The 60,948-nt window shown below is 52.4% G+C and overlaps 2 protein-coding genes across 7 annotated transcripts; both read right to left on the bottom strand.

The window, feature by feature from the left end:
- Positions 1-3,967: 3,967 nt before the first annotated feature.
- On the bottom strand, positions 3,968-20,186 carry Acvrl1 (activin A receptor like type 1). 6 transcript variants are annotated; one of them, XM_052749014.1, is made up of 11 exons: positions 19,571-19,693; positions 15,516-15,708; positions 14,266-14,333; positions 13,411-13,662; positions 13,027-13,238; positions 12,744-12,843; positions 11,892-12,038; positions 11,431-11,706; positions 10,663-10,860; positions 7,884-8,014; positions 3,968-5,992 (listed from the first exon to the last, which is right to left on the bottom strand). In XM_052749014.1, the coding sequence occupies exons 3-11, from the start codon at positions 14,327-14,329 to the stop codon at positions 5,858-5,860; spliced, it is 1,515 nt and encodes a 504-aa protein (XP_052604974.1). In that variant the 5' UTR covers positions 14,330-14,333; positions 15,516-15,708; positions 19,571-19,693; the 3' UTR covers positions 3,968-5,857. The 6 variants fall into 6 exon arrangements, with proteins under 6 accessions (XP_052604974.1, XP_052604975.1, XP_052604976.1 ...); XM_052749015.1 differs by having other exon boundaries at positions 15,536-15,708; XM_052749016.1 differs by lacking the exons at positions 15,516-15,708; positions 19,571-19,693 and adding an exon at positions 20,076-20,186.
- Positions 20,187-26,869: 6,683 nt separating this feature from the next.
- Positions 26,870-31,425, bottom strand: Ankrd33 (ankyrin repeat domain 33). Its single transcript, XM_052747522.1, is given in 5 exon segments — positions 26,870-28,989; positions 28,992-29,665; positions 30,508-30,648; positions 30,819-30,948; positions 31,184-31,425. Coding segments are annotated over 5 exon segments (1,152 nt in total). The 5' UTR covers positions 31,349-31,425; the 3' UTR covers positions 26,870-28,947.
- Between the last annotated feature and the right edge of the window lie 29,523 nt (positions 31,426-60,948).

The following is a 60,948-nucleotide window of genomic DNA, read 5'->3' as shown; positions in this document are numbered from 1 at the left end:
TGGATCCTCTGGAAATGGAGTCACAGACCATTATGAGCCACCAGGTGGGGGCTGGGCATTGAACCCGAGTCCTCTGGAAGAGCAGCCAGTGCTCTTAAACCCTGAGCCACCTCTCCAGCCCCTTTTATTCTGTTTCATTTGTGGTGCTGAGGATGGAGCCCAGGGCTCTGTGCATGCTAGGCAAATGTTCAACTGCAGTGCTACATGCCCAGGCTAGTTAATTTTTAAACTTGGAGCACACAGAACCACCTAGTCCACTTGTGTGTGTTTGCCAGCTTGCGTCTGTGGGGAGGAGGCGGGGGAAGAATTGCAAAACAGCCAACCGTGGTAACTTCTGTCCCTGAGGGAGGACAACCTGAAGTCCAGAGGCAGGCTGAGCTTCCTCACCCACCTGGTGGTACATTGGCCTAACTACAGGCAGGGTAGCTAGAAATCAGCTGCCACAAAGCCAAACCCTGTGAGCCCAGGAGGGTTCGCCTTGAAAACTTGTTTGCTTGGCTTTGCTCAACGTCTGCCACATGTTTTGTCCTGAAGGATCATAGGTTCCAAATTAAGAGAGTCAAAATTAATGAGACTTTCCATCAATAAGCCTGAGAATAGAAAGATGGAAAAATCTACTAATTATAGACCAGCCAGCCACCGAATCACAACTTGGATCCTGGCAGGCCTCTGGGAAGAGGGAGATGGTGGAAGCAGGGAAGAGCCCAGATGGACTGACCTGTGGGACCATTCTTCCTGTGCCTCTGTCTTGCCCCTGGACTTGGGGACTCAGCACCCAATGCTTCCTGCCTCCAAAGCTCCCCTCCCGGGACAGGCTGTGCCAGGGCCAGCTTCTGAGAACTATGTAAGTCTTCAGGCCAAATTCCTGGAATCTCCAGAATAAGGCCCAGTGTGGAGGTGGGGGCCTATTTTCTGCTTAGTTCTGGGAATCAGTTGGAGGGGGAGGGTGGCAGAGGGGTAAAAAAGGCAGACCAAATACCCGTTATACCCTAGCCTGTCGATTTCCTTTTTCATCTCTTTATCAGTGTTTGTAAGGGAGCTTCTTATCAACAGGAAACGCCTGCCTGAAGGGATGAGGCAGGTCCAGGGGGATTGGACGCCAAAGACTAGGAATTCTGGGTAGTGCCTTGCTGCTGATCGGTCTGGCTGAGTTGCCTTGGGATTTCCAGGATCCAGACTCATTGCCCTGGTATCCAGTGAAGGCTGAAATGTACATTCCAACAGGGACCCCAGGCTAGAGTGTCTACAGGAGGGAGCCCTGAGAGGAGCTCCAGCCCAGAGCCTCAGTGGCCAAGGACAAGTCACTGTAAAGTGAGAATTGTCTTTTCTTAAGCTCTGCCAGTCTCCCTCCTTCCTGGAGGAGGGGGGCAAGCACCAGCCAAGGTCATGAGTAGCTTGGTGACATTCGTCCCAATCAGCCCTTTTGGGTGTTTGCCTCTGAGCTCTTAGGTTGGTGCTAGTGAAGGGTATAGCCACGGGACAGGCTCAGCCAGGGGACAGGCAGGCGCTCGCTCAGCATAGACTTGCTGCTGGAGGGGAGGAGGGACTGACTTCTTTCTAGACATCAGATGCATTAGAGAGATCCGTCACCACCTGGGCATGGTGACATGCTGGTAACCTTAGTACTTGGGGAGCTGAGGCAGGATGGTGGAGAGTTTGAGGCCATCCTGGTCACTATAGGGAGGAAAGGTTAAGTTCTAAACTCTGTCTTGAAAAACAAAAATCATCAAATTAGGACTCTGGCGGCTCAGAGGGGTCTTCCAGGAGAGTGGCTGGCTGAAGGTTAGATTCGTTGCCCTAACATGATTATCTGGAGGCAAGCAAGGCTTTCTGGGTGGCTCAAGCCCAGGTTAATCTATTTATCTATCTTGCTGTCTCCTCCTCCTCCTCCTCCTCCTCCTCCTCCTCCTCCTCCTCCTCCTCCTCCTCCCGCACTGTCAGAAGGCTGAACATTCAGACTGGCAGTTCTGGTAGCAGAGGCAGGAGAGGAGCCAGAGTACCTGAACCCTGTTGCCCTTGAGCAACCAGCCGGGCTGTGGGTGATGGAGGTGATAAGCGCTCTGGCTTCTCCCTGGACGGCCCGCCCCCGCCCCCCGTGTGCTCCTGCAGTGAGATGTAGGTCAGTAAGAGTGGGTGGGTGAGAAAGAACAGAAAAGAAACTCGACTCCACATAACACCCCTCAGGGCAGCGGTGGCAGCACTTGAACCTGGAAACTGCCTGAAAATAGACAGTGTGTCTATGACATTACGTGTCTATGGCATTATGCAAATTGTATGCAAAGTCAAGAAGCCCTCTGTCTCTATTTCTAGCAAACTGAATGCGGCCCTGGTGGAGGCAGCTTGTTTCAAAAGTCGCCCACCCGGAGCTACCGTAGTCCCATCCCTGGGACACTGGACTGGGCACACACACCCCCATCCACCCTACCTCAGGGTGGGCTTTCAAAGCATGCAGATTTTGCCATCTCTTGGGCCGCTAATCATTTCTTTGTTCGTTTGTTGCCCGGGCTGGTCTCTGAAATAATTTTGTGGCTGAGGATAATCTTGAAATCCTGATCTTCCTCCCTCCAAGTGCTGGGATTGCTAAGCCTGGCTTTGGGCTGTTGATTTTAACGTGAGGGGTAAGCCAGAGGAAGCAGGGAACCTTCCTTACAGGCCAGTGTGAGGCAGGACTGTGGGAGGGTGGAGTCTGGGAAGGAAAGAGCTGTCCATGAAGGCCTTAGGTACCAAGGGGCCTTGGCAGAGGAAGAGTTGAGCCTCAATATCAGGGCTACGCTGTAGGGTCCCACCTTCACTCCTTTTGGCATGCTGGAGCACCCCCACTTTTCATACGGAATAAGGAAGTTGTTGGCTGGGGTTCCCCCGAGGAAATCAGGGCAAAGAAGCAAAGAGGACGTATGGGTTCTCGTCTTTCCAAAGCAGTAATGGGGATGTGTATGTGGCCAAGAGCTTGGGCCACAGTGACCTCGCAAGGACTCTTCTAACAGCATGGTGAAGGGTGGGTCCTGCCAGGTCCTCTTCCCACTACCCTTTTCCCAGTCCTCAACCACACTGTGTCCATCTGTGTGCCAGTGGGGCCGCCGAGCCTCGTGGGCTCTGGAGGAAGGAAAAAGTGGAAGTCTAGGAATGCTTTAGCATCCCCGTCATCTAGGGGCTTCCTCCAGAGTCCTCTGGGAAGGTCTTGCCTGGTGTGTGTGCAGAAGGCTGCAGGTTTGGGCCCACATGGAGGCACGGGGAGTACACCAAATTGTCAACCGCAGAAGGAACTAGGGCATCCTCCCTATTTTCATAAAGGAGGTTCGAGGCCCTCTCGTTAGAAAGTTTGTATTTCTGGGCTGGACAGTACCAAGAGGCTCCTTCAGTCTCTCTCCTCCGGCGGCATGCCGCTCACCATTTCCCGTGTGGGGCGGGAAGGGGCATGAGGTCCTATCTGAGCTGGGACAGGTTTCCAGGTAAGGGGAGCTTCTCGTTCTGGGGGTGTAGGCTGGTACCAGGCAAGGGGTAGAGAGCATCTGAGGAGGGCCTTAAGAAGGAACTGAGCAGGGAGGGGCGAAGCTGCCTCTGAGTAAGGACGCAAAAAGCTCCCTCGCTAGGTGTGGTTTCCAGGCGCAGCCCCTGCCGCTGAGAACAGCTGAGCGCATGCACCGCACGCAAGCACGCACGCTGCGGTCGGCCTGCTGGGAGGAGCCAGCCGGCTCCGGGAAGGGAGCGGGGCGGCCTCGGGCAGCGCGGTGGCCAGCAGAGGGCGACGTGACCGGCGTGGCTCAGGCTGCTCCCCACCCGGGCTGGGATCTCAAGTTTGAGCCTCAGCGCGGTTCTAGGTAAGGGAGCCTTCCAGAGCGGCCTTATCCAAAGGCGATTTGGTGATGTGTGCTTTGGGACCCTCCACTTCCCATGCCCTCGGGTTCTCTCTGGACCTCTGCAGCTGGACCACTGCGGAGATACTAGCCTTAGAAGACAGAGCAGGAACTCGGGGGTCAACTACGGTTTATTGAGGACCTACTACATGCGTGTGGCCGGCTAAGTGTGCCCCATAAACTGTATCTCTAAGTACAGAAAGGTGGGTTCCACTCGCACACCTGCACTTAGAAGCATTTGGAGACAGTTGTCTCTGGAGAGCCCCTTCCTTGCCACGTCCTGTCACTTAAACCCCCCCCCCTCAGATGCTTTCCACTTAGGATTTCCGAGCCCTGGAGGAGCTGGCTGTGGAGTCCAAAGATGAATTTGTTCCCAAGTCCAGTAGAAATAAAATCCTTCAGGCAGGAAGGCGATTCCCTGGCTCCAGTGACCAGAGAATCATCCGACGGTGCCCCGCTGGTCTGGGAAATGCTGGTCTACTTTCTGTTTTCATCTGGTTTCAGTTCCTCGTTTCTCCTTGGTCCCTGAACATGCCGAGATAGGTTTGAGAAACGGTAGTGGTGGGGATACACACTATAGAGGCACCCGTGGTGTCACAGTGTGTGCGTGTGTGTGTGTGTGTGTGCGCGTGCGTGTGTGTGTGTGTGTGTGTGTGTGTGTGTGTGTGTATCAGGACAAACCATCATTTCTCCCTGCGATGATGGCCAAGGGTTTCTAGACCAGGTCTTCCTAAGATTGAGGATGATCTTAGGCCTGAGCTCCCCACTCTCCTCCTTAAGCCTTGTCTACAACCCACTTCTCAGTCTGTCTGCTAGGCTTCAGTTTCACTTGTTCAGCACACGGGTATATACCCTTCACATTTCTAAATGCCAGACTTTTGATGTTTTCCTAAACCAAGTTATCCTGAGGTACACTTTCTGAGGCCTGGCCTAGGGTGTGGGCTTCGGCCAGAGTCAAGGCCAGGAGGGAGCAGAACCCTGGTAGCTGGAGACTTCTTGACAGGAGCCAAATTTCTTTTCAGTCTTGGAGAACCCAGAGGAAGCAACCCTGAGCCCTGAGACAAAGAAGGCCAAGCCTCAGAGGGAGTCAGAGGGTCCAGTGCTGCCTGAGTCCCAGGGTGGCCCCGAGTATAGCTTCAGGCCAGAACGGGGGCTTGGGGAGTAGACCAGGAGGCCTTAGGCTGTCCTGGACTCAGTTATTCCAAACCCCAGCTTGAGGCAAAGGACAGGGAAGGGGGCAGTTGACTCTTGTCCTGGGCTGAACTTTCACACAGGCCGAGCGTCCGTGAAAATCGGGGTCAGAGAAGCCTCGAAGGACACCAGGGCCAAGTCTAAGATCCTAAGACAGCCAAGTCCCTCTCCTGTCGAACCGGGTGACGCTGGCTCTTCTCTCCTCCACCTTCCTTCTCCTCAGAGGACCCTTGGGTTTCGACACCCTAACAAGACAGCTGGAATGGTAAAGGGGCAGAGGGTAGCAGGGTCCGACGCCACCTCTCCTGAGAAACTGGCATTCACTAGCCAGGACGACTGAAAGGCATCGTCGAAGTGATAAAAACCCACAGTGGGAAACTGAGGCCTCTGGGCATCTTCCGCTGGGCCCTGGCAGGATGGAGTGTCTGCCGAAGTAAGACGGGCCCGTGCCATCCTGGCAGCTCCGGTGGGGCAGTAAGGTTGACCCAGGGTAGGGGACAGTGCAAGCCCAGGATCTGGGCCCGGGATTCCCTGGCTTGGCTACCCTGCCCTGGGAGTGGTAGGGGTGTACCCTGCTGGCCTTGGGGCTGGGGAGCCCAGCCAGGCGTCAGAGAGCCGGCCACTCTGAGCAGGCCAGACGAAAGCCGATCGAATTTCAGCCCAGCTGTATTTTTGGCTGGATGGGCTGGGGGCCAAGCTGGGCAGGCACGCACACACAGGGCCGCGTGCACACTCACACTACCTCTACCCAGACAGGGTACATCTGCTGCCCCACCACACACTTCAGGCGGAGGAAGTGCAGTGAGCCTAGGCTAGTGAGTCACTTTGGGTTTCTCCGGATGGTGGCTAAGCTTCTGCAACGTCTTCTTGATGCGCAGGGCAGTGAGGCGGGCAGAGGGGTTGGGGTACCAGCACTCCCGCATCATCTGGGCCAGCCCGGAGAGGACCTGGGGGTTGAGAGGCAGGCGGAGGAGAGAGGAGAGGGACATCAGTCAGGAGGATGGAAAGGGGGCACAGGGTGAGGAGGCCATGGTTTAGGATGGGAGTCACAGCAGGAGAAAGGCCAGGATGGGCGAGTGTTGGACAGGACAGAGGGAGAAGAGATGGACAGACGGAAGGGATGGACAGACGGAAGAAGGAAGAAGCAGCGTGCGAAAGATGGTGGCAGAAAGCAAGCAGGAGAGAGCAGGGGAGGAGGTGGAGGTTCGAGCCCACCCTGGTGAACAGCCTCCGTGGAGCACCTGGCTCCACCCCCACCTCTTGCAGGATCCACTGCGAAGGGTATTTCTGGAAGCCTGTGTGGCCTTTAGCAGCCTGAGACCTGGTGCACAGGGTGCTGTGACTGAGAGTGTGGCAATGCCACACTGGGCAGGCACGCACACACACTGCCCCCAAAGTGCCTCTGTCCAGAAGGAGCCTATCCCAAAAAAGCTCAGTGACCCTTGGATATGGCAGCCTGCCTCCTCTGGGTCCTAAGAGTGAGTAGACATGTGTGCACAGGAGTGCATCTATGTGGCCTCTTATGTACACATCTATATATTCATTATTTTTCAGTAAAAATTCATTGAGTTTTAGTGTATGCCAGGTACTAAAGTGGGGATATTAGAGTGAGCAGTAGGAGGCAGACTTCTTGGAAAAGGAGAGGGGGGGAATAAGAGAGGATAATAAGGGGAGTATAGTAGAAATACATTATGTTTGTATGAAATTGAAAGAAGAATTTTATTTTTGATTTTTTTTTTTTTTTGAGACAGAGTTTCTCTTTGTAACCCTGACTGTCCTGGAACTCACTCTGGTAGATCAGGCTGGCCTCAGAGATCCACCTGCCTCTGCCTCCCAAGTGCTAGGATTAAGGCCTGTCCTGCCACACTCAGCTCTTAAAATGATTTTAAAGGGCTACATAGTAAGACTACTGTCTCAAAAAAAAAAAAAAAAAAAAAAAAAGGCCGGGCAGTGGTGGCACACGCCTTTAATCCCAGCACTCGGGAGGCAGAGTCAGGCAGGTCGCTGTGAGTTTGAGGCCAGCCTGGGCTACATAGCAAGATCCAGGACAGGCACCAAAGCTACACAGAGAAACCCTGTCTCAAAAAAACAAAACAAAACAAAACAAAAAAAGTAAGCTAAAAAACAACTTTTGTCTTCAAGATACCAAGCATCTCACTACATGTGTTTGTGTGTACATGTCTGAGAGTGAATATTTAGAAGCATTTATATTATATTATATTATATTATATTATATTATATTATATTATATTATATTATATTATATATGTATATGTATATATAACATATATTTTTATATATACATGTATTGCTTTGTGTAAGTATGGAGTGTTGTTGATAAAATATCAACAACAACAACAAAAAACCTCACAGGAGAAATTTAGCAGAGGCCCTCTGATTCTCACAGGTAAGGTAAAAAGTTCTAGAAATCTTAGATTGACCAGAAGGTCCAAGAAAGGTGAGAGGGATGCACAAGCCAGGTGTGTATGGCGGGAACACCCAGAACACCCAAGATCTATCCAAGAAACAGGCTGTGAAGCCAAGATCCTGAACCCAGAAATCCCAGCTAAGAATCAACCCCAATCCATGCCATGCCATACCATGCTATGCCATGCCATGCCATCCCAGCCCCAGCCCAGCCCAGCCCAGCCCACCCAGCCCACCCCAGCCCCAGCTCATCTGCAGGCCAGCCCAGCCCCAGTCAGCCCAGCTCCAGCCCCAGCACACCCCAGAACACCCCAGCCCAGCCAAGCCCCAGCCAAGCCCCAGCCCAGCCCAGCCCAGCCTCAGCTCAGCCCAGCCCAACCCAGCCCAGCCCAGCCCCAGCAAAGGCCTTACCGGATCTGCAGCCAGCCGGTTAGGAATGGTGGGAGTCTGCTGGTCAGTGCACACCACCTTTTTCATATCATCAAAGCTGGGGTCATTAGGTACCATGTCATAGAAGGGTGGCTTGTAATCTTCCACAATGCCTGGGGATTCAAGGGGGATAGGGCGATTACTTGGGACTTAAGGAGACCAGAGAGCACCCAGGGGACAACTTTGCCTGGGTTCTGTCCCAAGGGACCTGGGGCTAGCTGCCTGACCATACTGCTCACTAGAGGGGTCCTACCCTATGACATAATAACTGCATGCAGCACACGGAATTGCGGTGAATTTTGTGTTTCCCAGGTAGTCTTTGCCTTAATAAGCACATTACATGCTTTCCCGTTAGACCTCACAGTAGCTCCTTGCTGTGTGCAGTATACCAAGCCTGTCACGGATGAAGAAGCTTAGGCTGAGAAGCACCAGACTCAGGTAGTCTAGCCAGTCCTAGCGGACTCAGGACAGAAAACCCATCTTGTTAGCGCCCTAGGCTGGATCTCATTTCCACCTTCTGCTGTCTTCCATCCTGGGCCTGGGTACCACTCGCTGACTGATCACACTAACAGCTGGTGTTCCAGAGCGCTTCCTGTGGGTCAGGCAGGGTCCTTGGTGCTCTGCATGCCATCCTCATGGCAGCCTGCGGGGACCGTGACACTGTAGGTCCACTTCACTAACTAGAACAGTGGCTCTAAAGACTGTGACTTGTCTCTAAGGATCGGCAGGTGGTAAGTGACAGGGGAGGGACTCAAGGCCGAAACCCAACACCAAATCCCGTGCTTCTGACCTCTCAGCTGCATCTGTGGTACGTCTGGAACAGGGACAAAGGACAGGAAAAACAAAACAAAGTACCTCTCCTAAGAGGAAAAGATTTAATCCCTGGTCTATATACTATCTACTCACCATCAGGGAGGGCTCATGCCTCTGCAGATCACACAGCCAACAGTGTCTCTCCCCCACCCCCACACACACGTTATCCTGAGGGTACCTAAATAGGAGCCTTTTTGAAAGGTGTGTCTGCGGGGTCAGAGGCAGTCCCATGCCTCTTCCTGCTCCCCAACCCCAGGCTGCTTTTGTGACCATGTAGCCACGACTTCAATGAAGCCCTCACCAGCTGTTCCCGGTGGCGGGCTTCCAGGCCGCCCCTGTGCCGCTGGCGCCCTAATCAGTGATTTGCAGAGGCCTGAGCGTGTCTAATGAGCCTTTAATCAGTGCTGGGGCTGACACCAGATTACAGTGTTTATAATGTACTGGGAGTCTGTGGAGCTGACAGTTTCCCCTCCGCCCCAGGAGCCCAAGGCCGATCCATCAGCCCTGCCTTTCCTGCCTGCAGCCAGGCCCGAGAGTTCTTTGGTTTCATCCAGGTGCCCCTTCCCCAACTCCAGCCTCCCAGGGCTGATTCCAGCGGTTCATGCCCAGGGATTGGAACCCCAGGAGACTCGAGGAGAGAGTGGTGACACCTGGATCTCTGCTGTCAACAGGGGACCACTGAGGAAAAGAGGCTGCAAAAGGCTGGTTCCCGCTAGACGCTCAGGAAACGAGAGGGCTCTAGTCTGGCCTGGGGGTTGTCCTAAACTTTCAGGACTCTGGCAACCCTGGTCATAGACAGCCTCCACAAAAGCTATACATTGCAGCAGTCAACCCGTGGTCCTCCATCTACCCTGGGACTGAGAGGCCATCAACCCCAGGGCTGCACAGGGCAGCGCAGGACAGGTGTTTCTACCAGCCCTTCCAAGGCAGGGTCTCCCACAGCAATCAGCGGTAGCGATGAGGCCGCCACAGGCAGGCAGAGCAGACACCAGATAGCGTGCGTGTGAGCAAAGAAATCTAGGAATCAAGAGTCAACATTTAATTGCCACAGTGACAGAGGGCACTGACCCAGAATCAGGTGGCCAGCTTAAGACCTGATGCTGCCTCTAGTGAGCTGGAAACCTAGACTCTTCTCAAAAAACGGAATAATATTATGTAGGTACTTTTACACGGTGATGACTAATATTTAGCTCCAGGCACTGTTTGCTTTTTTTTTTTTTTGCCTCTTTCTTTCTTTCTTTTTTTTTTTTTTTTTTTCAGGGTCTCTCTGTGTAGCCCTGGTTGATCTGAAATGCACTATTTATATAGACCAGGCTGGCCTTGAACTTGGAGCAATCCTTCTCCCTCCTGAGTACTGAGATCACAAGTGTGGGCCAAGTCCAGCTTCTAGATATTGTTCTAAATACTTAATTTGGATCAGTTCTGCAGCTACAGTTATGTTTTTAATTCTGATTTCACAAATGAGGAAGCAGGCACAGAGAGGCTAAAATGCTCACTGTCATAACAAAACCTGAAACTGAATCCAGGCAATCCGACTGACCAATGCCACCTCCTACCAAACAGGAGACTTCAATAAGATGACACCTTCAGAGTAAGCGTTGTGGCACACAGTTAATCTCAATAAACGCTAGCCTAGCTGCTGCCCTGCCCCACCCCACCCCCATGCTCAGTATCGAAACCCATGGCCTTGAACATGCTAGGCAAGCATTCTACCACTGAGCTATATCCCCAGCTCTGACTATTTATGGGTTTTTGTTTGTTTCTAACTCCAGACTTCAAGGTCAGATCCACACCCTCACAGGTTCAGATGAACCTTAAAAGCCCATTTGTGCTGAACTAATTGATACTAATTGATCTAGTCTCAAACCCTTAGGTCACAGGCACCAGGCCACATAAGGAAGCCCAGTCTCTATTACACACACACACCCTGCATATACTGGGCCCTCACCATTGATGATGGTCCGCCGGGCGATCTCCCACAGCACTAGGCCGAAGGCCCAAACATCTGTCCACTTGTACGACTCAAAGCAGTCAGTCCGGATCTGTTCATCTAGCACCTCGGGTGCCATGTACCTCTTGGTCCCCACTCGGGGGTTGTTGCCAATGTCCAGGTAATCACTTCCCTGGGAGTGCATCACAGCCAGTCCTGTGGGTATTGGGCTCGTCAGTCCTCCAGGGCTCCCACAGAAGGTGGCCATTCCCACACTGGGAAGCCCAGGCTAGAGTCAGATGCAGTGGGGATGGAAACGGATAGACGCAGGAGAGCCGGGCAATGGAGGCCTGCCCTGAGGTGGCCGGAGGGAGACCGTCTGTCCCGTGTACCCTTTGCTTTATAGCATTCTCAGGCCAAGCATGCATTATGATACCCATTTCACACAGCAGAACTTTGAGGTGGGTTGGAAGGAGCCGTGTTCTCAGAGAAGTCAGAGTGAGACACAGGTTCCTACCTCCCTGTCCCTTTTCCGGAAGTCAGGTGAATGGTGGAAGGAGTCTGGGCCGGAAACAATTCGTTTTGAGACAGGGTCTTTCTATGTAGCCCTGGCTGTCCTGGAACTCACTCTGTAGACCAGGCTAGCTTCTAACTCAAGAGATTCACGTGCCTCTGCCTAAGTGTCCCGGTTTGGAAAGTACTAATTCTCTCCCCTACAGAAACGGGCAGAGCCGAGCATACAAGCCCCACCCACCTGCGAAGCTCCACCCCTTCCCTCCTGCTCACCCAGGTCCGCAATGCAACATTGCAAGTCGCTCTTGACCAGCACGTTGCGGCTCTTGAGGTCACGGTGGGCGATGGCTGGTTTGCCTTGAGTGCCAAAGATCTCCACATGCAGGTGTGCCAGGCCGCAGGCCGCGGACACAGCTAGCCTCAGGGCCAGCTGCGGCTCCAGCGGCTGCCTCTGCAGAAAGTCGTAGAGGGAGCCGTGCTCGTGGAAGTGGGTGATGAGCCACAGCTGCGTGCTTGAGTTGCGCGAGGTCATGTCGGAGGCGATGAAGCCTGGAAGCAGAAGGTGTGAGTCAGCCAAAGCACCGAGGAGGAAGGGGTGGAGAGGGGAACCAAGGGCTGAGGGGTCTGGGAGTCGCTCAGGGTTGGACCAGCGCGCAGAGTTCCGTGTCTTCCAGCCCTGAGCTGAGGGGCTTGGAGCACGTAGGCGTGGAATGGCGGATGTGTCCCCTCCTTGCCTAGGATGTTGTCGTGCCTAAGCAGAACTGTGTTGTAGATCTCCGTCTCCCGGAACCAGGACTGCTCATCTCGTGAGGAGAAAATCTTGACGGCCACACTCTCACCATGCCACGAACCACGCCACACCTCGCCATATCGGCCCTTTCCTGATCCAATGGCCAAGGGAAGAGCAAGGGTCACACACCAGATACACACAGTCCTAGGAGCCCCGCCCCCAACTCTGGGTGCTATGAAAACCCACTTCTGCAAAACCTGAATTTTTACTTTTTTTTAAAACAGGGTCTCACTGTGTGTCACTAGCCGACTTGGAACTTGCCATCTAGACCAAGCTGGCCTTGAACTCACAGAAATCTTCCTGCCTTTGCCTCCTGAGCGCTGCTGGGATTAAAGGCATGAGCCCCCATGTCCAGGTTTTAAAATTTTTTTAAATTACGTTTATTTATTTGTGTGCGTGCATGTGTGTAACGCACACTGACTAGGGTCACATATGGAGTCAAAGGACAACTTGAGGGAGACAGTTCTCTCCTTTCACCAAGTATGCACCAGGGATTGAACTTGGGCCGTATGGTTTGATAGCACAGGCCTTTCCCTTCTGAGCCGTATTGCTCTCCCTGAACCCGAATTCATACGCAACTTAATCCACATCCTGCCCCAGCTTTGGCTACCCTTAGCTTATCATCTCACACTTGTCCTTGCAGAAGGACCTTACCTTGGCCCGTAACCAACCCACTCCCTGCCCAGCGGAATCCCTTATTCTGACCCCAGGCTAGACCCACTTGTGATCCTGGAAAGCAAATGCTCCCCGACCTCTCCAGCCTTTGAGTCCCGTCCCCGGCTGGCGCACTGCTCACCCACGCACTCCACCAGTGCGACCTGGCGGGCCACCGTCCTCTGCACCAGGAAGGGGAGTCCCGATCCACTGCCCGTGGTGCAGTCACTGTCCAGCAAGTCCTGGGGATACCACGTGGTCCCTGAGTGGCGGCCCCCGTCAGCCACACCCCTTTCTCCACCACCGTCCCACGGTTACACCACGGCTCGGTTCGCACTGCCGTCTTTGGGTGACCCCCTGAGATAGCTGCTCCTGTTTACATGCCCACCCTCCACCCTGGGTCCCAGGCGGTCCCAGGCCCATACCCCCAACATGCTGTCTCCCTGCTCGGATGCCTTCAGGATGAGGCTGGACTCGCCCAGGTCACTGTGCAGACCCCGCTGCTTCTCCTGCCTTCTTCGGACACGCCACAAGCCCAGAGCACCCAAGGCTACCAGGACCAGCAAGGCCAGCACCGGACCCAAGATCAGAAGCAGCGGGGGATCTACATCTGGCTCTTCAGAAGGAGTTTGGGTGGCTGGGGGAGGGGGACATTGAGCCCCAGCTCCACCAGGCCATCTTCCCTGACCCTGAGCCAGACCACTCTGACAGTTGTTAGATCCCAGCATCCTGCCTCCCCACACCCCCTCTGTGTGGGCCAGGACATGAGAAGAGAGCGGGGCAGAGAGGGGAAGGGCCCCTGGACATACCCTCCAGCACCAGGGACACGTTGTGGTTGCAGAAGGACCGGTAGCAGCAGTGGTGGTGGACGAATTCGGTGGGGCGTCCCAGGCAGAGTTCCGGGTTCATGTTCCCGCAGCCCCGATGGACCTGAGGGTGCCCGCCCTGTTCGCGAACCAGCACCACGGTGCACCATGCCCCCTGGCAGGTTGGCTTCTTGCAGTGTGGGTTCTCACAAGTGCAGTTCACCAGCTGATCCTTGGAGGCCTTCACCACTCCTCCTGGGAGACACAGGAGAAATTCAGGCACTCCGAGGGGGCCGGCCACGTCCTCCTCCTGTCCCTACTGTCTCGTAGGCAGACCCCTCAAGACCTGGTCCTTTCATTCCATCCCCTTACTGTCCTCGGAGCCTTGCCCCCAGCCACGCAGGCCGTGGAGAAGGAGAAGTCAGCTTTGGTCTACTGCCTGTGCTGGGACCTCCTCTCCCAGCTACAGGTCCCACCCTGGTCCCGGGCTCTCCCTGTTCACACCCCTACTCCCTCCACTCAAGATGCAGGGTCTATCCTGGAAGGAACCTCAGCCTGCAAGTCAGTATCGAGAAGATAAAAGGGAGGGCTGGAGCAGCTGGGGGGGGGGGTCCAGTCTACAGGCGGCTGCCTGCCCTCCAGCCAGGCTCCTGGAGGTCGAGTCTACAGGCGGCTGCCTGCCCTCCAGCCAGGCTCCTGGAGGTTGAGTCTATAGGCGCCTGTCTGCCCTCCAGCCAGGCTCCTGGAGGTTGAGTCTATAGGCGGCTGCCTGCCCTCCAGCCAGGCTCGTGGGGGTCGAGTCTATAGGCGCCTCCTCCATTCAGACCCCTGTTTCCACACTGCCCCTCACACACTCACCCTTGGTTAGGCCCAAGGCCACCAGCAGCATCAGAAGGCCCTTTCTGGGGATCTCCGAGGTCATGGTCCTTGGAGACAGGAGAGAAGAGATACGGTGAGAGCTGCAAAAATGTGACAGCTGTGGTGAGCAAGGTCCCCTCCTACCAAGAGGAAATCACTGGGAGCTTTTTGTGAGGGGGGAGGCAGGGAAGCCACCTCCCCACTCCTACGTCTGACTTTGGGCGGGGCCTGCAAGGGAAGTCCTGCTTCACTTCCCCATGGAAACCATCTGTTGGGGGTGAAGGGTGGAGAGCTGTGTTTAAATGATGAGAGCCAGAGGGGACCCCGGCTCTGTGCCCCATTGCTGAGTTCAGACAAGAGCAGGCTGGGGCGGGGTCGGGGTAGGCGCGCTGCAGAAGGGTACAGCTGCAGAGGAAACACCATCTCTTTCCCAGCTCCTCTCTGTCCTCTGCCATCTGCCCACCCTTTCCCAGTGCCCCCCCCCCCCCCATGCCTGGCTGCTTCAAACATAAACAGGCTCCTGTCTTCACTTCCTGCCATTCAGGGTCCCGCCAGGCCGGCAACAGGAATCAAGATTGTTTAGATTGGGTCTGGATAGGACAGGCTGGAGTCACGCACAGCAGGGAGCCCAGGGCAGGCTGGGAGAAGGACAGGGTCTAAAGGGGCCACCTGGAGCAGGGACCTTAAAAACCATCAACCCCAGCTCCAGTTCTATGGTTTTATTATTATTTTTTCATTTCATTCATTTATTATTGTGTCTGTGTTTAAGGGCCCATGTGTGTTTAAGGGCCCATGTGCCAAGGTACCAGTGTGGAGGTCAGAGGGCAGTTCTGTGGAGCTGGTTCTGTCCTTCTACCTTTACATGGGTTTGGGGAATCAAAATCAGGTCACCAAGCTCATGCAGCATCGTGACCTGCTTAGTCCCCCTCCCCTCCCAGCTCCAGCTTTAGAGGAGCCAGTAAGGCTTAGCCAGGGGAGGAGACCATCCAGGTATTAGAATCCTCTTGCGCTACCAGGAGTCTGACAAGGGACTCTAGAAGCCCCTCCCGCACCGTTCCCTTCTCTCTGTCCTGAGCCAGTGGGGTCAGCCCTCCCCCCACTTCATCCCCAGGCATGTAGTAGCCATACCCAGCCTGACAGTGCCTAGGTGTAAAGGGTCTGTTTCCCCCTCAGAGCCATCGGGCCCCTTCTCTCTTCTGGTCCTGGGAAAGGGTGGGGGAAGGGCCAGTGGTATAGGAAGTGAAACACACTTAGGCACTGAATGTTTGACCTTGCAAAGTCGCCTGGGGTTTGACTCTTCAGAAGTTTGATGAACACTGGCAAGAGGAGTGATTCTGGTGTGTGACAGCCCGAAACTCAGGACCCCAACCAGCTACGGCTTTAGAGCTGTGCCAATCTTCACTTCTCAAAGTCTCAGGACCAGAGGGTAGGGAGGGACTGAGGCTGTAGCAAGAGGGACAGGGGTCAGACAGAAACACAGACTGTACAAAAACAGCAGAGTGTACAGGTTGGATTCCTAGCTAGGGGAGCTGACACATAGAGTGTCCTGTGAGAAGTGTCCATGAGAAGGGCTGGACATACAGTCACATACACTACAGAGGCCCATGTTCTAATCTTGGTACCAAACGAAGACCCGAGATGCTGAGGCTTTGGGGGCAGGATGTCTAGGGTCAGGCTGGGGGGCTTGGTGGGCCTTTCTGGCTAGTGGCAGCCCTGGCCTTCCTGCCTGGGTTTCCTCTGCCGCAGAGGCCCGGTCCGGGGGAGGAAATAGAGACCTGGGCTGCTGCAGCTGTGTTCCAGCCTCTGCCTGACCTCCTGCCTCTTGCCCCTGCCAGAGGCCAGTTAGGACTCTGACAAGCACTCTGCAGGGGTCCCGAGGCCATGGGCAGAAAGCCATCATTGGCACACTTCACCTGCCCAGAAAGTAGCTGAGGAGGGGCCATGAGGTGGGAATGGCTAGCAACGAGACATCCTTCTGGGACAAGCATCCACCTCCCTGACTGCCCCCATGCGCCCCTTGCCTCTCCACCGCATATCAGAACCTTCCACAGTGGGCTAGCTATGTAGATCCTTTGCTCTGTCACCCATTCCACAGTGTCTGAGACCAGCAAGGAGGGTACTTTGGGTGGGTACGGTGGTAATGTGCCTGTGACCCAGCACTCTGGAGGCTGAGACAGGAGGATGGGGAATACCAAATAAGACTTCAAATGCTGGGGCCAGCCTCAGTGACGTAACAAGACCATGACTCCAAAAACCAAGAGAGAAGGGGATTTTTTAAAAAAAGGAAAGAAAGCTGGGCAGTGCTGGCGCATGCCTTTAATCCCAGCACTCGGGAGGCAGAGCCAGGAGGATCTCTGTGAGTTCGAGGCCAGCCTGGGCTACCAAGTGAGTTCCAGGAAAGGCGCAAAGCTACACAGAGAAACCCTGTCTCGAAAAACCAAAAAAAATAAATAAATAAAAAATAAAAAAAAATAAAAATAAAAAGGAAAGAAAAGAGAAGCATGTGTTTGCAAACAGTTCCCCAGGGAATTCTGATCCATCTGGGTGTGCACCAGGCTTTGAGGAAGGTGTCTGGCACAGAGCCAGACCTGTCTCCTTGCTTTCATTCATTTCACAGGGCATCGCTGGGTGGGTGGATGTGGGCTACAGAGGGAAGAGGCTCTTGGTTCCTTCTAGGTGCCTCCCCATCTCTGTGGGAAGAAAGAGAATAACACAAGACCAGAGGCTTGGTGGCACTGCCAAGGAGTGAGGGTCAGCATGGGTGTGGGAGAAAAGAGTCAGCAGCCTAGGGGAAGGTCGGCAGTAATGTAGAAGTCACTCCTGGTGCAGCCCTGGGAATGGCCTGGGAATGTGATGGCACTGACCGAGTCCCATCTCAGGTTAAGCATGGGGCCGGGGTGTAATCTGGGTCTTATGGTTCTCTTTCACTCCTTAGCAAAACTGCGTGAAAGATCTCCTGTGGACAGAAGCATCGCCACTGTTGGCAGAGATCGCAAATGTTAGATGACTTTCAAACGTTAAGTTAACGCAGGCAGACTGCTCTGAGTTCTGACCCTGTGCCAGGCACTGCCCTTCAGTGGTTTGTGTCTTCGGAGCCTCACAACACCCCTACGGGAAACGGGTGCTGAATAGGACTTGGTAAACGTAGGTGGTCAACAGCAGATCCTTCCTTAGTCATTGCTGTTCCTCTATTTGTCTGGAGTTAGGTGAGCCCCAGGACAAAGGCTCACGGGTCTCAGCGGACATTAGCAATGTGTCCCCCTGGTGTCACTGACTGGTACCCTCCTCAGGTTTCACTGCAAGGTGTTGTCGTTGCCCAGAAACTACCTGTTCATTGCCAGACTTCTCCGTCTTTGGGCCTCAGATGAAGACCCAGGGGGGAGTGTGCCTGGATGGTGGCTGTCAATCTTTCTCCTGCTTCCACACACTGTCCCAAGGCAGAGAGTGCTGTGATAAACTCAACTACCTTCCACACTCAGCACTCACTGGGCCTCACAGACCCAGCTGTTCATGGGACTGCCTTCAGCATTCACCTCAGAGTCTATTAATTCGGCAGTGGTGGGGATACAGCAGAACCAGCCTGGGTTTTAGAGTCTTGGGCACAGTGCAATGCCCGCCCCCCATCTGAGGCAATGCATCTCCAAACCACACTGGGTACCTGAAACCTCAGACGGCCAAACTGCATGTCCTGTTCCTCTCTGCTCATAACCATACCTACACTAGAGTTTAATTCGTATATTAGGCACAGAAGATATTGACATTGATAAGAAAATACAACGACCACAATAACACACTTTTGCATTTGTCTTTACCTTTTGCCTTTCTGCTTACAGAAAGCGCCTTCGTTTCTCCTTGGCGCGTCCGACCGGCCCACGGCTGCGCTTGCACTTTGGGCCGTTGTTAAGTGACATAGAGGTTACCTGACCACAAGCACAGCGATGCGCAGTCAGTCTGATAACCCTGACAGCTACGGGGTGACCAGCAACAGGCAGGTAAAGTGTGCAGCGCGGATACATAGACAACGGTGATGCGTGTGGTGGGTAACATGAGATTTCACTACCCTCCGGAGACAGGATGCATTTAAAATCCCTTATTTGCGGACGCTCCTGTGAACTATTTTCACACCACAGTTGAGGGTAAGTGACCGAAATCCCCGACGCCGACAGGGACACTGGAGATCGGGGAGGCCCCTGTGCAGGTCAGAGGTCAACATACCGGCTCTGACCAAGCCCGGCCTCTACGGCCTACAGTTATGAGATTGGCACAAGAAGAGTGACGTTTCCTAGGCAAATGTGGAAGAGTTACTTGGCAATGTGTTAAGTGGCACGAAAAGCCAGGTGTGATGGCGCACACCTGTGACCCTAGCTCTCAGGGGCCTCCTGAGGCAGGAGGATTGAGAATCTGAGGCCAATTCCATCTCAAAGAAACAGCCCAGCCATGATGATGTTTCCCGGTGTCATTGGCCAAAGCCTGAAGCCGGCCTCTCTTTGACAAGCGGGACACAACGACGATCTCCCATCTGATAGGTTGTGTGAGAAAAATCACACACTACATAGAAAGATAATTGAGGAGACAGGGAGCGGGGGGCAAACAGAGTAGCTGAGGGGTCAGAGAGGGCCGACCCTAACTCTCACTGAGGCTGCTCATAAGCGGGAATGTGTCCACGGAGGAAGGCCTAAGAAAGCAGCCAGCCTGAGCAGTCCTCTCCAGGACAGACTGACAGTCTGGGATCCCAGCCTTGGGGAAGGGCTAGGATTCCCTTTAGCCTGGATGTAAAGGACACCCACCCACTGCAGGGGAGTTCTATGACCTTCTAGGGCCAGAGGTAAGATTCGGGAGGATAGCCTTGTAATGGCAAGTTCCTTAGCAAAAGCTGGTCTGGAGAAACGTGGGCTCTGTGAGGCGTTTCAACAGGGTGGGAAGTCACCCCTAGGCTAACCCAGCATCCTGGGGGGACATGGGAGCACCGCGGGGGGAAGAACCCTTCGGCCCACTTTATTTCCACAGATTAAGCATCGAAGAGGGAGTTAAGTGAATGGACAGGGACTGGGGAAGAGAAGCTAAAGCCTCAGGACACCTAGCAAGAGTAAAAGTCTTTGCTTCCCCATCTGGCTCCCTCCCATTCTCAGGTGGGATTAAGAGGCAGGTGTGTATCCACACCCAGGGCGGACAGCTGGCTCTCTCGTCCAGCTAAAACTGACCCCTCCACGCGCCGGCGGAGAGGTCTCTGAGATCCGTGCGAAGGAAAGGTCCACCGAGACCAGGGACAGGTCGTCCCGCTCGGCCCAACGCGACCTCGACTCACCTTTGGACGGGGCGGCAGGACCCCCGCCTCTCCTCCCCGGAGGCGGCCGGGGTCTCACGTCCAGAGCCGGCCTGGGGAAGGGCTCGATCCGCGCGACTGGCGCGGCGGCCTCCCGGGACTGGGAAGGGGCTGGAGCAAAAATGTTTCTTATTCTAGCTTCTTCCTGCCTGGCCCGACTCCACCACTCCCTCCTAATAACCCGTTTCCTATTGCCCAGCACGCCTCCCGGCCGCAGGGCCTGGCGCTCCGGAGGGGCTGCACACCCCGGTGGGGCTGCCCCAGCGCCCCCACGCCCCGAAGGGGACGGGCCTCGAACCCGGGCAAGGGGATCCCGTGGGTCCCGGGGCAGGGCTGCAGGGACTGAGCCGGTAGCCGAGGCGTCACCCTGGGCCCCGAGAGGGGATGAGGGTAGCGCGCACCGAGAGGCAGAAACCTGGATTCCCGACTCAGGAGGGAGCGGAGTGGGCACCGGGGAGGGACCTGCGCCGCGTATCAGCACACTTACCTGTCCTCACCTACCTCACTCCAGGTTCTCGGGATGCTAAGGAACAAGGCAGAGAGGGCTGAGTTTGGGATGGGAGGGTCTGGTCAAAAGCTAGCTCCGCCCTTTGGGACTCCCCGTCGGTCGGGTCGGTCGTCTTAAATCTTTCTGCCTCCAAGCTCCAGCCCCTTCACCCTCTTTCTTCTCAGTCCTGGCCATCAACGGTCAGCCTAGGGCTAAAGAGGCCCGGATTGGTCCAGATAGGTCCATTCTGAGTCAGTCTCCCCCAGCCCCTCAGGGCTTGGCAGTTGCCCTCTGCATCAGGGGAGGCCAGAATGAAGGGAGAGGCTGCTTTGGACTTTCTGTCCAGCAAGGGTGGGACCTCAACCACAGGATGCAGGGGTGAGGGGTGGGGGTGGGTAACCACCAGGTGGACTTTAGAATTTGGGGCATGGAGCCTTCCGGGGCTGGGGCACGCAGGGAGTGAGGCAGAAGGGCTCCGGTGGTGATGATGAGGGACAGTCTTCCTCCTGACCCTGCTGTACAGGCTGGGAGTGTGGGTGAAAGTCTAGGCCTTCCTTGGCAAGACTTGAGTTTTGTTCTTAGCCTGTGTGAGTATCCACACCTGAAGTACAACCACCGACCGAGAATCCAAGCTAGTTTCTGTAGCCCTAGTAACACCTCCAGGGTTTCAGCCCCCTGTGTTAACGAGCATGGTACACAGAGAAAGATGGTACCTACCTTAGCTCCTCAGTCTGAGCCTCTGGCGGGAATAGAGGCTGGGGGAGGCAATGGCTAGCAGCTCAGACTGACGTCACTTCCTCTGCTGAACCCCCCCCCCCACATACACACACACACACACACACACACACACACACACACACACACACACACACACACTGTGGCAGCTTCTTGAATTTGAGCCTCGAGAATTTCCAGAGCCCCAGCACAACCTAATTTCAGCATCAGGACAGACCGTCCTGCAGCCTATAGGAGTACTATGGGATCACAGTACCCACGTTCCCAGGTTGTGGAGGCCACGGTGGCCCACTCCATTAGCTGTAGAACCGGGAGCCTGGCTACAAGGCCATCTTCACACCCACTCTTCCTCCTGCCTGCTATGGCTTCTGGCCAGCCTCTCTCAGTCTCCAGGCTTTTTTTCTCTGTCTTAAGGAGTGGGAGTGAGGGCCCTGGGGCAGGACCCAGGGGACCTCTGTAGCCCAAGGCCTGCCTCCTTGGGAAGGCGGATCTAGGAGATCAAGGTCCAGAGCTCCATAGTGGCTGATAAGTGTCGGTGGGGATGGGAGAATTTCTGTGGGCAGGCCTGTGAAGTAGATTTAGGAGGTAGAAGAGAAGATGTGGATAGGGGTGAGTCCCCTCCCCCCTCCCCAGCCTTCTGGACAATGTGCATTAGCAACTCTTGTGAACCCAAGCCTCCCACGGTGCACAGGGAACCTCGGGGTGGGTGTTGGAGGGAGGACTGGGAGCTGGAGAAAGCACTGGGGCCTCAGGCCAATGAGGACATAGAAAAGGAATTACAGACGCTGTCCAAGTCTACAAGAATTAATTGCTCATAGGGCCCAGCTGTTCCCCATATTCAGCAAGGACAGAACGGGATGAAACAGGCCCAGAGGATTCTGAGTTAGAATCTAGGCACAGAACTTCCCAGCAGTGAGTAAAGCAGAGGTGTGGAGAACTTCCAGGAGGTTCTTTCCGGTGACTGGTGACAGTGGACTTGATGTGGAGGCCAGGCAGCGAACTCTGACCTTTCAGGGCCAGCTGTGTGCATTAAGTTCTTAATTGTGGGGTTTTTGTTGGTGGTGGTGTTTAAAGAAAGATCCCTAAAATCCTAGACTGGCCTTGAACGTGAGATCTCACGGTCGCCACCTCCCCAGAGCTAGGATTCCAGGCCTTTGCCCCAACCCTGGCTCAGGCCTCACTCTTGAGAGAGACCAAGGCCAGGCATGCACAGACATTCAGGGCCCTGTGCTTGACCTAACACTCTTCTGCTTCCATCTTGAAATTCTTTAAAATATTCTAAAGGGTGTTGGGACAAAGGACACGTAATTTTTGTTTTGCACCAGGCCCTATAAAGTGTGTGCCCATTTTTACACCAGGGTAAGTGGGCGGGGCAAAGCAAAGGAGGGAAGAGGCAGGGAATGAGCTGAGTTTTGCTTCTCTTAAATTATGGAATGGAGCCGGGCGGTGGTGGCGCACGCCTTTAATCCCAGCACTCAGGATGCAGAGGCAGGTGGATCTCTGTGAGTTCGAGGCCAGCCTGGTCTTCAGAGTGAGTTCCGAGAAGAGACTGAGGGCTTAAGGTGGCCATCGCTCATGGGACGGAGGGTCTCTGGGATCTGAGAGTAGGTAATAGCCCCAGCTAGGAGGGAGACTGTTTGGAAGAGGAGCCAAGTGGCTGGGTGAGGCCAGAGGCCAGAGGTATTTCCTTCAGCTCCAGCCACTCGGGAGGGTGGGACCGGATTGCTCACGCAGGACACAGGAATCTGCCTTTGTTTCCAGCTGGAGGGGAAATGCCATAAATCCTGCCCCTTTCCCACCCCTCCAGCATCCTTGCCCAGGCTCTGCCCTTCCCAGGACAGGGGGTGGGGGGATGGGGGGGTGGGGACCTGGGACTGAGGGTCCTCAGGAAAGCTCTTGTCTCCTGGACCCCAAACCCACAGGCCTCTGTCCCTTGTTCCCCAGTACAGGTCTGGAGTAAACAGGCTGCAAGGAGTTGAGTCTGGGTCTGCTCACCTCTCTCCTCTCCTTAGCAGAACCACAGTCAAGGAAGCCACCTGGGGCTGACAGGAAGACTTGAGGACAAGCCTTGGGCTCCCCTGCCCCCCTTCCCGGACTCCTGCTTCCCATGGTCACACAGACTATGAGGAGAAGGGTGTATGATGCCAGAGGCGCAGGCAGGAGGGGTGGAGGGCCTGGGACCCCAGGAGAAGGGGGTGCTGCTTTCCACATCTACGTTTCTGTGCCTGCGTGGCTAAGGGTGTGCCTGTGTGCTTCGTGTTTGTAGGTGTGGCTTGTCTGTGTTCACCTGGGATCTGTGACATCCATGTCAACGTCACGTCTGTGTTCACGCAGGTCCCTGTGGTCCTGGCCGATGGCATGTCTACATGGGGCAATACTGTATGAGTACGGCCAAAATTTCTAGAAGTCGGTGTTGGTAGGGCTAAGGGGCTCCAGAGAGAGAGAGGCCAAGCCTTGTTCACTCCTTTCAGACCCAGAATATTTCTCCACAACGAAAAGTCCTGGCCTCAAAGAACCAAGGCCAGGGGGGTCCGACCACGGCATGTGCTCCTCTGGCAGGTCACCGGCCTGAAGGGTCAGGCAAGAAATACATTGGGGAGCTGGAGAGGAAAAGAAGACCAGGACCAGGGTTCAGGGTTCAGAGTTCAGGGTTCAGGGTTTAGCTGATTATTACTTGGATAGTGGTGACTCGTGAGTACTTTTCGCCATTGCTATGGAGAAGGCGGTCAGTATCCTGTCCTGGTTCCCTGGTGTGGGCCACAGGAGTCCCCATCTGTTCTTCTGTCTTTCTCTCGTGTTTGTGCTCCAGGGTCTCCTGAGATGTGTGCTGGCATTACTGGGGACACTGGCCTTCCTGGAACCTGGGCTGCCCGAGAGGTGGAGGCAGATGATTAAGTCTGTCCATGCATCGGGGCTCAAATGCACTGGAGCCCAGACACCATTCTATTCTATGTGCATTTGCTGAGTGGTAGGTGGGGCTGGACAGGGACAAACATGTCTTTACCTCAATAGGAGTGAAGGGAGGTTCCCTGGGTGGCCCCCGCCCCAGCCCAGCTGATACCCTCAGAATTTGCTAAGGGTATCCAACCCTGCAGTCCCACCTCTAAAGTCCTGACCTTTCACGGCAGGAACGGAGAGTGTGTGCTCCTTAAGAACAACTTGAGCAGCCACCAGAACTGTGGTGACAGAGCTGAGAGGCCGGTGGCTAGGGCAGAGATGTGCCCCTGTGGCAGAACTGGTCTGAGGAGGTTTCCGGGCTGGTTTTGTTTTTGTTTTTTGTTTTTTCCACATTTCAGGGGCCATCAAAATACCATGCTAGAATCCTGGGAAGCTGTGGCTCTTCCACTGTCCCTCTCAACAGAGGATAGCTGCTTACCTACCAGTCACATCTGTGCCTTGTATCCTGGGAAGTAGTTTATTTTATGTTACAAATGTGAGTGTGAGTGTGTGTGTGTGTGTGTGTGTGTGTGTGAGAGAGAGAGAGAGAGAGAGAGAGAGAGAGAGAGAGAGAGAGAGAGTGAGAGAGAGAGAGACAGAGACAGAGATAGAGACAGAGACAGAGAGAGGCAGGACCAGGATGGAACTTGGGTCTACTGATCTCAAAGGTCTCAGTGTAGCTAATTGTAGATGTAACCAACCATCTTATTAAATAAGAAACACAGAACCAATGCAAAGAAGAAAGCCAAGAGATCAGAGCTAAGAGTCTTACCCTGCAGCTAGCCTCTTCAGTCAAGAGACCTCTCCGAAAGAGACCTACTTCCTGTGTGTTTGTCTTTATATAGTCTTTCTGTTCTGCCTTCTCATTGGTTGTAAACCCAACCACATGACTGCCTCATCACTGCCTGTCTGTAGAGACTTCCAGGTCTTCTATGGTTGGGATTGAGATTAAAGGCGTGTGTCTCCAAGGCTGGCTGTATCCTTGAACACACAGAGATCTACCTAGCTCTGTCTACCAAGTGCTGGGATTAAAGGCATGCACCACCACTGCCACACTCTTGCTATGGCTCTAATAGCTCTGACCCCCGGGCAACTTTATTTATTAACATACAATTAAAATCACATTTCAGTACAAGTAAAATACCACCATAGCTAATAGTTGGCATGACAAGAAGCCGTGAGTTTCTTATCTTCTGCAGACATAGAGCAAGTGTGGAAAGCTCAGAGGCTGGGATGAGGCAGGAGACCTGGACGTTAGAGGGGAGGCTAACTTCAGGAAGCCCAGAGGAAAGCTGGCTTCTTTCCACTCTGCATGAAGGGATACAGGCAGGCTGGAGTCAGGAGCACTCAAGGGCCGAGAACTTTTTGGTGGAGGGCCTAGGACCCAGTCACCCTGGAGACGGTCAGAGATTGCAGGGGCAATTGTGGGGAGGGGGGCAGAGGGGAGCTCCCTCTGCAGAAACCACTGTCCAGATCCAGCTCAGACAGGGCAAACCTAGGGTGACCTCTGAGCAGGTAGGAGGGCAGCCTCAAGGGTAAGAGGAAGCCCGGCTGTGGGCAGAGGCGCATGAGGCTGTGGGCAGAGGCGTGTGAGGCTGTGGGCAGAGGTGCATGAGGCTGTGGGCAGAAGGTTCTGATGTCACACAGGCTTGAGCTTTTTGCTCCATTCACCCCTGGTCAGCTGGTGACACTGGACCATTTGCTTAACTTTCACAGCCGTGGTCTCTTCCGGCGTAAGGTAGGAGGGTTGTAAAGGTCAAGGATGGCCAGGTGTGGAGCTCCATGCTCTGTTCGTATGCATTCCTCACAGAGGCCTTATGCCCCCCCCCCCATATGTATATGGCTGCTTTGTCTACATGTATATCCATACTACTTGTGTGCCTGGTGCTCACAGAACCAGAAGAGGGTGTCAGGTCCCCTGGGACTAGAACAGACAGTTGTAAGCTGCCATGTGGGTGCTGGGACTTGAACCTGGGTCCTCTGGAAAAGCATCCAGTGCTCTTAACTACTGAGCCATGTGTCAATACCCCAAGGTTGTTATTCTTGTTTCTGTCTACACATGAGAGCTGTGTGGTTCAGGAGGGTTACATAACTTGCCCAGGATCCCAAACCTCAGGCTGCAGCACTGGGCCACCATTGCCTTCCTAGGCTGTAGGTACGGTTGCTCCGCTGGCCCCTGCCGAGGCTGGCATCACGTGCTGTGATTTCAGTACTGGATGAGGAGGAAAAGGAGTCTATATCCACCCTGGAGACCCAGAAGCAGCTCAGTCAAGCTCAATTCTTTAATACCCACCCTCCCGACAGCACTTTACAGTTTACAGAACCCTTTCTCCATGTCTCCACGCCACAGGTGTGAGTCCTGAAGCAAGAGCAAGTGCTTCCTTCAGGATCCCACAGGTATGGGACAGCAGCATTAGCCAGCAGCCCTCTGCAGCTGCCTTCAGAGCACCCTGAGAGAAATTGACTCGACTTTACTAGTTATTTGTGCATGTGTGTGTGTGTGTGTGTGTGTTCCTATTCAAAGAGCAGAATAATTTTTTAATCAAAAAATGTATTAATGATTAAAATGTCAAAATTCTCTGTGCCTAAACCAAAGCATTGGTTGACACTGGTCCTCCCAGGAGCTGGGGTGTGACTCCTGCCTGCTGGCTGTGGGCTTCCTACAAGAGCCTCCCTTCAGAGAGGGTGGAAATTGAGGAAAGCCTTAAGTTCACAGGAGAAACTGCACGGTACCTCAGCCAACTGATCGGCACCAACAAGTGGCATGTCACCTGATGAGAACTTGACCTCTCTACATGATCTTCCTCCTGAAAACCCCAAACCCAGAGCTCCAGGCTAGACCTAAGAAAAACATCAGCCTTGGGCTATAGAGCAAGATGGGAGCGGGTAAGAGGGGAGGGGAGGAGAGGACAGGAGAGGGGAAGTGAAGAGAGGGAGGGAGAAGCAGAAGAGAGAGGGAAGGGGAGGGGAGGAGAGGAGAGGGGAGAGAAGGGAAGGAGGGAGGGGAGGGGAGGGGAGGGGAGGGGAGGGGAGGGGAGGAAGAGGATTACTGGTATCAAATACTCAAAGCTGTCAGATGGTCAACAACAAGGAAAGTCTTGTAGGATCCCAAGGGATCCTGTGACAGAGAGGAAACTGGGTGAAAAGTAAGGAAGTGTGAATCAGGTGTGGACTTGAGTTAATCACAATGGTGAGCTCATTCACTGCAACACACTAATAGCAGGGAAATCTGAGGTGTCTATGCATGATTGTCCTAACTGTTCTGTAAATCTAAAAGTGCAGGTATTTTTTTGATTTTGTTTTTAATGAGGCAGGGCCTGGAACTCATCATGTAGACCAGGCAGGCTTCAAACTCAAAGATCTGCCTGCCTCTGCTGGGACTAGTCATGTGCCACCATGCCCAACCATAATGCAAAGCTTTTGTTATTTGACTTAATCAAAAGATTTTTAAAATAGTGAAACATTTGCCTGGCTGCTGCTTCCTGGCCAGTATGTAAGCCCTTTTCTAGAGAAAATGTCTGCTTCCTTGTTGGGATGCTCCAGAGGAGACAGTATGGGCTAGTGCCCTGCTGTGGAGGCCATGGCCAGTGGCCGGGTTCCATTCTCAGTCTCTGCCAGTTTCTAACTGTGGAGCCCAGGCAGTTCTGTAAATTCTGAGCCAGGTGTCCTTAAACTTGGAGTCTGCCAGATCATTGAGAAGGGCAAATGTATGCATGTATACAGTAGGCACCTTACCTATGCATGTATGTATGCAGTAGGCATTGTACGTGCAGTTACTGTAGTTATCAGGAGCATACAAGTGCACTTCTGCAGGAAATGTGTTGGAGAAACCCCCCAAACTTCCTAACAAAGCCTCACAAAGTTACCAAGTGTCCCTTCAAAGGTATTTCAGATCATTGGCTAAGAACCCCACCTATGGGTCACCTAGGGGAGGTAACGTCTCTTGACATACTTATTATGGCTGTTTTTCCTCCCCTCTCTCTCCCTCCCTCCCACTTTCTTTAGGTAGGGCCTGTGTGTTGCCCAGACTGGTCTCAAACTCATAGCCTCCAGTGATCCTCCTGTCTCAGCCTCCTGAGTAGCTGGAGCTACAGATCTACGTCCTGTGTCCAGCAAACATGCTCTTTTCTACTCACTAAGGCCCAGACTTTGCAAAGTAATGGGTCAAGCACTGGAAGATTGACAAACAGCAGATTATTATTATTCTTATATCCTTCCTTTTTAAAATTTAATTTTACTCTATGTGTATAGGTGTTTTGTCTGCATGTAGCTCCAGGCACCAAGCGAGTGCCCGGTGCCCAAGGAAATCAAAATAGGACATCAGATCCCCTACAGCTGGATGCTGGGACCCAAACCTGGGTCCTCTGCAGGAGCAGCCAAGGCTCTAATCTGATCTGTCTTCTCCAGCCCCCAAATTATTTTTGTTTGGCAAAAAAGTAAAAAACAGTTCAGGTTTTCCTGTGGTTGGGAACTTACTTTCTTCTAACTTTGCAATCTTCTCCCCGCACCCCTTGCTCCACAGTCCTCCATTTCCTCCTTGGATCCATCCTGCTGCCCCACTTTCTAAGTCCTTACGTAGCTTTTGGTACTCATGACATGTCCGTGGTAATCTGCATTAGTTACTGCTCCCAAAGTTCAGTCCACAAGGCGAGCACAGCAGCGGGAGCCGGAGGCGGCAGGAGCCGGAGGCGGCAGGCCACGTTGCATCTGCAGTCAGGTAACAGAGGGGGTGCCATGCTGGGGTCCTCCTTTTCATTCAGTCTGGGGCCCCAGTTCATTGGACGGCGCTCTTCAAGTTCAGGTGGGTACCCAGAGGTGTCTCTTTTGTGTGATTCTAAATCACACACAGTTGAGGATAAAGATGTCCTGACAAACATGGTTACCTGAGGGGAGACGTCCCCTCTGACAAATGCCCTGCCTGCATGCTTTTCTACCCTTGGTTGTCTGCTTGGTACAACCGGAAGATAGATTCCGTGTGAGAACAGCTTGCTTTCTCCTGCTTTATGATACACTACACAGAATCCAGCGCATTGGTATTACCACCACAATCGCTGTAGCCGATCCCCTCCCGGCAGACACTGGGTTGGTCCTGTTCCCTCCTGCAGACACTACTGTGGACAACCTTGTACGTTCGGTGGAACCAGGTTCCTCAGGGCAGAGGCAGCTGGGAAGCAGAAGAAGCCCCAGACAGGAACGTGTCTTACTCGCCTCTAGCTTGGCCTAGCCCACCTCCCCATGGTTCTTAGCTTCATCTTCCTGCTTCTTCTTCTCCTGGTATCTCCAGAGAGGAAGAGCCAGACTTCGCTGGCCTGCAGGCCTGAGTATCAACTCTTCGTACTGCGTAGGGGAAGAGGGTGCCTTGGAGAGGAGGATCTTGGGGATTTGGGACCTGGCACCAGTACTGTCCCTGGACTGTAACCACTGGGAGAGCACACTCCGAGGGCTCTGGTAGGGGACAAAGACCTGGGGGACGGGGACAGCCTGAGGAGGGTGGGGTGCTGGGGGAGGGGGAGGGGCGGTGCCCAGCAGCTCAGGCACTGACTTGCCTCGAGTGCCCAGCATGGGTGGGTGATCGGGGCACAGTGTGTGGCAGGCGGTGGTGAGGAAGGGGCTGGCCAAGCTGGTGGTGACCGTCACAAAGTGGTCCAGAACACCCCCTTCCTGCGGAGACTCAGCAAAAGAGAGGCTCAGGGTAGCTTGCAGCCTTTCTAGGAGGGATGGGGCAGCCTGGGCCTGGGCCTGGGCCACAAGCTGGGCCAAGGCTGGCCACTCTGGCTGGTACTGCAGGCTGAGCTGCTCTGCCTGGGGTCGCCTCAGCAGCTGCCGGATCTTCCGCACGGTGTCAAAGCTGTCCGTCAGAACGGCCCACTCCAAGGCTGTCTTGCCCCGGACGGGATCCACGGAGCTCAGGTCAGCACCTGCAAGTGGGTCAGTGTGACAGGGATGAGTCAGGGAGCTGTGGTTTGCACATGGGCACATTCTTCAGCAGCAAGGCTGGTTTGGGCTGGATTCAAAACATCTCCCAGACTGGAAGCCCAGGGCTTCAGCCTTCAGTGTAAGAGACAGGACCGGGAGGGACTTGCAGAGAGCTGGTGCGGTCTCCAACAGGCTCATAGGGCCTGGGGAGAGTGGATCACGGGCTGCTCAAGCCACAGCTGCTGGGGAGCGGGGGTCCTGCCACTTCCCCCTCCCACTTTATTTCTTCATTATCATTCCTTTCTCTCTGGAGCCAGAGAGACACAGTCACTCTGTAAGGACAAGGGGTGCCCTTCCTTCCCCACCAAACCCATGGGGCTTGGGAAGGGAAAAGCTGGAGACCGGGATTCCTCAGAGAGACCAGCAGAGGGCGTCGACAGCCACCTCAGGGGGAATAATAAGGGTCCCACAGCTCCACAGGGGCCCTCCACTTCCTCCTGAACTGGGGTCAGTCCTCTCACTGCTGCCCCATGTGGCAGCCTTCTCTGTGCTGTGGCCTTGTTTCTCCGCCTGGGTCTCAGGCAATGGCGAGGCCGGGACTAGAACTCAGGATTCTGGTTGAAGGTGCCGCCTCACCCCCACACCTTTTCCCATCTTATGTCTGTACTCTTTTGCTGGGACCTCCATAAAGAGTTACGGCCAGCCGGGCTTTGCACACTGTGGAAAGGTGATAGCAAGCCCCTCCTCCATTAAGTTGGCCTGGGTCTGTGGTCCACCCGCTCCTCTCCTGCTGCAGCTAAATGGTGTCTAGTGGGGTGGCAGTGGAGGAAGTGGAGCCGCACACCCGCCATGAGGAGGGCGACCACACACTCAGAGCGGTCACGAACGGCAGCCTTCATCAGAGCTGTGAGTCCCCGCTGGTCCCTGCGCTCCAGGTCCAGGCCAGCAAAGTAGTTGAGCAGGAGAGTCACCAGGGATGTGTGACCTGCAGAGACAGGACCACAAAGCTGGGATCCCCAGGATGATGAAGCCTGGCCAGACGGACCCTTGTGCAAAGTTTGGGGTTGTGGCCCTGATGGCTGAGAGCAGGGGTGAGGTGGGGTGGGGGGAATGAGGGTGGGGTGCTGGGTGGGGTAGGGGGTTTGTGTCTTGCACCTGCTTGAGCGGCCAGCATGAGGGCTGTGTTTCCATCTTTGTCCTGCTGGTTCACATCCAGGAAAGGACAGGAGCTGAGCAGAACCACAATGGCACCAAAGCCGCGGTAGCATGCAACCATGAGGCCTGTCTGGGGACAGAGCAGCTTGGACCCCCACTTTCCACTAAGTTCTCCTTAGGAACCCCCTCACCACCACTACCACTGTTGCCCTCTAAATCTGCACATTCTCAGAGCCTGTCCCAACCCCCGTGAAGACGGTTCTCAGCCTCTGGAGTGGGAACAGTCTCTGGAGAGCCAGACCAGGATGCTGAGGGTGGCGCCTGGCCCGTCCCCAGCTGCCCCGCTGAGCCCTGGGGTATCTCACCTTCCCATTGCTGTCCACTTGGGAAACCTCCTCTGGGGAGACCCCAACATCCAGCCTGGCTCGGAGCTCAGCAGGGTCGTTGTGGACACAGGCCCAGTACAGGGTCTTCAGGTGACAACCAGGGGTAGGGGTCTCGTTGCTGGGGCAGGACAGTGCCTCAGACATGTCCAACCCTTCCCAGGTCAGTGGTGGCTCCCCTGTTTCCAGTCTGGGGCGGAAAGGTGAGTCCTTCTTCAGTCAGCTGGCAGCTGTGACAGAATGTAGAGGAAGAGTGTCTCCTGCGATCCTGGACAGATGTTCCTGCCGCTGCACCTGTCTTCCCCCCTCCCCCACCGTGCTCCCCCCTTCCCCAGACACAAGACAGGCAGCCAATGCGTCTTACGGTAGGTCAGTTTCCCAAGGAGGCTCACGATAGGGGTTATCATTTTCCCTCCCCCAACCTTACCTGGGGCTCTAGGGTCTCCAAAAGACCATCACAGCAGGCAGACCTGTGGCTCAGAGCACCCCCACACCCCCCCAAAAAAACACAGCAGTTCTTCTGTGGCGTAACCGAGGGACTATCACCAGGAAATGAGGCAGGTGACAGATGGCTGGACCTGCAGAAAGCTGCCATAAACACGTCGGCGCTGAGCTGGGTCAAGCGGGTTAGGAAGGGATTGGGGGCCTAGAGGGGTGCCCCATCCCTGTCCTAAGATCCCACTAGCCGTGGCTGGCGGCAGCTTCTCCAAGCCCACAGTGGAGTGGATCTCCCTGGGCGGATCAGTCTCACCTCCATCGTGGGACGTCGGGTGCTCTTAGAAGCGGTTTTCCAAGAGAAGCGTGATGAGGCTCCCGAGCCTGAGATCCCCTCCACTGCCCTGGAGCAGATGTGGGGAAGAGGCCGCGGCTGTGGTGTGGGAGAAGGTACGAGGAGCGTTAAATAAGTACGAGTGGGGAGGTGGCCTCCAGGGTTTAACCAAGGAAATCAAAACATAACGAGCTGTCAGAAGGCTGGAGAGGGGGCTCAGAAGTTAAGAACGCTGGCCGCTCTTTCAGGAGACCTGATCAGTTGCCAACACCCACTGGGCAGCTCACAGGGGTCTGGAACTCCGGTGCCGGGGAATCTGACGCCCTCTTCTGGTTCCTGTAGGTAACTGCATGCACATGGGCACAGGCGTACACACTGGCCAAACACCTCTAAACAGAAACATTAAAATAAAAGTTTTAAAAAAGGGTCAGGCGGTGGTGGCGCACACCTTTTAATCCCAGCACTCGGGAGGCAGAGGCAGGCGGATCTCTGTGAGTTCGAGGCCAGCCTGGGCTACCAAGTGAGTTCCAGGGAAGGCACCAAAGCTACACAGAAAAACTCTGTCTTGGAAAAAAAAAAGTTTTAAAAAAGCAATTTCAAATTAGAGTTATAGAAATTATGATGTATTCAATCTAGTGAATTAGATTTGAAGTGGTAAAATATGACTTATTAAAGTAATACTAGATTTGTGCTGTCGTTTTTGGAATGAATACGTTGAATGACTCAGAGCTCAGACTGTAGCTCTCCGCACTGGGGGACTTTGCTCTCTGGCTTCACATTGTTTTCCTCTCACTTTTGGTTCCTGTTCGGCTTTCTCCTCCTCCCTTTACTGGTTGGTGCTGATATAATAATCATGGAATATGTACATTTCATTAAAAACGTGATTTGTGTCTGTTTTTTTATGGTTTGGTTTCTTGCGTTTGTTTTATTGTTCTTTTGTTTGTTTTGAGAAAGTCTCTTATGTAGCCCAGGCTGTCCTCGAACTCAGAAATCCACCTGCCTCTGCCTCTCAAGCGTTGGGATCACAGGTGTGCAGCACCACATCTGGCTTGTGTATTTGTTTTTCTTTTCTTTCTTTTTCTGAGACGGGGGTCTCACTATGTAGTCCTGCCTGTCCTGGAACTCACTCTGTAGACCAGGCTGGTTTTGAACTCACAGAGATCCACCTGCCTCTGCCCCTGTCTCCCAAGTGCTGGGATTAAAGGCATGCACCACCACTGCCTGGCCACTTCAACAGGTTTCTGATTATGCTCCAGCACTTCTTGTTTTTCACTCAGTCCTGTGATTGAAAGACCTGTCCTAGTTACGTCACATGTAATTAAGTGCTTGAAGGGGTGTGGCGGGTGGGGTTGGAGAGTGGGGGTTCTGTCTGGGCTGGACTCAGCCTTCATCCAAAGCTGCTGGTGGCTCTTCTCCCGAACTGCCAAGCTGGAAAGCTAAGTCAGCACTTCCCAGCCTCCAGGAGCTGTGGATCTGGGCTCTTATGCTCTATGGAGGTAAATTTGGGGCAGAGCTATGTAGCACGGCACACCCGCTTTCTGAGACAGACCGTGGTAACACAGGCAGGCTCTGTGAGCTGCTTCCTGATCCACCAGCTTCCTGTAGTACTGACTGCGGATTTCTCAATCACAGGCAGAGGTCATGTGACTGCCAAAGCTGGCAGTTATTTCAGACCTACAGCCTGCTTCTTCATCCCTTTCTGTTTCAACTAGCAGTGTGTTCTTGCTGTCTGCCACTGCACTCTAACGGACACGTGTGGCTTAGCAAAAAAAAAAAAAAAAAAAAAAATTCAGGAATAGCAAGCTGTTGGTATCGGTTAAGGCATCTGATGGTGCCAGGGTCTTGCCTGGAATTCTCTTACTTTTCCTCTTAGTAACAAGATGGCTGCTCTACCCCAAACCAGCAGAGTAAAATTTGGTGAATGTGGGATTCTATGCAGCACTTAGTAGATGTCCATGAGATTGTAGGCCAGACATCTCTGACACATCCCCTAACCATAGCTTCCTTTTTCTCAGTCACTTTTGAGCTGGGTCTGGTTGCATAATGAAGGCTTGGCTGGGAATGGCTAGCAGAAGTCTGATGGATGGAAACTCTTTGCTGTCTTGACACAAGACATCAGGAGCATCTCGGTCCTGCCTTCACGCTCTCCCTGTGTCTCCCTGCTGCCTGGAATCCTGGGCATGCACACAGGTGTGTGCGCCCACCACATTTAGCTTTTCCGTTCTTCCCGAGGTGGGTGCACCTTAAGGAAGGTTCCCTTGGGCTCACAGTTCTAGGGCACAACCCACCACGACAGAGCAGCCTAGGAAGCAGGTCGACAAGGCAGCTGGTCACACTGAATCTGCAGCAGGAAGCCAAGAAAGGTGAACGCTCAGGCTCAGCTTGTGTTCTCTTTGTTTGGTCCAGGACCTCAGCACCTGGGATGACGCCACCCATAGTGAAGACAGATCTTCCTTCCTCAATGATGTACCTCAGACAACCCCTCCCAGGCATTGTCCTTAGCTAGTCTCCTGGGTGAGTCTAGAGCCTGTGACATGGATATTAACCCTCATGGTGCTCAGGTTGCTGGCAGCTTCTTGCCACTTGCAAATAATGCTCCAGTGAACACCTTGGATCCATCTAGCTCTGGACATGCTGGGCTCAGGGCACACACTGCTTATGGACCAGACCTTGCGATGCTGCTCTGTTTTGCACGGTTCCTACCCACAGTGATTTCCCTCTACGCCCAGGCCAATGATTCAAACTGTTGGCTTCACATTTTCCTCAAAGCAACAGACAGAATTAGACAGCAACATCCACATTTGACGTGGAATTTCTTGTTATCACCAAGGTGAGCCTCTCTCCTCACATCTGATGATTGTTCTCGTTACCACTTCCGGGATTTGCCTGCTTCTGGCCTTTGCCAGCTTGGTGGGGTGGTTCTTATTCCTTTTTTTTCCCCCTGACACTTTGGGAATTTTTTGTTTTGTTTTGTTTTGTTTTGTTTTTGTTTTTCGAGACAGGGTTTCTCTGTGTAGCTTTGTGCCTTTCCTGGAACTCGCTTTGGAGACCAGGCTGGCCTCGAACTCACAGAGATCTGCCTGGCTCTGCCTCCCAAGTGCTGGGATTAAAGGCATGCGCCACCACCGCCCGGCCCTGGGAATTTTTTTAATTTCCCAGATAACAAATCTTTTAGATGTGTCTACCATACTATAATCCAATGGTACTTCTGTTAAAAGAAAGCCTGAGTTTGGATATGGTTAAATTCTTCAAAAATTCTCCTTTTACTTTTTGTTTTAGTATCTTGTTCAAGAAAAACTTTACACTTACAAAAGATCTTCATTCTTTTTCTTAATCTTATAGTTTTATTTTCATATTTAGCCTTTATTCTGAATTCATTTTTTTTATTTTTAGAATTTCTTTTTTTTTTAACTTTATTTTATATGCATTGGTGTGAAGGTGTCAAATCCCCTGGAACTAGAATTACAGACAGTTGTGAGCTGCCATGTGGGTGCTGGGAATTGAACCCAGGTCCTCTGGAAGAGCAGCCAGTGCTCTTAACTGCTGGGCCATCTCTCCAGCCCCCTGAATTCATTTTTATATACTGAGAAAAATATCTGTAGACTGAATTGTGTCCCATCCCCAACTGAAATGTGATGAGCTAACCCCCAGAGTGACTGTACTTGGAACGAGAGCCTTGGATAATGTAATCAAGTTTAGGGGTGAAAAAGCCATTCTAGGCCAAAGCAACTGTGCTGAAGGGGTCACCATTTCTGATTACAGTACAGAGTCACGATGATGGCGTGGCACTTTACAGAAACAAAGGACTAGAGGACACAGAAGCAAACACAGTTGTAGTGTGTGTGTGTGTGTTTATGTGTGGGTATGTGTGTGAGTACAGTGCCCACAGATCCGGAGTGGTGCCAGGGGCCCAGACCTGGGTTATGGCTGCCTGGCATGTTGACACAGGTGCTGGGAACGGAATAACAGTACTCGGCAGGCACGGTGACGCACGTCTTTAATCCCAGTGACAGGAGGCAGAGGCAGGCGATCTCTGTGGGTTTGAGACCAGCCTGGGTTATAGAGGGAGTTCCAGGCCAAACAGGCCTACACAGTAAGTGAGGTTGTCTCAACACAAAAAATCAAGAAACCAAACTAAACCCGACCACTTCAGGATACAGCCCTGGGCAGGGACTTCAGCAAAGGGCTCTGATAGCTCAGGAAGTGACTGTAAGATTGATGATGAAAGATGGAAGGAAATTAAAAATTCAACACAGCCAAAGAAGCAGCCGAGTGAGGACAGTCCACAGCGTGGGAAAAGAGCTTTGTCAGCTCCACATCTCCGAGGGATTAACATATCGATAAAGAACTCAACAAACAAAACACACAAAACCCAAGTCAACCAATCAGTAAGTGGGCAAATGAATTGAACAGGCCATTCTCAAAAGAATAGCCACAAATGGCCAAAAACATTTGGAAAAATGTTCCTACATTCTCAGCCATCAGAAATGCAAAGTAAACTACACTTCACCCCAGTTAGAACAGCAGAGACAGGGGGATCCCTGAGTTTGAGGCCAGCCTGATTTACAGAGTGAGTTCCAGGACAGCCTGGGCTATACAGAGAAACCCTGTCTCGAAAAACAGAAAAAAGAAAGTAAGTAAACAACAATAAATACTAGGCCAGGATTGAGAAAGAGTCGCCTCATTTACAGCTGGTGGGAATGTAAATTAGTGTAGCCATTATGATAAGAAATATGTGAGTTCCTCAAAAACAAAACAAAACAAAAAAAACCTGAAACTAAAACTCTCACACAACCCAGCTACACCACTCCTGGCTTGTGTCAGAGTCAGCATGCATAGAGACCCGTGTTTACTGGGAAACTGTTCACAATGGCCGAGATACGGAGCCAGCCTAAATCTCCATCACAGAGGAGTGGATAGAGAAAATGGGGTCCATACACAATGGGGTTTCACTCGGCTATAAAGATGAAATTATGTCGGGAAAGTGGATGCAACTGACAAGTGAAATAGCTTAACAGATTTAGACCACTATCAGGTCTTTCCTCATTTGTGACATCTATATTCAATAAAGAGTATATGAAGCGAGGGTTGGAGACACGGCTCAGCAGTTAAGAGCACTGACTGCTCTTCCAGAGGACCCGGGTTCAATTCCCAGCTCCCACATGGTAGCCCACAACTGTCTACACACAGACATATATGCAGGCAAAGCACCAATGCACATAACATTTTTTAAAAAATAATTAAGGAAAAGAATGTATGAAATGAAAACAGAGGGTCAATTAGGGAGAAATGAGAGAAGGGAGGGGAATGTTGGATGCTTTCTTTCGTGTGTGGATCTAGATTTAAATACAGGACATGAAAACAGAAAGGGGGCCTGGAGAGATGGCTCAGAGGTTAAGAGCACTGACTGCTCTTCCAGAGGTCCTGAGTTCAATTCCCAGCAACCACATGGTGGCTCACAACCATCTGTAATGAGATCTGGCACCCTCTTCTGGCCTGCAGTCATACACGCTGTATACATAAATAAATAAAGGAAAAAAAATCCTTTAAATAAAAGAAAGAAAACAGAAAGGAGGCTACTTCAGGAGAAGCTGGGGGCCATCCGCAGGGTAGGGGGCGGTGGCTGCTAGGATGAGCAAAGGACAGTGAAGCAAATGTATGAAAAATGTCGCCACGAAACACTATAAAAACCAAAAGTTTGTCAGGAGTGGGTGGAGCCTGGTGGTAGAGTCCTGGGATCAATCCCTGGCACCCCTAGGTATTATTGAGGATACATGAGACGATAAGGGCAAGGCAGGTGGGGCCCTGGTTCAAGAGGTCCACTGTCCTCCGAAGGGAGGAGATGCTGGAGCGTTTCTGAGAGTGCACAAGAGAAGGTCGCCGAGGGCAGTGAGGAGTCTCCAAACCCAGTCAAGAAGTCTCACCGGCAACCAAGGCTGCTGTGCCCTGCGCTCGGGTTCCCAGCCTCTAGGCTGGCCACGGGAGCCACTGCCCTGCATTTCCTGAAGGCTCCCCCAGCAGATGAATAGCTGTGACCCTGCTTTTCCCCCTGAGTGAGTCAACTGTGTGGACTAAGTGGTTATCTCCTGACTTCTGGTGCCACTTAACCACACACAAACCTGGAATGCCCTTAACATTTTGTGCCATTTTGCCAGACCATTATGGTGGCAAAGCTACCTTGACTTAACCGGGGAACAGAGAGCACCCTGCTGTTGGATTGCCGTGAGCCTGGTAGACACTCCTCACCTCCACACATGCTGCTTTCCCGTCCAGTGTGTGCCTGCGTCCCACGGTACTGGAGCTGCGGCTCTGGGGAAGGGACTAGCGCTAGGTGAAGGTACCCAGAGAACGGTCTTGTTCTTCCTCTGTGTGGGACACAGCAGGTGTCTGTGAACCAGGAAATGGACACCAGGGTAGCCCGTTTGCCCTTTTCCCAGGTTTGCCTTATGCCCTTCACCAGCGTTAGCGTTTGTCTCCAGGGTGGTCTTACAGTCCACTGTTGATTGCTATCTTCTATCACTGTTGTTAGTCAAGTGCCCTAAAAACATTGTGCTGTAAATGCATTCGGCGTTGCTCCTCATGTTTCCCCCTTAAGCCGCATATATGCCGAGTTAGATCAGTTGTGATTCTCCGTGTGTGACATAGTCTCATGATTGATCCAACTGTTGTGGATTAGATTTGAGGCCGGCTCCACAGAAAGGAGGAGTTCATGCTTGGTACTGCAAACCTGAACAAAAGCCTGAGGCTGGGAAGTTCAAAGCCCGGAGCGAACCACTCCCTACACGTTAAACTTCCCTATGCAGGCATGTTTATACATAGATCAGCAGTGCTCTCAACCCTGGCCAGAGAAGCTTCTCTGCATTGGGCAGCGGTAATTCAGAGACTCATAACTGGTCAGAGTGTTGGGAACATGTGACCGCTGAGGAGCATTTGTAAAAACTGCCCCGACACGGGAACATTGCTGAAAAAGGCCTGAAAGAGCTCACTGCGGCTATGATTGCCGGCCTGAGATCAAGCCAATAAGACCAGTCAGCATCCCAGAAGACAGTGGGACTTGACTCAGCGGGCTACAAAAAATAAAGAGACGATAAAAGAAAAGAAACTGAACGGGGGGGGGGGGGGGGGGGGGGGGGGGGGGGGGGGGGGTTTAATGTGAGGTGCCTGGGGGAGCTGAGGAGAGCTGGCAGTAGACATGATCAAGACACGTTAGTTACATGTATGAACTTGTCAAAGAGTACATAAAAGATATTCTACTAAAACAACAGTAACACCTCCAAAAAACACAAAAATTGCAAAAAAAAAAGGCAATTAATTCATATAGGAAATACAAATGGCCAATAAACAAATGAAAAGATCTTTAGCCTCATAAGTAAGCACTACAAGGCAAATAAAAAAACAAAAAGTGAAGCCAGATCGTGGTGGCGCACGCCTTTAATCCCAGCACTTGAGAGGCAGAGGCAGGCGGATCTCTGTGAGTTCAAGGTCGGCCTGGTCTACAGAGTGAGTTCCAGGACAGCCAGGGCTGTTACACAGAAAAACTCTGTCTCAAAAAACCAAAACCAAAACCAAACAAAAAAGCCTCATAAAATAGAACAATAATGATATATTAGTTTTGGGCCACCAGTTTAGCAAAAATTAAATATTAATAACATTAAGCATTCACGCTGTAGGAGGAACTTAGTGAGGGGATTGTGGATAAGCAGTTGACAGAATCTACCAAAATCACTGTGGCTGGGGGCTTATTGGAAGGGTGAGGCAGGAGAATCATAAAGCCAAGGTCAGCCTGGGCAATAGAGTGAGTTCAAGGCCAGTCTGGGCAACTTACTGAGATTCTGTATCAAAATAAAATGTAAAAACAGGGCCGCAGGTATATATAGCTCAGTGGTAGAGTGCCTGCCTCACACGTGTGAGGACCTGGGCTTGATCTTGGTGCTACAGAAAAGAAGGGCTGGAGAGATGGCTCAGTGGTTAAGTGCACTGGCTGCTCTTCCAGAGGACCTGGGTTCAATTCCCAGCTCCCACATGGTGGCTCGAAACTGTCTGTAACTCTAGTTCCAGGGCTTCTGACACCCTCACACAGATATACATGCAGGCAAAACACCAATGCACATAAAATTAAAACAAATAAGTCATTTAAAAAGGAAAGGAACATCGACTACCAGGACCAGTCTGTGGTGTTGATCTGGGACACAGCCCTCGCAACAGGATTTCAAAGTTCTCCAGAGTGGTTCTAATGCAGGCTAAAGTTGGGAGCCCCTGCCCAGAATGGCGCTCATCCAACAGGGCTGAACCCAGAGGTGGTCTGGGAGGGAGGGGTGAAAGATGGGCTTCATGGTTTGTGTTTTGAACTTGAGCAATGTTGAGTTGGAAGCTAAGGGTTAAAAAGAGAAAAGATTCAGAACGATTATGTCTTTCTCCTCTCCCCTGCTTGCCAAGCTCTCTGGCACACGGAATTCTCATCCCTTCATTCCTTTGTGCTATCTAGTTCATTCATTCGAGGACATTTGCTTTTTAATTCTCCTCAGTGGTCCGGAGCAGACAGACAACCTCTGCCTCCAATAAGCACCCTGATTCTGTAAGGATATGTTCAGCCACCAAGGGGCAGCCACGAGCAGGACTTGTCAGCGCCTCCCGGGCCAGGTTCCAGGTCTGCCACCGAGAGCCCTGAAGTTAGCAAGGCAGGTGTACGGGAGGAGGGTGGTGGTGGTCCATTTTTGCCCTCAAGTGCAAAGATCGGGTGAGCTATTTCCATGGATCAGATTTAGACAGCCTGGCTGTATACCCAGAGGTTGGTGAGGATTCTGTTCCTGTCTGTCAACTGTGTCCTGTCTAGGTTTCCTTCCTCAGGAAAGCGGCATGCTGGCCAGCCCCTCCCAGCTCCCAGGATGGGTTCCTGGCCTTGACGGAGATGGTAGGGGAAGAGGTGCCGGTCAGTGGTAAATGGGCAACTCTCCAGGGGATGCGTGTTCATTTCAACCAGCCCTTACAGAGTTTCTGTATGGTGGCCTGCAGGATCAAAAGTACATGAATGGCCGTGCAGCGGTGGTGCACATCTTTAACCCCAGCCTTCGAGAGGCAGAGGCAGGCAGGTGTCTGTGAGTGCGAGGCCAGACTGGTCTACAGAGCGAGTTCCAGAACAGCCAGGGCTACGCAGAGACACCCGGTCTCAACTCCCTACCCCACCCCTCACCCCCCAAAAAGTAAATGAGTGTTGCAAGCTATTCTTTCCCTTGGGAGTTCACCCGACTTTCCACGCCAGTTTTTCATCAGCTCATTTTCACTAATGTCATAAGTTGGGAGGGAAAAAAAATTTAAAGGCTGAGAGCAGGCCAGGATTGTGGTCATATCTGTGGTCCCAGCACTCAGAAGGCTGAAGCAGGACGTTTGCTGTGAGTTCAAAGATTGCCTGGGTTACAGAGTGAGACGACTTCTTCTTCTTCTTCTTCCTCCTCCTCCTCCTCCTCCTCCTCCTCCTCCTCCTCCTCTTCTTCCTTCTCCTTCTCTATCTTTGTCTTCCTCTCTCTTTCTCTCTCTGATTTTAATTTAAATCCTTTTTTAGATTTATTGATTTTATTTTATGTGCATGAGTGTTCTGCCTGCATGTATGTATGTGTACCTCATGTGTGTCCACGATGCCTTCAGATCCTGTGGAACTGAACGGCTGTGAGCCACTGTGTGGGTACTAAAACCAAACCCTGATTCTCTGCAAGAGCACCACATGCAGCCGGGCGGTGGTGGTGCACTCCTGTAATCCCAGCACTCGGGAGGCAGAGGCAGGTGGATCTCTCTGAGTTCAAGGCCAGCCTGGTCTACAGAGTGAGTTCCAGGACAGGCTCCAAAGCTATACAGAGAAACCCTGTCTCGAAAAAAAAATGGAAAACAAACAAACAAACAAAAAAACCACATGCCTCTAACCACTGAGCGGTCTCTCTAGCTCCAAGACCCTGTCTCTTAAGAAAAAAAAAAAAAGTGTGTGTGTGTGTGTGTGTGTGTGTGTGTGTGTGTGTGTGTGTGTGTGTATTCCACATGTATGTGTGGGTACCCACAGAGACCAGAAGAGGGTGTTGGATCCCCTGGAGTTACAGGTGTGAGCAGCCCAACATGGGTGGTGGGATTGGAATTTGGTTTCTCCGACAGAGCAGCAAGTGCTCTTAACTGCTAAACTATCTTTCTGACGCTGTCTCAATGTCCACACTTTCCAAAGCCAGGCTGCGGGGGGTGGGGGTGGGGTGGGGGGGTGGAGGTGGGGGGCTCCATGGTACAGCACTTGCTCAGTATGTGTAACAACCTGGGTTTGATCCCCAGTCCTGCAAAAATGAGAGAGAGAGAGAGAGAGAGAGAGAGAGAGAGAGAGAGAGAGAGAGAGAGAGAGTTCTCTTTCTAGTTATCCCCATCTCTCTGACCCCCTCACCTCACTGGCCCTTCCACCTCCCTAGCTGGTCTAATCTCCCTGTCTTAAGCCTGAGAACGTCCTCTGGAGGGGGCCTGATGCTTGCCTGTCAGGACCCTTGCTTCCTCTGGCCTGGGATGCTCTCAAGTGTCTGCTTGTAGGATTCAATCAAAAGGGCAAGAGGATGCTCGGGGCTGTAGAGGACGCAGCTGAGTGTGGTTTGGAACACAGGCTCCATCGGGCAACCAAATTAGTGTTTACCACGTCCGTTTCCTCTCTTCCAAGGGTTTCCCCAGAAGCAGCCTGTAGATAGACTCGATGGTAGATCCTGCTGGGGCCGCAAGCCAGCACAAAAATGGCCTCACACAGCTTAACTATTAGGCAAGGGATGGGACCCAGCAGGGTGGGGCAGAGAACGGAGGAGATGGCCTCTGACCCCAGCTCTGGCCCCTTCTGGGGGTCCAGTGTGATCTGCCATAGGTCATGCCCCCTACTCCCCAACCATGATCTACATCACAATGCCGGCAGCTCATAACTCAGAGCTGGCCAGGGAAGTCTGGGATTGATTTAGGGCTGGCTCTGATCAGCCCACCCTCCACGGACGATGGCCCTGGGGTGTGGGCAGGAACAAGGGTCATGGGTGAAGTTCAGGGAGGAAGGTCCTCCCCACCACTGCCTTGCACCTGTGACAAGCGGCACTCCTCATGGACCAGGGGCAGGGTCTACCAGACACTTTCCAGACTTTCACACCCCTCTGCTTGGCTCAAGCCCAAGCTGATGGGCATTCACGGGCAGCATCTTAGAGTAGTACCTTAGAGCTCAGGTACCCAGAACCTTATGAAGCAGAAAGCCTCATGCCCACCCAGAGGGCAGTCAACAAATCCTATGAAAGCTCCTTCACAGGATCACCAATGTCACTTAGACTGAGCGGCTTGGTCCCCAGCCTGAGCTCCAGAGACCACAGCTCTCACCCTCATGATACTTTGTATCCAGCCAACTTTCTCTATCGACGTCACTGAAGAATGTCCTCCGATCTGTTTCAACCCATCTTCAGCATCATCCTCATTTCAGCTGGTACATGGACACACATAAAACGAAAGCAAATTTCAAGGGTCAGTGAGATGGCTCGGTGCTTGAAGGTGCTTGCCACCAAGTCTGATGACCTGAGTGCAATTCCTGGGATCCATAGGGTGGGAGGAGAGAACCAAGTCTTGTAAGTTATCATTAGGACTCCACACGTAATCTGTCATACGCTCACACATACAAAAAAATTTAAAAAAAAAATAAGATTTAATTTTAGTTATATGTATAGTAGGTGCTCTTGGGGGATCAGGCTAGGAAGTGGAGGTCCAACCGGCTGGGAGTCACCACGTGCCTGTGGGATACCAAGGTCAGGTTCTCAGGAAAACCAGTACTCACTCTTAACTGCTGAGCCATCTCTTCAGCCCACAACGGAAAAGCAAGTTCCTCTAAATTTCTATCCTTGGGGCTGGAGAGATGGCTCAGTGGTTAAGAGCCCTGGTTGTTCTTCCAGAAGACCTGGGTTCGATTCCCAGCACCCACATAGCTGCTCACAACCATCTATAACTCCAGTTCCAGGGGACCTGATGCCCTCTTCTAGCCTCTGTGGGCACCAGGCACACATGTGATACACAGACATACACGAAGGCAAAACACCCGTATACAAGAATAAAAATAAAAACAAATCAATTAAAGTAAAATAAAGGTTAAAAATCAACCCAAAATCCTTTCTAATTTTTTGCAAGAAAATAATTTTATGAACAACTAGAGAGCTGGCAATTATTAATCTATATTAAGTAGACTTCACATTTTTAGAAATTTACACATTTTTTTTCTTTTGGTTTTTCCAGACAGGGTTTCTCTGTGTAGCTCTGGCTGTCCTGGATCTTGCTCTGTAGACCAGGCTGGCCTCGAACTCAGAGATCCGCCTTCCTCTGCCTCCTGAGTGCCGGGATTAAAGGCGTGCGTGTAGGCATATGTAGAGACCAGAAGTCAACCTCAAGTGTCGTTCCTCAGGTCCTGTTCACCTTATTTTTTGAGACAGGGTCTCTCTGGCCCGGAGCTCTCCACCGAGCAGGAAGCTGGCTGGCAGGTGAGCACTGGGACTGCCTGTCTTCTTCCAGCGCTGGGATTACAAGCTCACACCACCAGGCCTGGCTTTTTCTCCCAGGTTCTGGAGATGGAGGAAGTTACCTCCTCAGGCTGTGTAGTAAGCAGGTTGCCAGAGGGCCTCTTTCTCCAACCCCTACTTTTATTTTTTTAATTAGTTTACAAAGTAACAGGTTCCCTTACGGCATTTTCATATATACTTAGTTTCGGTTCACCTTCCCAAGCACACCCTTATTTTTTCTTTTTAAGATAGGGTCTTACCGGCTGGAGAGATGGCTCAGCGGTTAAGAGCACTGCCTGCTCTTCCTGAGGTCCTGAGTTCAGTTCCCAGCAACCACATGTTGGCTCACAACCATCTGTAATGAGATGTGGTGCTCTCTTCTGGCCTGCAGACAGAACCCTGTATACATAATAAATAAATCTTTAAAAAAAAAAAAAAAAAAGATAGGGTCTTACTATGTAGCTGGCGTGGCACTCACAAGATCCCTGTCCTAGCCTCCTGAATCTTGGGATTTGACAGACACAAAAAAATCACCCATCTTCAGAAAAGCCAGTGATGAAGACAAGGCAAAACTTTTCATGGACCCATTTGACAGATGACCTGAGCCTGGAAGGCTGTTCGGGCTGACATCGCCTGGGGAATGAGTGACAAGTGATGGCCTTTCCAGTCATGGCTTTCACACACCTGTTCTCTGTGTCCTGTGATTTCTCTTCCCCTCTCCTCAGCAGCCCTCCACCTTGAGGTCATTGTGAAGGCCGCCCCTTTCCGTGGGGACAGGGCAGGGACAAGCAGCTGAGTAATTCGGCTTTCCATGTCATCTGTTAACTTGGCATACCATCTGTCAGGTCTACAGCTCTCAGCCTCCCACCCTCTCCCCGAGGCCACAGTGGGGGAGGAGGCCATCTCCCAGAGTCAGAGTCTTGGGGACCCTCAGAATACCTACAGGAAGCTAATTGTCCTGCACAGGGCTGACACAGGTGAGCGGAAGATACAGTGGACCGGACCACAGGGCAGGCCGGGGGTCGGGGCAAGATGGGAAAGAGGCAACGTGATTCACCTGGCCTCGGAGAGGCAGAACTGTAGCTGGGTGCTGGTCCCAGCAGACGGCCACAGAAGCCGGGCCACTGGGTCGGCTGGGAGTCATGACCAGTCAGTCTCAGTCCTTTCTTCCGGGGCTGCGGTGTGACTGGCTTTTAATTAGCCTCTGGCTTCTTGGCTCCCCAGCCCCCTCTCCACCCCCTCCCCAAGAAGGCCTTTGTGCAAGACAATAAGGAATCTATAAATTCTGGGGACAGGGCTGTGGGGGAGGGGAACCGTCACTACGGAGCCTCCTCCCGGACCAGGGCCTGCAAAGATGGAAAGCGTCAGGCAGGCAGGCCTTTCATGGACTTGCCCTTAGCCTGCTCAGAAATGTGGGCCAGCAGGTCTCAGCACCAGCTTTTACAGATCAGGAAACTGAGGTCCAGGACTAGGGAGATGGCCCAGTCAGTAAAGTGTCGACCACAAAGGTGTGAGGACCTGAGTTTGTGGTGGTGCCTGTGGGACACTACTCCGTGGGTAGAGGTGCTGGTGACCTGAGTTCAGTCCCTAGAAGCCACATAGAGATGGAAGGAGAGAACTTCCACAGACAGGAGGTGGCACACCCTCAGAAACTAAACAGAAACAAATAAAAAGTGTGGAGAAGCAGGTGTGGTTCTGCAACACTGTAACCCTAGCACTCGCAGGGGCATGGCGGGGGCATGGCGGGGGCATGGCGGGGGCATGGTGGGGGAAGATCATAACCATCTCTAGGGAACCAGTCAGTGAGCTCCGGGTTCAGGGAGAGTGATGGAGGACCACCACACCTGGATTTTGGTTTTGTTTGTTTTTCCTGCCTGTTGTTGTTGGTTTCTATTTTTGTTTTCCTTTGGAGGTGAGGACACAAACTGCTGGAATTTGTTCTGCTCCTTCATCATGTGGGTCCCTGGGATCGAACTCACGTCATCAGGCTCCATGGAAAGTGCCTTTACCCTTTGAGCCCTCTTGACAGCCCACATCTGGCAGCCCACATCTGTCTGCCCACATCTGGCAGCCCACATCTGTCTATTTTTCCATGGATTTTGGAATCGACCTCAGGGGAGGCAAACAGGGAGCTAGCTCCTCGGCTCTGGTCTTTTGCTGTTGTTTTGTTTTTTTTTTGTTTTTTTTTTTTAAAAGATTTATTTATTTAGTATACAGTGTTCTGTCTGCATGTATGCCTGCAGGCCAGAAGAGGACAACAGATCTCATTACAGATGGTTGTGAGCCATCATGTGGTTGCTGGGAATTGAACTCAGGACCTCTGGAAGTGCAGTCGGTGCTCTTAACCTCTGAGCCATCTCTCCAGCCCTGTTTTGTTTTTTTAAATTATTATTTTATGTGCCTTACCTGCATGTACGTCAGATGCCAGAGCCTCTGGAACAGGAGTCACAGACAGTTGTGTTTTTTTGAGATTATAGTGGCATTATACAATTTCTCTCTTTCTTTTCCTCCCTCCAGCGCTTCTCATGTACCCCCTTCCTTCATGGCTTCTTTTTGGTTGTCCTTACATACATGTGTGTGTGTGTGTGTTGTGTGTGTGTGTGTGTGTGTGTGTGTGTGTGTGTGTGTGTGTGTGTGTGAGACTATATAGACACAACCTGCTTGGTCCATGTAATATTACTAGTATGTGCATGTTTTCAGGACTGACCATTTGGTACTGGGTAACCAGTTGGAATGCCCTTCCTTGGGGAAGACTATTTCTCCTGATCCTAGCATTCCTTGGTTGCCTGTAGTTCTCTGTGGAGGGTTGAGGCCTCATGAGTTTCCCCATCCACTTTAACCTGTCTATTGTCCTTGTCCAGCTCATGTTTAGGCAGCCATGTTTGTGAGACTTCATGGTGTAGCTCCAGACATTACCAGGAGACGCAGTCCCACAACACATTGCCTGATCCTCTGGCTCTTACAGTTTTTCTACCCCATCTCCTGCAATCCCAGAGCCCCAGGTGCCGGAGCTCTGTTGCAGGTGCGTCACATGGGACTGGGCTCCACAACTCTGCCTTTTGATTGGTGTGGTTTTCTGTAATCTCCATCTGTTGCAAAGAGGTTTCCTTGAGGAGAGCTGAGGACTACACTTATCTGTAGGTATATAGACAAGTATTTAGAATGAAGTTAGGGGTTATGCTGATTTAGTAAAGGGGTGACCACAGGTTCTCCTTCAAGACCCATGACCTCACTAGCCCTAGGTGGCTGGCTGGTTTCTGGCACCAGGCATGATTTCCCTCTTGCTGAGTGGGTCTTGGGTCCAACTAGAGAGCTGTTGGTTACTCCCAAGGTGTGCACACCGGCCATTGCCCTCTTAGGGCCATTGTGCCCTGCCCTGGTTTTTACTTCCCCAACCCCCAGACACTTTCTCTGTGTAGCCCTGGCTGTCCTGGAACTCACTCTGTAGACCAGGCTGGCCTCGAACTCAGAGATCTTCCAGCCTCTGCCTCCTATAAAGGACATGGGAGAAGGAAGCTTGCTCTCTCTTTGCATGCTTGCTCTAGCTAGCACATCCATCCCTTCCCTGGGCAGAGTCTACACCTTTGAGATTCCAGCAGATACTGAAGACCAGTTAAGACAGCCGGCCTCGTGGACTAAATAACTCCTGGATTCTTAGACCTTCTGATGGTAGATAGCCATTGTTGGACTAGCCTGAATAGATGTGTGTGTGTGTGTGTGTGTGTGTGTGTGTGTGTGTGTGTGTGTGTAACTCCTTCCTCTAGAACAGCAGCTCTCAACCTGTGTGTTTCAGCCCCTTTGGAAGTCAAACGACCCCTTCACAGGGGTCCCCTAAGATCATCAGGAAACACAGATATTTACGTTACGATTCATAACAGTAGCAAAATGACAGTTATGAAGTAGCAACGAAAATAACGTTATGGTTGGGGGGTCACGACAGCATGAGGACCTGTATTAAAGGGTCGCAGTGTTAGGAAGGTTGAGAACCATTGCTCTAGAGAACTCTAACACAGAGTGCGGGGATTAAAGGCCTGTGCCACTATGTCCGTCCTGTCCTTTGCTCTTGACCAGACTAACCCTGTGCCCAACCTCCCTGCAGTAGTTACTAACTGCCCCGGGCTCACTCTTTAGTAGCCCACCCCATAGCTACTGTGTGGCAGTGATGTGGTGCTTGTAACAAGCTTGCATTTGCTGAGTAACCTGGTGCTCTGGTGCTCCGGTGGCTGATGCTACGTTAGTGTCTCTGCATGGGGCAGTTTCTGAACTTCATTAGCTAAGTCGTCTAAGGTGTTTAGAATACTACCCAGCACAGAGTAAGCACTCAGTTAGAGCAGACAACTCAGATGGTTGTGCCAGGCCGCGAGCTGCCCATCCAGGTAAGGTGTCCTGGTGAGCGAGCACAGAGCATACAGGTGCTTGTCCTGGTCCCGCCAGGGGGAAGCCCTTTTGGAGGTGGCCACATGGAGTAGCATCCAGCTTGAGATTCAGGGGTGTCTTCATTTGTTAAATGTTCGGAGTATCTGTGGTTTACTCCATTGCCCTAGCAAAGAATGAGCCAGACAAGGTCATGAGCTCATGCGGCTGACGCTGTGAAGCATCGCTGGGCAGGTTACAAAGTAGGTGAAAGAGGAATGCAGTCACAGAATGCAGCGGGTCCTGTGGAAGGGATAGGTAAGGTTAAGTGACAGCTATAAGGACCTAATATGTAAAGATGGAGTGGGTGGGACTGCCTTCGCAGTTTGGAACAGGATAGAGGGGACCAGTGGAAGGGGCCAGGGTCAGCAAGGTCAAGGCCAGAGGTAGGGACGAGTCTGTCAAGGTCAAGGAACAAACAGTGAACAAGGATGCCGAGGGGAGGGATGATGTGTGGGTGCTGAGGGATGACGCTGCGGCTTTCTTCCGAGGGGAGCACGGTGGTTTCAAGCAGAGAAAAGCAAGCAAGGCATATGTATTCTGGATTAGCGCTTTTAAAGATCTGTTTGTTGCTGTGAATTGATCCTGGTGAACTGGGAGAGCTTTTGCAGTTGTACAAGGAATCATGTGTGTGTGTGTGTGTGTGTGTGTGTGTGTGTGTGTGTGTGTGTGTGTGTGTGCGTGCGCGCGCGCGCGCGACTAATCTACATCTTAGAGGAACAGGGACAGGATTCAGGCCAAGAAGGGAGAGAATTCAGTAAGGACCAAGGAGCCAAGTGGTTCAGCTTCGTCTGTCCTGAGCCCCTACGGTCTGTTTTCTTCAGCCCTGCCCCTAACACGGGGTCCAACCCTAGCCATTTACTGCGTTCTCTAGAATCAGCAGCCCTTAATCGGGGGTAGTCCAGGCTAGTTTACCGTTGGTTGCTTTTGTGAAAAAGTGCCCTTTGCCTTTCTCCAGGACGAGTCATCACTTGCCAAGTCCCAAAGCTTAAACTGGGGACACCATTCAACCTCTGGGTCCTTGATTAGGTCACAACCTGCGCGGTCGTATAGCTCCCTAGCCTGCAAATAAATCTTCGGACCTTCGAGGAACTGCAGGCACTAGGCTAGTTGAAACTCTGGGGGAGGCGGGTGTGCCCTTTCCAAAGGGGATCTCCCGGGGCTGTCCCCGAAGAAAGAGCTGCCCCAACCTGGCACGCATGTCCTTGTCCCTAAGCTGGAACGTCGGTGCCCCTCTCCCGCCCCTCAGGTCCTGGGAGCCAGCGCAGCCAGTGAAGCCGATCTTCTGGCCTCGGGCAGCGGGCGGGGGAGGGTCCGAGTGGTAATTGCTGCCATCTGCTCTCATCTCTTCCCTTCCCCCCACTGCCCGGCCCGGGCGAGCCACAGCCTTCTTCCGCTGCTTGGTGGGAGACCCATCCCCCTCCCACCCCCCACCCCCACGGGCGCGCTCGGCGTGCGCGCACCCTGTCTCTCAGGCCCTGCCTCGCTGAGTTAGATCTGGAGCGAGGGTGGGGCTCTCCCTTGGCAGCTAAGGATCTGGAGCCCACGGACTGACGGACGCTTCAGTGAGGGGAGGATTGGAGTGGAGAAGCCAAGGCTCAGACTTGAGCGGGTAGGAGCAGGCACCACTTGGCTCTTGGGACCAGCAGGCTGGCTTTGGGGCACCTAGGACCTGCTTCTTGGGTGTGTTCTGAAGACTGATTCTTGAGTTAGCGAAATGATGGAAAACTTGCCGGGGCGGGGGTGTGGGGGGGGAGAGTAGTTAGTCCTGCCGATCTGGGGCCTTGGGAAGAAGGCTGGGGTAGTGCGTTTGAGTCAGTGGAGAACCAGGCATGAGGTGTCGTTCACTTGTGATCCCAGCACTTAGCAAGTGGAGGTACTAGGCTATCTCAGGCTACTGGGTGTGACCCTGTCTCAAAAAAAACCAAACAAACAAAAACGCACCACCAAGGCAATGCTGTGACATCTGGGAGCCTTGAGGAAGGAGGGCCTGAGCTAGGGATCTGGCTGTGTCTCCATCAGCAGCGCCAGCTGTGAAGGTGGGGTCTGGACAGGGCAGGTCACTGATGTTTGAGAACTGCCCTGGAGACACCAGGGTTTCACTTATTCTGGCCCCTTTTTCCAACTGAAAGATTTTTGCCATCGGGGTGTAATGGGCTCATGCATGTGCACTAGCTGGGTAATAGCAGGGACAGCAAGGTAGAGGCCAGCCTGGGCTGCACACCAAGAGCCTGTCTCAAGCAGCAGCAGTAGCATGTATTTTCATAGCCCGCTTGTGTCTAGAGCCTCGTAGGTGCTGGACCTTTAGAAATTCTGCTCCTTGGAGTCCACATGTTCACGAGGGTGATGTGGATATGCTTCCCGCCGTATTCACACGGAGATGTAGGCGTGCTTTCCACCACAGATGCAGGCCCTTGGTTTGCAGCATGTCCCTCTGTCCCCTTTCCTGCTCCCACAAGCCATAGTTTCCACACTGGGTCCCCAGCACCAGGCTGGCAGTCCTAAGGTGGTCTTTCTATAGAGAGAGGGTGCTTTGGGATGTTTTCTGGAACCAGAGAGGCCACTGGTCAGTCTGAAGGTGACTTCCCAAGGGCAGAAGGAGCAGTGCTCCCGAGACTGAGTGCTGGGCTGGGGAGATGCCCGGTGGGCTGGGGCCAGTGTTGGAGGGGTGGAGTCAGCTAGAGTAAGGAAGCTGGGATATCATGGAAGGCTGGACTGGCATGCTTCTCAGGCCAAGTCAATTAGACCTGAGTTTGCTATGGCACCATGAAGTTTTTTCAGGAAGAGACTGGTAGGAATGCCCATGGCCAGGAAGTAAGATGAAAAGATCAGTGGCTAGAGGGCCGCTGAGGGCCTGGATGGAGTTCAGAGGTGGAGCCCTTGCCTAGAATGAGCAGGAGGTCCCCGGGCTTGGTCTCCAGTACCCATCTCCATTTGAAATTCTTTTTAGCTGGGTGGTGATGGGCCTTTAATACCAGAACTCTGGAGGCAGAGGCAGCCTGAACTCCAGGTTCAAGGTCAGCCTGGTCTACAGAGTGAGTTCCAGGACAGCCAGGGCTACATAGTGAAATCCTGTCCTGAAAAGCAAAGCAAAACAACAAAAATAAAGATATTTTTTCACTATTTAGTCTCTCTCTCTTTCTCTCTCTCTCTCCTTTTGAGACAGGGCTTCTTTCTGTAGCCCTGGTTGTTCTGGAACTCCCTCTGTAGACCAGGCTGGCCTCGAACCCAGAGATCTGCCTGCCTCTGCCTCCAGGTGTGCACCACCATGCCCAGCCTAGTTTCTTGAGCTTTAGACTTGGGAGACAGCAGGGTCTGGTGGGGCCTGCCATGCAAACACAGGTAAGTCCTAGAGATGCCGTTGTTAGGCAGCTTCAGCCCATTGTTGGCATGAGCAACTTAGGGTTGCCGGGTTCATTTTTCCCTCCTCACCACCTCTTCTTCTTCTTCTTCTTCTTCTTCTTCTTCTTCTTCTTCTTCTTCTTCTTCTTCTTCTTCTTTTTTTTTGAAAAAAACAAGGTCTCGCTGGGCGGTGGTGGCGCACGCCTTTAATCCCAGCACTCGGGAGGCAGAGCCAGGCGGATCTCTGTGAGTTCGAGGCCAGCTTGGGCTACCAAGTGAGTTCCAGGAGAGGCGCAAAGCTACACAGAGAAACCCTGTCTCGGAAAACCAAAAAAAAAAAATGAAAAAAACAAGGTCTCATGAAACCCACAGTGTCTTGAACTCACTATTTAGCAGAGGATGACCTTGAACTTCTGATCCTCTTGCCTTGAGTGCCCAGGTGCCAGGATTGTAGGTGTGCACCATCATGCCCCTCAATAGTTACAAGAGAGTTCATTTGTATCTGTTGACTCATGTTTTTAACTGTTGGCAATACTTTTAAAAGATTTTACAATATCTTGAGACTGAAAATACCATGGCACAAATGTGTCAGGGTCCAGGTTGTGTCCACAGCTCCAGAGCCCTGAGAAAGCTACTGTATGTGCTGGAAAAGGGAGTCGTCTGAGTAGCAAGCCTGAGCTTTAAGGTGTGTGCACTCAGAGCAGTGTGGGGCAACAGCCTCGTAGCCAAAGGTCATGGGGGCAGTTGCAATTATCCAGGCTGCAGGGGCTGTATCGGGAATGAAAGCAGCTGACCTCGAGAGGAAAGAGGACTCCCAGGGCACAGGTTAGGGCTCTTTGGAGATTAGCTCTCTTTGGAAAGCTATAGGTTTAAAGACTGCTATTCCTTTGACCCCTTAAAGGGATTGAAAACACACACACACACACACACACACACACACACACACACCACCACCACCACCACCACCACCACCACCACCATACCCCTCAAAACCATCTAGTGAGTGGACGCCTGTATCAAGGGTGATGCCCCTGAAAATCCCAAGATTGTGTGCAGGAAGGTCACATCCTGAAGCTGGGTAAGACATTCCAAAGGACCTGAAGAGGGAAAGGTGGTGCTGGAGGAGGGGCTCAGAAATCTGGCCTGGCCTTCAGGAAGACCCCAGCCAGCTCTAATGGGAACCACACGCGTGGTGAGCTTGGAATCCTGGATTGCCCCTGACGTTTGGCTTTGGAATCGGACACTTGGTTGAGGTCACTCCTGACCTGCTGAGGTCTGAGGCCGCCCAGCCCCAGCTCCCTTCCTAATGGCTGCCAGACCCTGTGTCCTGCACCCAGCCTTCCCCGGGGCCTGCCTGCTTCCGGGACAGGGCATGTTTCTTGGGTCCCATTTCCTGCTAGCAGGAGCATTGAAGCCTTGGGGAGTAGGGGTTCTCAGATGAAAATTTTAGGTTTCCTGCTGGGCCAATATCGGATGCCCTTAGAAATAATAGGAGAAAAAGACAGAGGCAGGAGGCTCTCTCTGAGTTTGAGGCCAGTCCGGTCTACATAGTGAGTTCCAGTCCAGCTGGAGTTACACAGTGAGATTCTTTTTTTTTTTTTTTAAGTGTCTTCCTGTGTTCTTCAAGAACTGTGTTCCTTAAACCTCACACTGGCCTTGGGGTGGAGTGGTCTGCCTTACAGAGGCTAATGGGCTCTGTCTCTTCCCTGTAGGACCTGAGGGGCTCTGTGTGGCTCCAGTAGACTTAGCCATCCTGCTGTGCTCCACCTTAAGCACCAGGAACAGGGAAGAGCTGAAATGGAGGGGAAGCGCTGTGAGCAGGCGGCTTACTTCCAAGGAATCTTGAGAAAACAAGAGAACATGGGTCCTGTAGCACGAATCTTAAAAGGTCTTATTAATGAAAACAAACCTGGAGCCCTTAAGGTATTGGGGTGAATGCTGGAAGATCAGAGAAGCAGAACAAGCCACAGCTAACCTCACCTTGCCAGTTCCTCAGCTGATCCTGTTTCCACAGACTGGAAGCTTCTGAGTCCTCATGCTGCTCAAAAGCCTAAAAGCTTAACCAGCCTAGTTTCTGGTTTCCACACCTTATATACCTTTCTGCTTTCTGCCATTACTTCCTGGGATTAAAGGCATGTGTCACCATGCCTGGCTGTTTCCAGTGTAGCTTTGAACTCAGAGAGATCGGGGATGGATCTCTGCCTCCAGAATGCTAGGATTAAAGGTGTGAGTGCCACCATTTTCTGGCCTCTATGCCTGTCTAGTGGCTGTTCTGTTCTCTGACCCCAGATAAATTTATTAGGCTGTATGATATATTGGGGAACACAATACCACTCAGGGTCCCTTCTAGCAGACTTCCTGGTACTTTTCTTCTCTCCTAACCTTTTGGACTGGCCAAAGGATGAGAGTCTCAGTAAACCACAAAGGGCTAGGAAACACCTGGTCCTCAAGCCCTGAGCAGACTCACAGGCTTTGGGCCTCTTCTGAGGTTGCTTCTCCTGAACCCTCTTCATAGCCCTGTGACCACGGTGGGTGTGCTTTGCTTTCCAGAGTTGTTTCTCACCCTTGGTACCATGCTTGAGAGCTTCTAGGCATCCTACTCAGCATCAGATGCTGGAGGACTGCAATCCTGGGTTAAGGGATAGAGGATGGCCTTGTCCCACCTCCTTCCTTTTTTTTTTTTTTTTTTTTGGTTTTTGTTTTTCGAGACAGGATTTCTCTGTGTAGCTTTGGAGCCTGTCCTGGATCTCGTTCTGTAGACCAGGCTGGCCTCGAACTCACAGAGATCGGCTTGGCTCTGCCTCCTGAGTACTGGGATTAAAGGCGTGCGCCACCACCGCCTGGTTCCACCTCCTTCCTTTAAGCAAGATCATGCTGCCCTGCAAAAGTTCTGTCTAGTAGCCTTGCTGGGCCAGTGCCTGGTGAGTGCAGGGGACCTAGAAGCTCTGCTCAGGAGAAAAGCTCTGGGGTTTTTGTCTGCTGGTTCTGAGACAAGGTCTCAAAGCCTAGGTGGATCTGGAGTGCTGGAATCCAGACATTATTCACCACTGCTCCAAGCTGGACAAGCCTCTGGTTTTTATGGATTTATTTTACTTTTAATATTCTCTCTCTCTCTCTCTCTCTCTCTCTCTCTCTCCACCCCCCCTCTGTGTGTGTGTGTGTGTGTGTGTGTGTGTGTGTGTGTGTGTGTGTGTGTGTGCCTGCAGGTCACAAGAGATCATCCCTCCCCTGGAAATGGAGTTACAGGTAGCTGTGAGACTCAGCCCACTTGGATGTTTGGAATCAAACTGACGTCCTCCCCCAGAGCAGCCAGTACTTGCTCTTAACCACCCAGCCATCTCTCTGGCCCGTGGACAAGCCTCGTACCTGGAGCTAGTCTACTCCCGATGGTCCAGGCACTTCTCCTTGTTGGCAGAGGGTCCCTGAGGCAAGGTGACCAAGCATGCACAGACCACAGGGCAGCCTTGGCCTGACTTATCGCTACGCTCCTGTAAGGCAGCTAGGTCTCAAAAGTCCTTAGAGAGGGCTCAGAGGCTTCCGGAGAGAAATCTGCCCGTTGGAACAGACTGGAAACCAGGCAGCAGTTGCAGGGGAGTAAAGCGGGTAGCAGCTTCAGGAAGTCCCTCTAACCCAACCCACCTCCCACCCCCACCCCCACCCCCAGCCCCAGGCTGGTTTCGGGAAGCTCTCCCAATGAATATTTAATAGCTAGTGCTGGGCCTGATTGAATTTTAATGTGGACGACCCGAGCCCTGGAGCCCAAGTCCAGGCAATTAGTCAGGAGCCATTAACGATGACTGAGCTGATTTATCGGCCAGACAAGGCCTGGGCTGGGGGAGCTCAGGCCTGCAGCAGCCCAGGATTGGGGCACAAGGTCTTCGGTGTCAGCCAATCGCCACAGCCATCACGGCCTGCTTTGCATCTCATTCGCATAGCATCTCCCGAGGGTAGACATCACTGGAGGCCCGTGGGGGAGGAGGTAGTGCATGGCTGGAGCTAGACCCAGGCTGGGTTGTTCCCTGCTCTGACGACAAGGGCCACTCCTGAAAAACCACTGTTTTACCTATGGGACTCAATCCGACCATGCCGCGGTTCCAGGGGTCTCCCCTCTACCCTACGGGGGCCTAGGTAGGAGAGAATTACAAAAAACGATGCTGGTCTAGCTAGGGACAGCCGGAGAAGGCAGACCTGAAACTCCCAGCCTCAACAAAGGAAAGGACTCTGCTCGTAAAAGGCAACACATTGAACCCTCACTCCACTCCAGGCCCACGGGGCTTCCCTCCTTTCTGCCCCGCCCACCCTTAGCTTCTGCACTGGTGGGGGTTGGGAGTGTGGGTTTTCAGGGTGCTTGACAATGCCAGGGATGAAGGCACCAGGTTCTTGGGAGAGAAGGACCTCCTCTCCTTGCGTGCCTCCTCCCATTCCCTCATCCCCCTGACCTGTGTGAACAAGCTGGGATTCAGCCTGGAGCGCTCTCTTGAACTATGCCCGACCTCTTAAATCATAGGTCAAGGATTTAGCTGGCCTGTCGGCTGCCACTCTGGCAGGTGGCCTCCTCCTTACGCCCCCACCCCCCATCAAGCCCTTGTCCAGTGGGCGTGTGGTGAGAGGGTAGCCTTCCTTCTGAGGCCTGTGGCCTTATGGTGCAGGCCTCATCTGGTCTGGGTTGGGAGAGCCTGGGATCCAGCTGTGTAGGGGAGGTGGACCCTGGGATCGGGAGGCTAGGGATCGGCTTGGCAGGGAATGGGAGACCGTAGTCTAGGAAGTCTTCCTGGAAGAAGGAGGGACATAGACACGCCCAAAGACAGGGACAGGAAATCCTCTGCAGCCAGAATACTGCCACAAACAGGATGCAGCCAAGTGGAGCTGGGCAGGCCTCATGTGCCAAGTGTGGTTGGCACCCTGGCCTCAGCAGATAGGCACGAGGCTGTTGCAAAGAATGAGGAGAACGTTATCTCCGTTTGATGAGCATCTACTTACTGCCCTGGGCACTGGAGTACATCAAGCATGTCCAGCCTGTGTCCCCCTGGCTGCTGGAGTCCCAGGACAGCTACGAACGTGGCCCAACACATTTGTAGAGGATACCGTTACCTTGCAGCATCAGAAGGTTGGGTACCTCCTAATAGAGACACAACCCAGTAAGATTTCTCAGACTTCCCATTTTCCAATGGAGCACTTGTAATTCTAGTACCCAGGAAGTGGAGACCGGAGGATTACGAACTTCAGGCCAGACTGGGCTACATAACAAAACTAAATTCTAGAAAGTGTCTGTTTTCCAGATGAGGACACTGAGGTAAGAGAAGAGTTGATGCACTCCAGATCACACAGCTGAAGGATGGCAGAGCCCCGGCCCTGTTTTCCACCTCAGACTGCTCACGGGTACCTCAAGTTCAACTCGTGCCTCTCACCTGCAAGGTGAGTACCTCCCATCAGGTCCCCTCTCACCTGCAAAGTGAGTGAGTACCTCCCATCAGGTCCCCTCTCTCCCTCCGTAAGCATTGGCAGAAACACTGTTCATCCACGTTTTCATGCAGGTATGAGTCCCTGGTGTCATCCATCTGTACAGCTCCATAGCCCACTCCTCAGGTTTCTAGATGCTCACCCCTCTCTCTCCTCCCCTTACTCGAAGCTCAGGCCATCCTTACCCAGGCCGGATGAAGTACCCCTCACCAAGTACCGGGCACTATGCCCAGAACACCCATTCATTTTCTCAGAGGAGCCTCTCCAGGGCTCAAGGTAAGTCCTGCTCCCTGGGGTCTCCATGTCACAGACAGTGGGGAGCGGGGAGAAGAGAGGAGTGAGTAGACACCCCCAGCAGAGGCTGTTAGGAGAGTGGGACCCTGGCAAGGAGCAAGGGTCCTTCCATTTTTACCCACTTTGGGTTACAACGTGGATCTGGAACTCCATCCGCTATTCTGGAATCTGAGGTAAATTTGAGAGTAAGGTCTTGAGATGGGCAGCACCTGGGTTCTGGTGGGGTTACCACACCAGCATTTCCCACCTCCAGATTTCTTTTGTGTGAGAAAGAATGCAAATCGCCCTGAGTTTAGCTAACGTATCCAAGTGAGCCTGGACTTAGCTAACACAAGGACCCAAGAGGGAAGCACAGGGTATCTCTGGGTAGGGTTGTGTTGCCCCAGAAGAGGATATCTGGGAAGAATGTTGGGTACACACAGCAGGACCAGAACTGCACCAGCCTCTTTGTGACTGTTAGAGTTTGAAAGTGAAGTGTACCCCACAAGGGTCTCTGTGTTGAAGGCCTGGCCCTAGCTGCTGGCAGTGTGGAGAGGTGACTGATTCATGACAACACCAACCATAGTGGAAGAGGTTTTAGGAAGTAAACAGGTCACTGGGGAGTGTGTCTTGGAAGGGTATATCCAGTTCCTGGCTTCCTCCTGACTCTCTTACTTCCTGTCCACTGTGAAGTGAGCACACACTCCAGCACATACTTCTCACCGTGATCTTCCTCCCTGTAGCTCCTGTAGAAACAGTTGAGCCCAGTTACCACAGATAGAGTCTCTGAAATTAGGAAACCAAATACAATTTTTTTTCCTCTAAGCCATTTGTCTCTGAGATTTTTGTCACAGTGGTAAAAAGTGACTAACACAGTGACCTTCAGGGGACCATCCAGAAACCCAGGAAAGTTGAGGAGGGTGTCACCCTGCAGCCACTGATCCTCAAGACTCCCATGACAGACGTTTCACCGACTCTAAGCTGTACATTCGATCACATTTTTTACTTTATTTGTTCTAAGACAGGGTCTCTTGCTGCAGCCAAGGCTAGCTTAGAACTCTCCTGTAGTCAGCAAACTTGTGGCAATCCTCCTGCACCAGCACTCTGAGTGCTGGGATTTAGAGGTGTGGGCTATACCACTCCTGGTTTCCTTCAAGCACTTTTAAAATCAGTATCCATCTTATACTCAGTGGCCTCTTACTCTGTACCCAGGCAGCCAGCCACCCTTCCTGATGTGCGAACTTGGTGCCTTTCCTGGTATCACAAAAGGACAGTTAAAAATTGTGATGTTCTAGTCCCAGCTCAGCACCATCCTTTTGAATGGGGCGAGCATTTCTGTCATGAGGAAACAGGGCTGAGAGACGGAGACCTTGAGGACAGACAGTACCAACCAGGAACTGAGGTCTGCCACCAGCCATGGGAATGACCTTGGAAATTGATTCTCCAGTCCCTGGCAGGGCAGCTTATGTGTAACCTCACAAGGGACCATGATGAGCCAGAACCAGCCAGCTAAGATGCCTATGTTCCTGACCTTTAGAGAATAAAATGTTTGGGGCTAGAGAGATGGCTCAGTGGTTAAGGGCACTGACTGTTCTTCCAGAGGACCCAGGTTCAGTTCCCAGCAACTACATGGTAGCTCACAACTGTCTGTAACTCCAGTTCCAGGGGATCCAACACCCATGACAAAATACCAATGCACATAAAATAAAAATAAATTAATTAATTAAAATGTTTGCTGTTTAAAGTTAAGATTTGGAACAACTTTTTTTTCTTTTTTGTAGTTTTTTTGTTTTGTTTGTTTGTTTGTTTGTTTTGAGACAGGGTCTCTCTGCGTAGCCCTGGCTGTCCTGGAACTCACTCTGTAGACCAGGCTGGCCTTGAACTCACAGAGATCTGTCTGCCTCTGCCTCCCGAGTGCTGGGATTAAAGGTGTGCGCCACCGCCCAGCAATTTGGTACAACTTTTTATCCAACAATGGAGAATAATACTGAGGTGTGTGCTTCAGAAATGTCCCGTCACCCATTTCATCTATTGTGACGGTTCAGAGGGGGATCTGTGTGAAAAGCGGGCATCGGCAGTACGGAGTTTAAAATGATTCCAGGAACCAAGCTCTGAAGGTGAGAAAGCTTTTTCTTTTAAAAAAAAAGAAAGAAGAAAAAAAAAATCGGCTGAGCTGGCTCAGGGGTTAAAGGGGATTGCTGCCAAGTCTGTTGACTTGAGTTGGATTCCCAGGGGCTCCCTTGGTCGAAGGTGAAAAACGGACTCTGAAAATTTACCCTCTGACCTCCACACACATGCTGTGGCATGAACATATGTACCCACCCAATTAAAAATAAATGCTTTTTAAAAAAAATGTATTTATGGATGGGGCTGAAGGGCGCTGGGGCTGGAGATGTAGCTCATTGTTAAAGCCCGAGATTCAGTGTCCAGCAACGGGGTGGAGTGGGGGCGGGGGATGCTGCGTTTATTTTTAAAAGTCTTTTCAATAAGTGATATGGAATCCCAGTCAGTTAATTGTTTTTTTCTTGCCAATAGGCATAAAGTAGTCGTGCTTTTTAACAGCGGTGGTACCTAGTGGGATGAATTACAGGCACGTGTTTGTTTTATAGGACAGGCCACTGAGGGGGGTTTGCTGGGACTTGCTGTAGAGGGTTTTATGCCAGGGCCGTATAGGAACTGCGGTGGAGGGAGAAGTGTGTGAGGGGCTGTGTGAGCCGGTCAGATAAGGGCTGGTGGGAAACAGCTCAGAAGTATTTAGAGATCCGAATCTTCCAAAAGGGTATTATCTGTCACTCATTTTGTATGGGTGTGTGGGTGAGTGGGGACACACGTCCTGGGGACTGAGTTCGGGGATTCTCTCTTGCTAGGGGGTTCTATCACTAGGCTAATATCCCCGGCCCTAGTAAGAGTCGCTGGCTGTCTTGGAAACGCCTGCATTTCTCAAACAAAAATAAGGCACGAGACCTGAC

The sequence above is a fragment of the Peromyscus californicus genome, unplaced genomic scaffold, assembly GCF_007827085.1.
Source record: "Peromyscus californicus insignis strain IS unplaced genomic scaffold, ASM782708v3 Scaffold_20__1_contigs__length_68692818, whole genome shotgun sequence".
NCBI lineage: Eukaryota > Metazoa > Chordata > Mammalia > Rodentia > Cricetidae > Peromyscus > Peromyscus californicus.
Note: the sequence above shows the minus strand (reverse complement) of the source record. Positions and strands in the feature narration are given on the sequence as shown.

Excerpts from the sequence above, each read along its gene's own strand:
- Acvrl1 (XM_052749016.1), bottom strand. The coding sequence starts at position 14,329 with ATGACCTCGGAGATCCCCAGAAAGGGCCTTCTGATGCTGCTGGTGGCC. Across the intron at positions 11,707-11,891 it reads TAGGCACGACAACATCCTAG|GCTTCATCGCCTCCGACATG; the intron begins GCAAGGAGGGGA and ends TTCTGCTTCCAG. Across the intron at positions 8,015-10,662 it reads CCGGCGGACCATCATCAATG|GCATTGTGGAAGATTACAAG; the intron begins GTGAGGGCCCAG and ends TTGAATCCCCAG.